The sequence below is a fragment of the Paramormyrops kingsleyae genome, chromosome 23 (genome assembly GCF_048594095.1).
Source record: "Paramormyrops kingsleyae isolate MSU_618 chromosome 23, PKINGS_0.4, whole genome shotgun sequence".
Lineage (NCBI taxonomy): Eukaryota > Metazoa > Chordata > Actinopteri > Osteoglossiformes > Mormyridae > Paramormyrops > Paramormyrops kingsleyae.
The window spans coordinates 10,856,026-10,927,277 of NC_132819.1; the positions used below are offsets into that span (position 1 = coordinate 10,856,026).

The following is a 71,252-nucleotide window of genomic DNA, read 5'->3' on the forward strand; positions in this document are numbered from 1 at the left end:
CTGCTGCTGGCTCTTTACAAGAGGAGGGGAAACCCTCCAGCAGTCTGCTTGAAAATTGGGGGAGTGGGGCCACAGGCAGTAAGCGGAACAGACAATCCTTTGTGTGGGTAGGAGCAAATATCACTCTCAGCAGCGCCTCCTACTGGCAGGGCAGCGCATGTCTGGAATACGTGCCAGGTTAGCAGAATAACAGCCTCAAAGGCTGGTAGCTTGGCAGGCCTGCTGAGGGGGAAAGATCAGGCAGTAGGCAGAATGTTCAGGCAGCAAAGTGCATCTCACCAGTGGATCTGACACAATCCTGAAACCTAAAGCCAGCAGCACTGGGTCTGAAGTCACTGTGATGAGGGGCACCTTGGCTGCCGAGCTTCCGCGGGCAATCAGCTCTGTTTTGAAGTTTCCTACGACCTTTTTGCCGTCGGGGATCAATAAATTACCTGTAACAAATTTAATGTATCCTCTGAGCTGCTGTGTCATCATTATGGATCTCAGTTTGGAAGTTTCTCTGCAGGCACAATACTTGCCTGTGTGAGGGGCCAGAAAAAGCTGATTAAAGTTTATAAACGACATGATGGGGGTGGGTGGGGTTCCTCCTCCACAGGCATCCCGGGATGGGTGGGGTTCCCCCTCCACAGGCATCCCGGGATGGGCGGGGTTCCTCCTCCACAGGCATCCAGGGGTGGGCGGGGTTACCCCTCCACAGGCATCCCAGATGGGAGGGGTACCCCCCTCCACAGATATCCAGGAGTGGGCGGGTTCCCTCTCCGCAGGCATCCCCTTGGAAAATGCTGATACTTGAACACCTCAGGAATTTTACCCAGCAGTTAAATCTATTGATATTTTCCTAGGCAGAACCTTCTCTAGCCTCAGATTCATTAAACATATTTTTTGCTCATAAGTTCAGATCACAGCAGAATTAAAACATTGACAGGGTCTATGGATTAAGAGAATACAAACCAATATTAACACACACTATAATCATAGTTCCTGTTCCTTCTTACTAAGGATACATTTCGCACAGAATTTATTGTGAAGAAGGCCATAGCTTCTATGGAACTGGTTATGCCCTGTGGTTCTGTGCATGCCTGGGGGGTTGGGCCACCCTGTGGTTATGCCTCACGTGAGAGGACACTCAAAGACTGTAATGCTATGCGTGTGGTTCTGGCTTAAGTGAGAGGACACTCAGACAGTAACCTCTTGTGCCGTTTCAGTTATTTGCTTTATTCTGAATCCTTGGCAATACCAAGGCTCTTCTCAGAGGCTCCCCTTTCCTACAGTTAGCACAGTACTTTATTAGGGCTGCTTTTCATTCGAATATTAATTTTATTGTCATTTTGCCAAAGACTGAATATTTATATTTGACTTTTCAGCAGTATGCTGTTGTTGAACAAAAGACACTCAGACTCAAGTTAATCATAGTACTTATTACATGAAGCAACCCTCATATCATCCTAATGCTGGAAAGCAATATTTAAGATGAAACAGCCAAGATGATTTAAGTATATAGTTTGGGATCCTTCTGATAGCTCACTTTCCTGGTGACTGAATGTGCAGGAATATTCTCTGAGAGCCAAGATGCCACTTTACTGCCCTCTATTGGAAGTCAATATTATCACCACACCAGACGCAAACCTTGAGTATTACTTGAATATCACTATTGAACAACAGGAAAGCCAAACAAAATCATAACCTAATGTAGTCCTATTTTTGTCACACTGATATGAAAAGATTGTTTACCAACCGAGTTGGTAAACAATGTGGCACTCAGGTACTCAGCCAGCTGCGTCCCAGGCTTTGCCTTTGATCTGTTTGGCCTAAGAGTGGTTCCCAAAATAGTAGCAGTACTGCAGTTAATGAGTCTGAAAGGTCTGGAACAACAAACAATGTCCACAAATGTCCATCTAGCCTCTCTGTTTCCAGAGGGATATTTTTGCCAATGTGGGCAAAGATGACAACACTGGGAGCTAGATAAGCAAAATAATATCATGTTCATTTGTTTATTTAACATTGGAATTAACGAGCCCTTAGGAAACAAAAAGGAAAAACAACAAGCACTAGCAAGTTTAGTCAATCCTGCTCACCAGTTTTCACAATGGGTTTTAGGAACACTTTTTCCACACATCTGCCAATAAGAACCTCCAATGAGCCGGAAGAGGTGAACCTACAGTCCTGCCTCGCACGCAATAGGTGTGTGTGTGGGGTCACCTCTCCAGCACCGATGTTATGGTACCACGGTCCGTGACATGGATGTAAGGGCTTCTGGGGTGAAGGCGACCAGTGTTACCTGGTTTACATGGTTCTGTGCAAGTTCTGCAGTTGGCAACAAAAAGTAACAGGAACACTCACTGGCAGAGGAAAACTGGTTGTATCAATCATTCATTCACTCACTCAGTTACTCACAAAATCCACATGAGGAACCAAACCTGCCAAACATACAGGGAACCTGTAAAGATCACAATATGACTCTGCACCCACATTATGGCAAGTAGCCTTGTATTAAATATCAAGTATCACAATCCCCGTTTCCAAAAGGCAAACTAGGTCCAGTGAGGGACCCGAATCCCAGAGATAGGTCCAAATGCAAAGCACTGAAGGGTCAAGGGAAGGTAGATGTTGCAAGAGGTCCACCAGAGCAGCCGCAGCCAGGTTAACATCACCATGAGAAAGGCTGGGCTTCCCTTTCACTGCTGTTTTATCACATGAGCGAGTAGGTCAGACAGACACCTGACCTTCCACGGAGGATGTCACATCTTAGCTGGATTTCTAAAAGCTCTACAGCTCAGAACAAATAATCCACTCTTTTGCTGTGCTCTCGCTGATTATGGCCAATAATTTACCACAATCCCTGATGTGGTTGAAGGGGTGTGAACAGATCCTTTGATCAGAATCCTTGTTTCACCTCGATTCACAGACCATTAATGTGGTTCAGATGGTAATCAAGTCTATCCTTTCCGTCCTGGAAGTGACTGTTGAATCATCCAGTCCTGGGAGATCTGGTGAGTTGGTAATTTCCCAAAATAAAGCATTGCAGCTTGCTGAAGAGGGCTCTGATAATTTCCACGTGCTCACTGACTCTGGGTGCTGGTTTGGGCCTGTTTGCTGGGTTATTGCTGGGAGGATGGGGCCCAAAAGCACTTGGAGGTCCAGATCTGAGACTAGCTGTTCTTGTCCGGAGATGAGTCAAAGCTAACGTGACACATCCCTTTAGTAGAACAAGGTCTGAGACACAAAGACGGGGCTTGTTGGGGCCCTCAGTTCAGGTCATGGGCACTGTGAAAATGCCCTTTCTCCCCACTCACACGCTGGTCCTGTTCGGAAACTGTGTAATCTGTATTTTGGCAATATCTGCTGTCCATTATGCAAGTAATCCTGAGCAGATTCCCACACTGGAAAGGAGCACCTTGGGACTCCACCTTGGGCAGAGGGTGCTGGAGGGAGCGGCAGGCAGAGCACGCAGTGCAGAGCACGCAGTGCAGCAAACATGGCTCTTTGCGAAAAGAGGGGAAAAAATGCACATACAGTCATAAATGTTTAATCTGCAGCAACATTTAGCAGGTTCTCAGGGGACATCCAGGGTATGAAGTAACACCCATGATAAACAGAACTTAGGTGCAGTAACTGGCACCAACGGTGCAACTGAGCCACAAGAGGAGCTGGCAGGTCGTCACTGCAAACTGCAGGATGAAGTTCCTGCTCTGTGAAGGTAACCAGGTCACCACTGCCATTCACAGCAGCTGCTGGGGGCAACACTTCTACATCAATTAAACTAGGTTTCTCCCTAAAATATAAAAGCCCTTGTAATTAATAGAAACATTCCCAAAGGAAATTCTGAACAAAACCATACCCCTCCCCCCCCAAAAAAAACTGAATTCAAGAAAAACAGGAAATAAACATTTAATTTTGTGCAAAAACAAACTAAATTTTTGCTCCTTAAACAGGAATATGAACACCCATGTAAAACTGTCAGTGTTTACTTTTAATAGTAAATGCATTGAAACTTGTGAATGCCAAAAAGAAAAGGTGACAGACTCATTAAGGATTTCTAAGCTGCCCATGACCCTGCAGACAAGAACTCAACAGGCGGTTGCAGAATGCCATGTCTCACCATTGCTGATATATTGGCATCTTACATGAAAGCTGGGTTCTCATTTCTCTGTGGTTTATTTTGTTTGAAGGACACCCACATGAAGGTACTCCTAAACGATTTCCATTCGTAAACCATTGCTAGGGTCTGTGGACTGAAATACTTAAAACGGTCTTCATGGCACTTTTCCTCTGCCACCAAAAACCGAGGTGTACCGCAAACGCCCGATCTTCCATAGTAAAGTATTTCAGCCATACCTAAGCCATACCCAACCTGACAAAGCATCGCTTACTAATAGGGCCAAAAGCGTGACCAGGCTAAGCCGTCTGTGTCACCACCACCTGATTGGTCGAAATGCATGGAGATTCTGGTGTTCTGCGAGTGGATAATCTGAAGGAAAAAGTGTATATTCTACACAGTTTTCATTATTAGTAGTATCACATGTTGCGATGTATTAATGCATTACCAATAACTCTGAACTTGCGAATTTCCAGCCTTATACCTAAAAAAGTACCGTAGAACAGCTGAACAGAATGGATTTGTAATGCAAATTTACACACGCTAACTATTCTCACAGATGCGCTGGTGGATAACTGCAGTGGAAAAACTGAAGCAAGCTGGACCCGTGCTGTAACTAGTGTCTCTTCACCGTACGGCTCGGTTCCTGCATGTCAGTGGAAAGGTGCCATTAGTGAGGCCTGCTGAGGCAGCAATGAGTCATACCATGCTGGTTTACTCCAGGTTCCTCAAGGCTCTTACCTGCTGAACTCATCCAGTGCAAGACACAGCAAAATCTTGACAGCTGTCCTCCTGTTGGAGGGTGACAGATTAGGGTCCCTATGGGTGTGTTTTTCCAAAAGAATTTAGACGTAATTCAATATGTGTGCTTTCTAAGGCCTCCAGATCTGAAGTATAGGCAACGAAGATCACACATTTGCATTTGAATTTAATATCAGCAATTTAAAGTCTGACAGAAAACATATAATACTAACGTAACATTCAACATGATCTGATATCAGGCTAATTTCACAGTGAAAGAGCAGAGATGTACTCTACACCTCAAAACATTATGGAGTGAAGACTTGAGAGAAAGAGTGAGTGAGTAAATTAGAGACAGAAGCAGAGGAAGATAGATAGACAGAGAGAGTTACAGAGAGAGGGATACAGAGTGAGAGAAAGATACACACACGGTTATGCAGTTACGTGAAGTAGCAGGCAGACTGAGAAAAGGAGAGAAGATGAGGGACATCCTGAGGAGAAGGAAGGCACATCTTACCATATTGATGTCGGTTTTGGCCCCAAAGCCAAGGAGCTCAATCTCTGGGGGGGCAGGAGCTGCTGCAGGTGAATCCTCTGCAGGCAGTAACCCCCTCCTGTCAATCAAGCTGTGGCAGCCATAAAACACAAGAGCAGGGCAGCTTTAGGGGGAGGGGGCACCACCTCCCCCAGGAGACACCACCTCCCCCCATCTGCTTTGGAGGTCTACATCCAGAGCTGGCACCCATATTAACTGTCCTTCAATTGAGCTGCTGACGTAACCATACAAACTGGATAGGAAGCACATGGCTGAAGGGTGTGCCGCAGCTGGAGAGAGCGGCCATCACCTGGGAGGCAAGGGCCCGCAGAGCACGGCACAGCAGTTGGTAAAGATGCTGTTGTAGCTGTAGGGATTCCCAGCACTCTGCAGTCCACTGTTCCCCGACCAGGATCCTTTTATCTGCATGTGGGGACCAGTCGTGCGCAAACGGAGGAAGGCAGACACACGTAAGTGCCAGGTCTGATGAATCTTATCAGAAGCACCAAATATTACACATCTGGGGATTTCTGGTAATACTCACATCTTCATTGGTGGTGAGATTAGAGGCCACAAGGTAGGTATGGAACCCGGAAAGGCCCAGAATGGACCAGACAGAGAAGAAGCACACAACCAGCTCCAAGGCAGTACAGCAGAAGGCATTAAGGACTGTGGAATGCTCTGGTATCACCATCATCATCAACCACCCCTTAGACCAGTCTTATGTATATATGCATGCAAGCATGTAAGCACGGTGGCTCAGAGGTTAGCACTGTGGCCATCACACCTCCAGGTATGTGTGTATAAAAGTATTACAGTCCTCACGATGTGATTAAAAACCTGGTTATACTGACCTTGTGGGGACATTTTTCCAGAAGGAGAAACCCAATTTAATAAAAATCTATGGCTGCTACTAAAGACACCAAAAGCCTTGAGTTTTGTTTGGTTACTTATGGTTAAGGTTAGGGCTGGGTAGGGGTTAAGACTGTCATAGTTAGGATTAGGATTAATGGACGGTCCTCAAAAAGATTTGACTGTAAAAATGAGTGTATTTGTGTGTCTGTGTCATTTTGACTGCCATCCTGCCTCGGGCCCCAGACAGCAAATGGCACAAACTTTGGGTATGAAGGATATCTGGCTGGGCTCTCCTGGAGGGCAGAGATCACACCTTTTCCACCCTGGGAACCTGAGGCAGGAAGATGCATGTTAGTCACGAAACTCTGAAAGACTGTGGGGCATCATGTGGAGCTGGGAGGCTAATAAATGACCATGCAGCCGGGCTCACATTAGAAGGGGCACTTGGAGTAAGTCAGCACTGTGCAGAAAGCTTGGCCAAAAAGGTCTACTGGTACCCCAGAGAACACCTGCCTCTGAAGGCTACACTCCTTATTGCCTCTGTAATAATTAGATCTTTACTGAAGGCTGAGGGCAGTAATTAAACAGCTTCTTTAGGGAAACCTCCAAGGGCTCCAGTGGGAATCCCAGCAACCACTGGGCCTGGCAGCATCCGCACATCATTCATAATGCAGAGCCGTGAGCCGCCACACAGGGCCACTGGCTGCCAGCAACAGCAGTATCAGTATCAGTGTCACTCCTAAGTGCAGCAGGGAACACAGTGAAAGAGGACGACGCTTCATATAAGCCGAACCAGCAGAGCCGCCGGACCCAGACTGGCGGAACCAGCCCAACACGGCACACAAGACACCCCGAAAGTGGGCTGACAATAGCAAAACAAGGCATGTAAGCAGAGGGCCGAAGAACCAGACAGAGCAGAGTGAAAGCGGATACTCACGCAGGGCCAGGTGCGTGGTCACACAGCCGAGGACGAAGGCCGTCAGGAAGGACAGCGAGACGATGAAGGTGTAGAAGAAGCGGTAGTTCCGCCGGCCGACACAGTTTCCCACCCAGGGACAGTGATGGTCAAACCGCTCTGTGGCGAGAAAAGGTCACAGACAACCAATAATGACTCACATCCCCTAATAATATTAAGCACTTGAATACAAGATACAAAGGGGTAAAAACCAGATTCTTGCGACAGGAAATTATGAGAACGCTGCTTTGTGTATGATTTTGTTTATTATCCTTCAGAGATGACAAAAAAGGACTGTGCTAAAGAAAATTAGATGCTGTCAGAAAGACTACAGTGTATTCCCTGGACAGCCCATCATCACCGCGACACCATCTAATCCAAAAATCCTCCCCCATCCCCCAACCTCTACAAACTCTACCCACCTCTCCAAAAAAATTCTTATTAAAAGTCCAACTTTGAGTGACTTGTTTCAGTGCACTCGGGATTGCCAGATCCGTGTCTGTGGCTGCCCTTTCATGTCCCACCACTAAGAGATAATGCTTCAGTTTTGGTATGATGCGTCTCAAAACAAAAAACATAGATTTTTTTTCCCCATATAATGTTCAATGTCAATTGCCTCATGCAGTCAACCTTCCCTTTACTGCCACTAATCAGCATCGCTTCAGTTTTGTGTCTCAAAATTAAATATGTTCCAGAGCTGCCAAATACATTGAGACAAAACGATCAAGGGTCTGTAGAGGCAGACCAATCTTAAAATTGCCCCTCTGAGGAATATAATAATACAGCTGCCCAACAAAATGTAAGAAAGCAAAATCAGTACAGAGCAAAATATGTGGTGTGGAAACAAATACTGGCAGAGGTTAAGTTAAACTGTCAGGGCTCGAACAGTAAGGGAATTCCCAACCCACCCCCCTCCTCACCCACACAGTTGTCACACAGGCTGCAGTGAGAGGTCCGTGGCGGCCGGAACATCTTGCAGGTGAAGCAGTACTTCAGCTTCACCACCTGCTGGTTGATGAGAACCTCCCGAACTCGAGGTGGTGGACGGTAACTGGAGGAACTGGAACTGTCTATAGACACAATAAAAATAAAAAAAAAAAGAGGAAAGTCAGGTCAAGAAAGGGAGGCAAAAAGGTTCAGAAACTGAACAGCAGAGCTACTCAAATAAACCATATCTGAATCCCTCCCAAGGTAATTCATAACCAATGCAACCGAATGATGCCCAGATTCTGTACTACAGCTGTGTAGACGTGTCCACCTGAGCAGGGAAAGAAAGGCATTCCGATAAGGTGCTCACCTATCTGCTTCTCGATGTCAGCTGCCTCGTCGGGCGTGGCCCTGGGGAGGATGCCTGGGTCACTGAAGCTGGTCTGGAGGAGGGAGATGACCACAAAGGTGAAGAGAACTCCTCCAATCACAGGGATGCAGCTGGTCACGTGCTTCACCAGGAAGGGGCAGCTGGGGGCGGGGCCAAGAGGGAAGACGCTTGATTCGGGAGCCATCTAATGTCGTTCTAAATGAATGAATGCACACTTGCCGGTACAGCTTTGCAGACACTCCTTAACCTGCTTCCGCGTACAAAAGCAGCCATTTCAAAAGCTAATGTGTTCAAAAAGCTTTACAGGTCGAGTCTGGTTTGGTTTTTAAGGGAAACACACTGGGCGCCATAGTTACCGCTAGGTATTAATACAAAATACTTGAGCGTTTAGTTTGAAAGATCAAAACTCAAAACCCCGTAAAACAGGATGAGCACATACTTAGACTGGTATTTTACTTGTCGCCCTCACACTAACAATGTGTATGCAGATACCAGCTGCCGAGGTGAAGCATGTTGCTCCCGTGCCGGCACTGGCCCCAGATTAACGAAGGAATGAAAGCGAGCCGAATGAGCGTGTGGTAATGGCAGCACTTACTCAAAGATGAAGAACAAGCTACTAGTGAATAGGATAAGGAGAAGCGTCAAGGGGAGGACGCCACTCTGCCGGGCGATCATGATACGGCCGTCGCAGAAAAAGCGGTTCTTCCCCGGGAAAACTTCCCATTTCCTGCGGACCTGTTTCGGTGTCTTCTCAGCGCATTGAGTCGGCGGTGGTGTCGGTGTCGACAGGACTTGCGGGTCGATTTGCCGATATTCGCAGTTTTTCATCGTCTGAATATATTTGTTTGCCCCAGTCAGGTGCGCTTAGTCGCTCACATGCGCCGCTGGATGGTGGACGTCCGGAGATCGGCTAAAGCGCAGCACAATGTTCGGAGTTACTCCTTTATTGATCATAAGAAACTATATCTAGTTAGTAGTTCCCAAGCCAGATGGGACTGGTTCTCACTATTAATACTGCTCGTTAAGGTAAACACGGATAATAGCAATGACGTGGACGGCTATTCGTGTCCGAGCGACATGAAGCAACTAACCAGTTTAACTAGCTGCAGAGGCAGCAATAAGCAAATGATTACGGCACACAGTTTCTGAAAACCCATCTGCATTAACAAAGCCTATTTATTTAAAAATCACAAAGTAAGTCGTTACCATGTCTACGTATAAAGTAATTGTGAAGATTGCTATCTCACGCTAACCGGCCCCAGAGCAGCCTCACTCAGCTTTGTTTACTAGCCAGCGGGCTGCCGGTTCCTGGAGGCGCCGGTTGGATTGGTCACCTTACTCCTCATTAGAAGGACACCCACAGCGAGCCGATAACATCTCCCACCTCGAACGGCTGCCTAAGCCCTACCAGAACACATATATCCTGAATAATGTGGTGAATCAGCACAAAAACAAACATATCAAGTACTGCCTACCAAAACGAACAGGTTTGCTGTTATTCGTCTGACTGCAGAAGCAGCTAACATCCAGCTAGTTTCCCACTACAGCATAACCAGCCTGCTAGCTAGTATCGTTCGATGATTCCAGATCATATAGGTAGTAAATGTGCTCCACTGCGATCATTTAGCTTCCCCACTAAGAATTCTCTGCACATACGCAAGCTGTATCTCGCTGGATCGGTTTCTGCCCTGGCTGTATTTATTTAAAAAACAGCAACATACTAGCTAGTTAACTAGCTAGCCTTCAAAATTGTTGGTGGGCTCTTTGTGAAAACCTCCGAGGGACAATGTACTCCTCAACACAACCCGTGGTTCAATGCAGGTTCTATGCCGTCTAGGCTGCTTGGTGATTCGCTGCCGAAATAGGAGCAGTGATTTACGACAGCCACCTCTCGTTTACGGCGCGTAGTGTGCCGTTCTGATTCTGATTGGATCTTCGGGAGATGAGCGTGATGATGACGACGACCATGACGTGTGTGTCTTTGGGGACCAAAGAGGTAGGAGGCAGACTTGTGCCAATGAATGAGCTGTACGATTTATTATTGTACAATCGAACTTTATGGATATATATTAATCTCCCTAAGCCAATAATCAAATTTAAATTTAATTTTTGAAACTGCATGTAGAAACATCCTTACTTTAAAGATAATCATAGGGCGCTTTCCCACTGTACCAAGTACCATACTTTCGGTACTTTCCCTTTTCCATTGACTTTTGGTGGAGTACCAGTACTGAAAGTGCCAAACCAGCTGCGGTACGTCGGTACTTTGGGGTGGGACTTGAAACACTATCTTTAAGTGACCAGTTTTTGCGATATATCATGTTCATGAGACATTGGGGCAGTATTGCATATTTAAAATCCAGGTGTTAGTGATATTTTGTCTAATGCAGACTTGAGGAAATATAAGAACCTTATCGCCAATGCACTACAAAAAGCTTATTCCTAGCCTCTCCAGGTTTTTAGTTCCACATGACTTTATGAATCAGTACCAACAGTTGTCAGTGAGTGGAATCTCCCTCTCAGCCACCTTTGTGTGGGAATAAAGAGATTAACTGGGCATCACCAGATCACACATGGCATCTCATAATGACTAGACAGCGTTCTAGTTGCTCTTTGTTGAACACCCATAAAATAACATCATTCTGAAAAGGGTTTAACAGCCCCAGAATAACTTCAAAAAATGGAACCGTGAGCAGATCAGGTTTCAGAGCCATTAAATAACATATGTCCATCTTCCAAATATGACCACAGGCAATCATTTTAAATGAATTGTCATTGGGTGGCATGGTGGTGCAGTGGTTAGCCCTGTTCTCCTTGTGTCATCGTGGGGTTTGCCCTCCATGCTCCAAAAGCATGCTGAGGCTAATTGGAGTTATCAAATTGCCTGTAGGTGTGCATGCTAGAGGGACTAGTATGTGTGTACCCTGTTATGGGTTGGCACCACATCCTGGGTTGCTCCCTGCCTTGCACCTGTATCTTGCAAGATCGGCTCCAGACCCCTGTAACCCTCAATAGGACAAGTGGTTACAGAAAATGGATGAATTATAATAAATGAATATATGATTAATAATATGTATTTTGTACAGTATGCATTGAAAGTAACATCAACTTGATTTTTATCAGTGCAGTGACACATGGCCCTAATGGGAAGATGTCACTGCTACACAAATTAATACTCACTATGCTGCTGTACATAAAAAAACCACAGCCTCAGAAAACATTCAGAGCACAGCAACAAAGGATTTTCGGTAATGCAATAATTTATGCGATGTATTGACCTTCAAATGCTGTATTTGCAGTATTTAAATCTTCGTTACGACTTGTCCTGCGATTGCATTAACACGTCACACGATGATATATACATTCATTTTCAAAATTACAACTACAGAAATAAGTTTACTAACCACATTTGCCAAATGCTCCCGTTAGCGATTTGCAAAAATGGAACCGTTCATTGCACGGTTGCAGCTTTGCTTCTGGGAACGTGGCCCTGTCTACCCACGGCACGTTACGTAAATATTTGTAGCGACGCACCGCTAGATGTCAGTGTAACGCAAGCTGAAGCTGGGATTATTGTACATCTAAAAGCGTTAATATATATTAATTATTAATAATGAGTCCCCGCCAACCAAGTGCTGGACCCCATATTCACATATCTTTTGACATTATGCTCCAAGTGCTGAGAAATCCATAGGCGACATGTAAATTAAGTTTATATCCCAGATCCACTGGTTCCCACAGAGTTTGCATTTGTGTAATCTAGTAAAGCTAAACCAATTTACAATATCCAAATAAAATATATGGGAAAAAAGTGCTGTGTACTACACGTTTCAGGACAGTTACTAGGCTTCAATAACATGAACCTGTTATTGTTTTGGAGCACGGTAAAATCGCTTTGAATATAACATATATTAAATATAAAGGAAGATACGGCACACCATCTGTGTATGCGGGCGAAAGCAGTTTTCAGGACGCTTACTATAAAAAGGTGAACTGCACGGCTGCTTTCTAACCATGACAGAACGAGGCTGCGTGTGTTTTTGATGATGTCGAAAGGCATTTTAATTTTTGTCCCATACTTTAGTGTGGTTAAGTTATATTATAAATGAAACGCTAACTTAGTAAGGCTTTTTGATTTTAGGTTACGTAGAAAACAATTTGACACACTTCTTCGTTAAACAGGTTTCTTATCTGCATTACAAAAAAATTGGGGCACTTTTCGGGCGAATGTAACTTTCAGTTACTGGATAACCTAACGTGGAGCTCTGGCACATCGAAATGTCGTGTAAATAATATTTTTACAAATTTTGGAGACATCTGAATTTGACTTCTGATATAATTTTCTCTCTACTAATTGAAAAAAAAAAATGTAATCCTACAGAGCTACAGCAGCAAGCACTATGCCCTTCATCAAATCATTTGGTGTAGAAAAGTACCTAAAAGTACCTAAACACCACCTAAAAGTACAATTAGGACCAGAACCGTTTTAACCAATCACCCTTCAATACAGTAAGCCCTAACCATCCAAATGAAGATACAAGTGAGAGCTGCTAACCCGTCAGCGAAAGTTTTTACTGCACATCCTGATATCAAATTAATAAAACATCACAAACGTCTTACGAAGATTTAATGTACATTTATTCTTAACACGTGGAACATATAGTATAAAGATTTCATACTGAATAAATGATATTCATTAAGCCAAAAAGGAAAAAGGAATTTACATCAAGTTTTTAGCTACATCATCTGTAATACAAATATGCAGAATTTATCTCACTGGGTGGGGGGATTGTGTTTCTTAATAATGAGCTGAAACTTTTTCCTTGTGTCTGGAGAGGAACTAAAAGGTGTTGAGCCTCGTCGCCCAGAGGAAGCAGCTGGCTGTGGGACAGCGGTCCACCCGCTGGGCACTGGGGGATGGGCAGGGCCCAAGTTAGCACATGGCAGGGCGTGATGCAAGGCTTTGACTTATGTGCAACCTTTTTTATTCATCAAAAGGAAAAAAGGGGGGAGAAGAGTTTCAGAAAGTGAGAAAAAGCGAGAGTGTAATGTACAACAATGTATATACACTGCAGCCTGGACTGCATCTAAAGTTTGAAAACCAGTCCTAAGAGGTGTTTTTTTTTTAATAAGGGACAGTTCGTACAGTTGAGGGATGAAGAGTAGAGGTCAGGGTGTTGTAGGTTCACAATACTTTGGGGGGAGGAAAGCCTTGTTCTCTCATCAACGTTAACTAAAAACATTTTTTTTAAACTACAGTTCTGTCTTGGAGCCAATGTTTCTCAGTGTTGAACAGTGTTATTACAGTATGCTTACACTTGTGCGGGTGTACAGTACAGAAATGTCTTATAGTCTTCTGTACAGGCCTCCCATTCAACCACATCTGCTCTCAACCCATTACCTGGATTCTGAGGGGCAGAATATAGATCTTACAAGTTTCAGAATTCATACCACAACAAAGTCCAGGAATCAGTTCTGCCTCCATTAATGAACCTTAAATCCCCCCCCCCCCCCATGACCCCTGCAGGAGTGCCTGTAGGAGTTATCCCCCAAATTCACTGTAAACGAGACAGCAACTTTGGTAACAGTTTGGTTTTTGCAGGTTTTATTTATGTATTTTATTAAAAATGTCCTTCCTAATAGGCAGCTCGCTCCCCAAAGCCAACATTACTGGTTCCAAGTCGTTCACTTAAACTATGAGACAGTAATCATCTTTCCTGTTCTAAACATCCAGGTCTGAATCCACAGCTACTTTGTGAAATCCTTCCTTTAGTGAGAAGCGGGGACAGAGAGATCTCAATGGAATTTGAGGTGTTTTGCATAAATAATAATACATGGAAAAAAAATAAAGCCAGTTCTGCTCATAGCCGTCTCCGTTCACACATGACAGTAAAAGTGGGGGGTGGGGGGAATGAGAGGGCTGAAGCCCCAGCTACCCCTTCCACTGGGGTCACGACTGGCCAATCAGAAAGAGCACGTCACAGATGACATGCGACACCAGCGAGTTCATGAGCGGCGATACGGACAAGTCCAGCAGCCGCGACTCGTACAGCGTGAACTCAGAGCGGTTCTCCTCGAGCCGGGCCATGGCGTGCAGGGCTCGTGCCGCCCGCCGCATCATGTCCGCGCTGCTAGGCTCAAAGGGGGCGCCCTGGCTCTGGAGCAGCGCGCCGGGGCTCTGCTGGAACTGCGCCGCTGCCAGGCTGTCCTCCAGGAAGCCCAGCAGGTTTCCCACGCTGCCCTTCTGCATGGCGATGGTGCGCGCCGCCAGGCTGTCACCCTGCGCCAGATTGGCCAGGAGCACAACGGCCATTTCACGGCACACAGGCACCTTGCGCTCACCCACCAGCCGCACCAGCGAGCCGTAGAGTTTCTCCAACCGGCTGAAGGGCGGTGTAGCCAGAATGAGGTCGACGTTGTTGTCCTGGATGCTGAGCTTGCTGAGGGTCTCGAGGACCAGTCTCTGGGGGGAGAGCGAGCCGTTCATGCCCAGAGTGGGGAAGGGGTCCTGGGCCTCGGCCGATGGGCACACGGCCCAGTGGAGCAGGCCATCCAGCAAAGGCAGGCAGATGCTCTCTGGGTAGACTGAGAGGTCCAGCTGGCCAGAGATGTTGGCCAGTGTGACCAGGCAGTTCTCACGCAGCAGCTCTAGGCAGTCCCACCACCACTGGTCCAGCTTGGGGTGGGCGCCGTCCTCCCCATCCTCGTCCTTCTCATAGGTAAGCGGCGCTTGCCTGCGCTCGGGGTGCCGGTGGTGCAGCAGCAGCAGGCGACCCAGCATGAGCAGCAGCCCCGGGTGCCGGGACATCTCCAGGTCGTTGCTGGGCACGAAGGACAGGCTGCGCAGCACATTGGAGACGCAGACACAGCGGCGGGCCAGCGCGTCCTGCCAGTCCGCCAGCGTCACCAGTGGCGCCTCGTCCCGGCTGTGTGGCTCATCCTCCAAGATGGTGATATGACTCTGGTTCTGCTGGGCTGAGCCCGTACTCAGGAGGAACTTATCGTTCTCCTGGTGTCGGTGGGCCTCAGAGCCAGGCCGGGCGGACAGCACGTCGTCCACCGTGGCTGTGGTGCTGGCTCCAGCCCCCATGGGGCTTGGCTTGTTGGATTCTGAGTACGTGGCCTCCTTGGGATCCATTGCGGCTTCTGCCACAGGGGGTTTCTTCTTGGCCACTGTGGGGGTGGGGGGCCGCCTGGAGGAGTGCAGTAGGTCACCACGGCTCTCGAAGTGGGTCTGGATATGCGCTGTGGTGTCGCCACCGCCCGCGCTCCAGTGCAGCAGCCCACTGTTGAACTGCTGGCATCGGCCCAGCTTGCCAGACCGTGCCACCATAAAGGGATTCTTCTTGCGTACCAACTTGATAGGAAACTTGTCAAATTTGCTTGCTTGCTTTGGCTTCTCCTGAGGACTGGAAGGTCCTAAGGAAGACGCCGTTGAACCAGGCTCCTTTGCAGAAGACCCTTCCTCCATGGCCTCCTCACCCTGCAACCTCTCATCTTTCTCCTGCTTGACCTCCCCCGGCTGCTGCCTCCCAGCTTCCTCGTCATCCTTCTCCTCCTCCTCCTCCTCATCTTCTTCACCCTCGTCCTCCAGGTTGCCCAGCTCCAGCTCCTCAGTCACATCCTCCTCGGAGCCCTCGTGGTCCAGGGCATCAGGGTCCAGGAGGGTGCGCTGCCCAGGATCACCCACCTCGTACTCTCTCAGGATGTCAAAAATCTCGATGAGGCAGCGTCGGAAGTACTCCACTACCAGCTCCAGGAAACCGGGGAGCTGGGAGAAGGACAGGATCAGAGGTCAGTCATTCGCTTGACACAGACACACGCACTCGAGAGGCTCCAGAACGCACCTGGCTGAGATTAAAGGTAGCAATGCTGCTGTCATCATACAGGAGGATGTTGATGGTGTCCAAGGCCCAGGTACTCTCAGCTAGCAAGCCAGATTTCAGTGACATCATGATTCTCCATGCCTCTGGGGTCCCTGCACACAACAGTCAACCATCAGAAGCTGGCAGTTTTATCATGACAATCAGCACAACCACCAGTCAGTCGATGATAAACTCGTTTTTTTTCTTCGGAGTATTAGGATAGGGTATTGGGGCTGAGTATGAGGACCAAGTATAGGGACAGTGTATTGGGACGGCGTATCAGAACCGGGTATATGTACGGCATATTGGGACCGAGTATCGGAAGCAAGTATCAAGACCAAGTATCGGAACCGAGTATTAAGATGGCATATCAGAATCAAGTATTGGATGCAAGAATCAAGACAGTATTTGGACCACGTATCATGATGGCGTATCGATATATATATAACTGAAGCTGATGTTTTGCAAAGCCTAGCTAAGCTCAAAATAAATAAATCACAGGGCCCTGATGGCATCTTACCTATAGTGTTAAAAGAGATGAGGGATATTATTTGCCGACCCTTAACATTACTGTTTCAAAAATCCTTATCTGAAGGTGTGGTACCTTCTGATTGGAAGCATGCCAACATAACGCCCATTTTCAAAAAAGGGGATAGAAGTAATTTGTCAAACTATAGGCCAATCAGTCTAACTTGTATAACTGGTAAAGTTATGGAGGCTATAATCAAAGAGAAAATGGTAGATTACCTGGACTCAAATAACATTTTGAGGGATAGCCAGCATGGATTTAGGAGAGGTAGATCCTGTTTAACAAATCTGTTGGAGTTTTTTGAGGAAGCTACTCAGGAAGTTGATGATAAGAAGGCCTATGATGTCATCTATTTAGATTTCCAAAAGGCTTTTGATGTTGTTCCCCACAAGAGGCTCTCACTTAAACTCAAAGCGACAGGTATTTTAGGAACTGTAGCGACTTGGATTGATAACTGGTTAACGGATAGGAAGCAGCGAGTAGTTATAAGAGGCTCGATGTCACAGTGGGCCTGCGTTCATAGTGGGGTACCGCAGGGTTCAATTTTAGGACCACTTTTGTTCCTAATTTACATAAATGATATAGACACCAATATATACAGTAAACTGGTGAAATTTGCAGATGACACCAAGGTGGGTGGTGTAGCAGATACTGAACTAGCGGCTCAGCAGCTACAGCGGGATCTTAATTTAATTAGTGACTGGGCTGACACCTGGCAGATGAAATTTAACATAGACAAATGTAAGGTACTCCATGTAGGGAGCAGAAATATAAAGTACAGGTATTTTATGGGACCTACTGAAATAAAGGTAGCTGATTATGAGAAAGACCTTGGTGTGTATGTTGATGCTTCCATGTCTCATTCTCGCCAGTGTGGGGAAGCAATAAAAAAGGCCAATAGGATGTTGGGGTACATCTCCAGGTGTGTGGAGTTTAAGTCAAGGGAGGTAATGCTAAGATTATACAATTCCTTGGTGAGACCTCACCTAGAATATTGTGTACAGGTTTGGTCACCATATCTTAAAAAGGACATAGCGGCCTTAGAAAAGGTGCAGCGTAGGGCCACAAGAATGATTCCTGGTCTTAGAGGAATGTCATACGAGGAAAGGTTATTTGAGCTAAATCTGTTCAGCCTCAAGCAAAGGAGACTGAGGGGGGACATGATCCAGGTCTATAAGATTCTAACAGGTTTGGATGCTGTTCAACCGAATAGTTACTTCAGCATTAGTTCAAATACAAGAACTCGTGGCCATAGGTGGAAATTAGCGGGAGAACATTTCAAACTGGATTTAAGGAAGCACTTCTTTACACAGCGTGTAGTCAGAGTATGGAATAGTCTTCCTGATAACGTAGTGCAAGCTGAATCCTTGGGTTCCTTTAAATCAGAGCTAGATAAGATTTTAACAACTCTGAGCTATTAGTTAAGTTCTCCCCAAGCGAGCTCGATGGGCCGAATGGCCTCCTCTCGTTTGTATAGTTCTTATGTTCTTATGTTCTTATGTTCTTATCGAAACCAAGTACCGGGAAGGTGTATTGGGACCAAAAATAATGATTATGTATTGGGACTGAATACTGGGACGATGTATCAGAAGGGCACATCGGGACTGAGCATCAGTACAAGTACAAAGACAATGTATTGGGACTGAGCATGGGGACTGCATATCAGAACGGTGCATCAGGATCGAGTATCGGGACGGCGTACCGATGTCCTTCACGGTGAGACGCCGGCGAGGCTTGAGGACAGGCTGAGTGGCCTCCACTGAGCCAGAAGGGAAAGAGACATCACGGCGAATGAGGGGGGGAGGCCCCGCTGCCTGGGAGAGATGTGAGGCTGGGACCGGAGGACCAGCCTTTTGCATCTTAATGCCTGAGTGCATGTAGGGGGACTTGCTCGGGGAGGTCCTGCTCTCCACAGAGCGGGGCATGGGAGTGGGACTGGACACCTGTGGAATGTGGTTCTGCATGGGCTGCGCTGGAGGGTAGCTGGGCTGCATGGGCCGGGTCATGGGGGGGCCATACGGGGCTGGCCGCTGGCCACCATGGCTGGGCCACTGAGCCTCGTGGTTCACCCGCTGATCAGAGGGCATCATCTCCTCGGAGCGGTTCAGGCCATGGTAGCCAGGTCCCGGCCCAGGGACAGTAGGACCTTGGCGGTTGGGGAAGCCGGGGTAGCCCATCTCGCCACGACCCTGCCACATTGCCCCCTGAGGGCCATCTGGGGCAGAGGGCATGGGGCTGCCCATCATCTGCGGTGGCATGGGAGGCTGGGAGTTGGGCCCAGCACTGGGCTGTACCCGGTCCCGGCCAAACGGGAAGGGGAACTGGGCCTGTGGGCCGGAGGGCCGGCGCTCTGAGCCTGGGTACGAGTTATACTGGTTGTACATGTCAGGCTGAGTGGATGGGGCTGGCGCCTGTGGACCCTGCTGCTGACCGCTGAAGGGAGTGCTGTACATGTCGCCGTCGTGCCGCTTGGCTGGCGGGCCATAGCCACCATCCACCGGCCGCTTGTAGCCCTGCACAAATGCACATGCGCAAAGACAGCCAGTTAACATGCGAGCACAGCAAACAGCACTGGAGCTCCAGGCCAGCGGTGGAAGCAGCCTCACTCACCGGCTGCTGCTGCTGTGGATACATTCCCTGCTGCTGGTTGGGGTAAGAGCCACCAGGGGGTGGTCCTTGGCTAGGATACTGATTACCATAGGAATCATGCCTGCAAGGGAAGGCAACAACTTTGCTTAACAAACGTGCCAGACACGGGCATAGTTCACATGAGCCTCCTGACTGTAGAGTGGCAGCCATCACTGACCTCTGCTGCTGCGGGGGGCAGCGGCTTGGGGAGTACATGCCCGCCTCGGCGTTGGAGGGCATCATGTTTGGCTGTGGTGCTCCCGGTCCAATGGGTCCAATGGGGCCATCGGGGCCAATCCCAGGGTCCTGTCTACTTAGGAACCCAGAACAAGGGCATGGTCTCATCAGCATGCCATACCCACGGACGACACCTGCAGCCGCATCTCATACAGACGCACGGGCAGACGCAGACACGCATGCACAAACACAGATGCACGCAGGCATAGACACAAACAGGCACATACACAGTACCCACCTGCGATCGTAGCCGGGACCATAGGGGTACTGTTGTCTCTGGTTCATCGGCATGCCGCCCATGGCCCCCGGAGGCCCCCGGCCATACTGCTCGCCCATGCTGCCGCTGGGGCCCTGCCCAGAGCCCATGAACTGCTCCCCAGCTGTAGGGACACACAGGCACTCGCTCTGTCACTGGCCGCTCTGCCACCCACCCCACACGGTCATCTGAGCGGCCACCACTCTAACACAGGGGCAGCTTTGGTGGTGCAGTTCATTGGACTGGGGGAAATGTCATCCAAAGCACAACAGAAAGCAGCACAGACCTAAAAGCTAGATGCTTTTTCTCTTTTTAAAAATAGCTATTTAGGTGGAGTATTTAAGTACTTAAGTGTAGGGAGGCCCTCACCTTTGCGCATAGCACCAAAGGGGTCCTTGTTGGGCTCGTAGGGGCCCATGCGACCCATCATGTCTGGGGTGCCCATGCCAGGCTGGTAGCCCGAGTTGGGGGTCATGGAGTTCCGTCTTGAAAAAGCAGGGTCTCCGCCATCTGCAAAGGGGTCTTGAAGGTTCACTGGCGTGCTCCTGAGGAGGGCCAGAGAGACAGTCAGCGCTGAACAGCAGGCTGCCAGTAGGGTGCGACTGTGCAGCATAGGGCTCACCTGACTCCAGGCATGGGGGCTATCTGACTGTGTGGGGTGGAGGCGGGAGTGGGGGGTTTGAGGTCTCCCCCTTCGGCCATGGAGCTGCTGGTGGACTGTGGGGTCTGAGGACCCTGCAGTGAACCGGATCCGGCTGCAGAGGGGCAGACATAAAAGCACATATGGGTCAAGCAGCATGCAGGCACTACGCACACCCCCCCCCCACCGGCAGGCACTACGCACACTCCCCCCCCCACCGGCAGCCACTACGCGCACCCCCCCCCACCGGCAGCCACTACGCGCACCCCCCCCCACCGGCAGCCACTACGCGCACCCCCCAGGCAGCCACACTGCTCACATGCTTCTGCTCATTCTGCATATGGCAGGCAGGCAGCTGTATTCACGCCAACACAGACAGCCCCGCCCCCTTCATCGGGGGGCGTGGCTTGGTGATAGGGTTAGTTTACACGCAGTGACTCTGCTTCCATTCATCGTCTGCAGGGTGAAAAACAGCCCAGTCAGCTGTGCAGCCTTGTGTGTTGTGCCCCCAGCTGACCCCCCAGGGGAGTTAAGTATTCAGAATAAACCCACAAGTGCCTGCCAGGGTGCCAGGGGCATGCTGGGAATGTGTGTGTGTGTGTGTGTGTGTGTGTGTGTGTGTGTGTGTGGGGGGGGGGGGGGGGAGGGGGGTCACACTGAGCCTGCAAACTAAGTCGGTCTTGCAAGCTCTGCACGCCCCCTGCTCTGCAAATGGTATTCTCTGGTCACACACGCCCACTGGCAGTCCCCTTTCACACACAGGAAGACCGTGGAGGCAAGCAGTACTTGAATGCACATGCTGTGAGAGGGTGCAAAAGCACTGGGATGGAAGGCAGCCTGGAGGCAGCAGGCCGTGGGACTCTGCTAAAGCATCCCGTAACACCTCAGGGAAATTCCTCTAACAGTGTCAGCAGTGCCACAGCACCACTAATGCCAGAGAAAATAGCCCACAGAAAGTGAGAGAGCATTATGCTACACCATCACTATCGCCGTCGGTAGGAGCTGCCAATTCCTTTACACCATTTTCTCATGGTTTGTCTTAAGGGTTTGCTGTTGACCCTGTGGACAGGGCTATAGCTGGACACTGGGCTTCACACCCACCGGGGGAGGGGGGCTGGATCTTGGCCTGGTTCTTTTTGGCGTCTGTAGTGAAGATGTCTGGCGGCGGGTCCTCGCCACGCTCCACCTTGCACTCGAAGGCGTACAGACACTGGATGTACTGCTTCTTCAGTGAGCTGGCGGCGCTGCTGGACGTGCCCACGTTCAGGTTGGTGGCCAGCTCCCGCCACTTCTTGTTCTTATTGACCTGCAAGAGAGCGTTAATGTCAGCAAGTCAATAAGACCGGGGGACAAAGACACAAGCCACTTGAGCAACTCGATAATCACACAGTCCGGCTGAAGCAGACTCCTGTATAATGCAGGGTGACCGTTTGCGCTGTATGTCAGCCACTGTGAGGCCCCTCCATGGAAACGCATGCACACCCACCTGTGTGAGGCCACCAATCTCCTTGACAGAGATATAGAGGCGGAACAGGTCAAGTGGCTTGCGGCCAACGGCAGGCAGGTTGTTCATGCCCATGGCCTTCTCCTCAGTGAATGCCAAGTACCGATCCACCCACACCTTGCGCTCCGGTTCAGGACCCAGCTCATACAAGCGAGTGATTTTCTCATTGGTGGTCGTGGAAGAGCTCGATTTCTAAGACAAATAGAAAGGGTGTGCATGAAGACAGGCTATGAACTTGGCATGACCTCTGGCGGCACCTAGAAGCCACCTGCTCAGTCCCAGGGGGCTCACCTTCTTCGAGTCACTTTTTGGGGTCCCATCCGCTTTGCTGTTCATCTTCTGAGCTGGGTTCAGTTTGACATCCATCCCAAACTCTGGGCTGGGAGCCATGCCTGAGGGCAAAGACAGGCATGGATTTATGGGTACAGGGAGCAGAGCCGCACAAGGCCTTGGAGCCAGCAGGGGGCAGTACTCACCAGCAGCATTGGCAGCCATGTTGCCGCCCATGGGGTAGGGGCCGCCCTGCGGGTTCATCATGGCTGGCATGCTGTTCATCGCAGGTGCATAAGGGGAACCAGCACTCATCACGCCCTGAGGCATGTTGGGGTAGCCTGGTGGTCTGGGGAGAAGGGCATGCTTTGTCAGCACTCCTGGGACATCACGGCATCTGACAGCTTACACCTCTCATGTTTGAGGTGCTCGCCCATTTATGCAGCTAGACATTATTACTGAGGCAAATCAGGGAGGAACATTGCCTCTTCACAAAAGAGCAGTTCAGCTGATGTAAGTACTACTTGAATTGTTAGCCCCACCCTGCCCTGCTTCACTCACTGTATCTTGCCCTGCCTCGCACTATCCTCCCTTGCCCCCAATTCGCTTCAGCGTGCCCTGCCTCACCTCACTGTACCTTGCCCTGCCTTGCTCTGCCCTATCCTCCCTTGCCCCCAATTCACTTCAGCGTGCCCTGCCTCACCTCACTGTACCTTGCCCTGCCTCGCTGTACCTTGCCCTGCCTCGCTGTACCTTGCCCTGCCTCGCTCTGCCCTATCCTCCCTTGCCCCCAACTCGCTTCAGTGTGCCCTGCCCCACCTCACTCTACGCTGCCTCACCCTGCCTTCACTGCCTACGACTACACTCAAGGGTCCTGCTCCTGCTGAATTACACTGCATCTGTGCCTCACTGCCAGCTGTAGGGTCAGCCTACAATAGAGAAACAACCAATTAGGAGAAGGCTACCTCACAGTCCCCCAAGGGGCCACCTGCCCCCCGCTTAAAGCTCCTTCCCATTGGCACCGGGCTCAGGTGGCCTCCTGACTGGGTGGACGAGCTCACCTGCTGTGTATGGAGTTGGTGTTGGTGTGCTGCATGCCCGCAGCTTCCGGAGGCTTCCTGTTCAGATTGCCGGGGGGAGGACACATCCCTGAGCCCACTTGGGAAGGCATGCTGCCCATGTTGGGGCCCATGCTAGGACCCATGTTGGGACCCATGCTGGGACCCATGCTGGGACCCATGTTGGGGCCATAGGGACGGGCCCCCATCTGTCCCGGAGCCATCCTTCCCGGGGGCATGCCAGCATATGGAGGCCCTCCTCCCGGCCCCGGCATGGGGCTCATGGAGCCAGCCGCCATGCCAGGGCCCTGGTAGTTAGAGTTGGGCATGCCACTATAGCCAGTCTGCCGGTATGCTGCCAGGAGGGGACCCCACAGAAAAGTCAGGTTACACACGGGATACACACAGGATGCACACAGCTCACGCATGTAGACAAAGCAGTGGGGCTGCTCTCATCAGGCCTGCTCTCATCAGGCCTGAGACCATAATACATAGACAAGAAGAGAGGCGATGGAGACCTGAGCAGGCCCAGAGGAGTAAGCAGAGCTCCGTGCTGCCAGGGCTCACCTTGCGGCCCATACTGGGCACCCTGAGGCCCGTAGCTGTTCTGTTGGTAAGGTCCCATCCCAGCATGCATCTGTGCGCCCGAGGACTGACGGGGCGATAAGGCAGAGCCAGGCTGGGGGGAGCCATATGGAGCCATCTGTGGGTTCCTCATGAACACTGGGAAGGAAGGCAGAGATGGATAAGCTTCAAGGTGCCACACCTATCCAGCTGAGCACTAAGTATGTTGTCACTGAGGCACAATCAGGCACAAGGAGCGGCCAAGAGGATAATGAGAATGTATGGAGCAAGAAGTGAAGCTTCATCACCTCTGTCCTGGCCCATGGTCGACTGGTTCATGGAGGGATGCAGGATTCCATCTGACTGAACACTTGGAGGACGTGGGGGCATCTGGTTCCCTGGGCGACAGCAGAGTCAGAATCACTCTCAGGCAGGCAGCCTGTTAAGGGGCTGTGTGTGTGTCTGCGTTATTATAGGGACAGTACCAGCTGAACTGCTGAGGAGCAAGTGTGCAGTCAGGCAGGCAGCCCGTTATGGGGCTGCATGTGTCTGCATCTGCGCAGCTATTAGGGAAGGGAGGGTCTACCTGGCACAGCAGCTGGGGACAGCGGGCCGGACCGGGACGGAGTGGTGCTGGCAGGGGAGCCCACAGGAGATGGCGAGGGCCCCCGGATTCCGGGCAGGTGGGGGGAGGTGTGGGGGGAGAAGGGAGATTGGGCCGGGTTGCTCTGCTCGCCCTGGCTGCTGGACACCCCCGAGGTGCTGACGCCAGGGCTCAGGGCCCCCTCGGCACCCGTGGGTAGGTCGTCAATGGAGCCAGACAGGTCCTGGGGGAGAGGAGAGTACAGGACCGGCGCTCAGTGGGAGCAGGGGAGTGTGGGAGAACCCAGGCAAAGGCTGGAACTTTGCCCGGCAATGCAAGGAGGCGCAAGCTCAGGTCCAGTCTGCACACTGCAGGAGATGCTGCCCTTTGGTGATCAAACAAAAGTGCCACTTCTTTTGAATCCTGATGAAGAAGATTCAAAAGCCTTAGAAAGTCCTCAGTTATACTCCAAGCAGATAAAAAGACAATGAAAGTTCACATGTGGCAGACGTTGCCAGTGCACTCCAGCGTGCAAACAGCCTGAAGGTGTGAACACTTTTCTTACCAATGCTGTGTGTTTGCTCATGTGTACAAGCGTGTGTGTGTGTGTGTGTGTGTGTGTGTGTGTGTGTTTACCAACCCGGCCTCACGTGTTTCCCATGCGATTCTCAGAACAGAAAAGGTTCATCTGACCGTCAGAACGGGAGCTGGAAACGGGGCTGCTGGAAGGAATGCTCTCACAGAGAGGCTCCCGGTTCCACTGCTATTTCTGGGACGTGACCCGAGTGTGGATCCCCAGAGGGAGAGGCACGGGGAGGACACCGAGGAAAGGCCTACTGCGGCTGAGCCAAGCCGCCTGGAGACTGCTACATACAGAGGAGGGCTGTGGCCAGGAACGAGGATAGGGTCAAGATCGAGGCTGTGGCATGACAGCAGGACCCAGGAGCAGAAGACGGGAACACAAAGGATGCACTGGGACGACAGCAGAGGGGAGGAGCCAGTGGAGAAGCAGCTGGCTAGAGGCCGTCATCGAAGCATCGGCCAGCCCCGATCATACCAAGCTAGGAGGTAGATCATGGCCCTCACAAGCGGCACGTGCTGGAAGGGGGAGAGGAAAGAGCAGGAATGTGTGTCACGCTACGTCTTCAGCTTAGCAACACGAGCAAAGATGCATGAGCAGAGAAGGCAGCAGAGGGGTCAGTGCTGTCAGGCTCTAACAGCAAGCCCATCCCTGTTATTCTAGTGTATCCCCATGGCAGAAGTCTGTGACCCAGCTACACTGAAGCTGCATAAGAAGAAAACACGTCCTGGAGCACCGTAGGTTAAAGGCCTGGTCTGAACCTGAGTGAGATTCTGTAGGAAGACTGGGGAACATCAGCAATGCCCAAGCAGCACGACGGGGCATGAGGCAACCTGCCAGGATGGATGGAGATGCCACCCCAAGCAGCACGATGGGGCATGAGCCAAAACTGCCAGCACGGGTGGAGATGCCACCCAAAGCAGCACGATGGGGCATGAGCCAACCTGCCAGGACGGGTGGAGATGCCACCCAAAAGCAGCACGATGGGGCATGAGCCAACCTGCCAGGACGGGTGAAGACGTCGCCCCAAGCAGCCCGACAGGCCGTAAGCCAATCAATTTCCACACTTGCATCACCTCAGACTTTTTTCACCCCCTTCACATGCCCTGCCCCCAATATACAGCACCAACATAATGAAGCAAAAGGCAGCATCCAAGCTTTGCAACCTGGCCCAGTCTACATTCTCCCCCCACAACTCCCCTCACCCGCCTCACATCCACAGGCCCTCTCCTTAGTCATCAACCGGACCATAAGATGGCACTATCGGCCTGCTGAAGGAAAGTCGCACTGAGCATGAGCAATGGGAGAAGCAGCCCCAGCACCTCAGCCCCACGGCCCTCATGCGCCTCGGCCTCCTTACTATCCTACAGCAGCACAGAGCAACACTTCCCTGTTTGTGCCAGGTCCAGCATTCCTCGGTACTAACCTACACTGACTGCTACTGTATCTTTAGTCGGGCATTTTGCAAGAAACAGTCTGAGGCTAAAGAGAAGCAAATCCATAAGCTCTCGGCCTCACAGGCCGTTCGTCAGCAAGAGTCACTGCCCACTTTCCACAGTCACCTCCAGTGATAGCTGGGAACAAACTAGCCAAGACAGGACAGGAGAGAAAGAGAATGATGATGCACAGGCCACTGAATGACAGAGGCAGCTCTCAGTCAGTAAATACCATCCTGTGAAACAAGTCACTTCAAACCAACAACAACCACAAACTCCAGAAACACTGCGCCTCGGTCTGCAGGCCAGGACCTCCACCCATCCAGACACAGGGTGCCTCTCCTCACATCTCCCCTGGGACAAAAGCACCCCCTGCTGGCAGGGGCCTGATTCCTACACAGATTTGCATCCAAATACAAATCTGCCTGGCAGCATGGGAGCTGCATCTGACAGCAAGAAGCCAAAATAGCCCAGGGGCCCCCGCTGACTCCCAGCGCCCACTCCCAGATCTAAGGGCCCCCATGATCCCCAGGGCCAGCTCGCAGCTCCTGGGGCATACACGGACACAGGGACCCCCAGGGGCAGGGGCACACACACCTTCAGAGCTGGTAGTGCCACCTTGCTCGCAGGATGGGCTCTCGATGGGGCCCCATGGCATTGATGGCATGTGAACAGAGTGCTGCGTTACGGCTGTGCTGCGTTACGGCTGTGCTGCGTTACGGCTGTGCTGCGTTACGGCTGTGCTGCGTTACGGCTGTGCTGCGTTACGGCTGTGCTGCTTCACCTCCCCAGAGGCCGCTTGGGTTAGAAGCCGCGTTGCAGTGGGCAGCTCACATGCTTTATAGATCACAGCACATCAGAAGCACCGCAGCCAGATTTCATTTAAACTGTACGGCAATTAACAAACTCGACTTAATGAGCCAAACACAAACTTAAGTGCCACTTGATGAATAATTCAGGCATGAACATTGATTAAAATGATGACACTTAACATCGTACCAGTCTGCGAAGGCAGCTCAAAACAATCAGTTTACTCTGTGATTGTACGAGGAGCCACTTTCAGAGCGTCAGAGCGACAGGCGGAGGGAAGCCAGCACCAGATGGGCACAGGCACCTGGGGGGCGCTGACGGGCACACCGAATACCAGCACACATATGCAAAGGGATACCCCCCCCCAGCTGAACCCACACGCATCCCCGACAGCATGCATGCGCGTCATACATATATTACGTTGCAGGGATCAAATGTCCCCACAATGTGATAAAAACCTGTTCTTTTGACATTGTGGGGACCGCCTTTTTGATCCCTACGTGGGGAAACTGAATTTCAGAAAAATTTGTCACTGCAATTAAAAAACTAAAAACGCTAAGTCTGTTTGGTTAGTTGGATAAAGTTTAACATTGTCACAGCTGCGATTAGAGTTCTTCCATTAGAAATGAAAGGAATGTCCCCACAAAGATATGAATACACGTATGTGTGTGTGTGGGTTTGCATGGATCACATTTGAGGATCAAATTGTCCCCAAAGTGTAGTAAAACCTGAAATTTCCCTACTTTTGGGGACATGTTTTGAGGTCCCCATTTGGATAACCTCAGGTTTTATAAATGTCTGTGAATGCAATCAAAAAAGTAAAAATGCCAAAAGTCTTGTATTTGGGTTGGTTACTTATGGTTAAGGTTAGGGATGGGTAGAGGTTAAGGGTGTCATGATTATGGTTTTCCCTATAGAAATGAATGGACGGTCCCCATTTAGAAAGGAAGACCAACGTGTGTGTGTGCGTGTGTGTGTGTGTGTGTGTGCCCAAGCAACATCCACTAAAGCACGGATATTCAAATCACAGTCCTCAAGGGTCAAGCACTGCTGATTTTCCTTTACCCATGAGCCAGGTGTGAAGCATCTGTGGCCAATTAGCATCAGTAATTATTAAACTAACTACCTGGGAGAACTGAAAACATGGCCTGGATTTGGAATTGAGGGTCAGATTTGAAGTGCCCTGTTCCAAAGCAGCAACCGGGGGAGGGGTGGAGGAGAAGGCGGGGCCAGGAGCAGCTGACCCCTCCCACAGAAAACACACACTCCAATGCAGGAAGCACATGGCCTAGAACAGTGGCCTGTACTACGAAGCGGGGTTACTGGCCTATCGGGGTAACTTGTCGAATTTAAGGTAGTCTGGGCAAAACGTAAGTGAACGAATATGAAGTCCATTTAAACTGTGGTACCTTAAATCCGACAAGTTACCCCGATAAGCCAGTAATCCCGCTTCGTAATACAGGCCACAGCAGCAGCACAGACAGCAAGCACTGCGACCACACAGATGGCTGTGTGACACGCTGACATGTGAGCAGGCCTTGCCCGTCACCAAAAGAGGTGAAACCTCACGTAAAGAGCCACAGTCCCACTGCAGAGCTCAAAAAGCCTCTACCTGCACATGCCAGAAGCAGCCTGAGAAAAATCACTCATGGAAAAATTTGTTCCCCCCATCAAAAAATACTGAAGTTCTGTGAAATATAAGAACAAGATGACAAAAAGTATATTAGATAATCAGTCAATAAATAGTAACAGTGTCTCTGAAGAGCCTTCAGGTTCCACAGCCGGGTATCAAACTTCCAAACCGCAGTGCCACAGCTGTGCTGCACATTCTAATATACAGTGGTACCTTGGAACACAAACTTGATTCATTCCAGAAGGCTGGACGAGTTGCAATTTGGTCAAGTGCCAAGTCAAATTTCCCCAAAATAAATAATGTAAATGAATTTAATCTGTTCCAGACCCCCAAATGATTGCCTATTCAAACTTACCTACCTACCTAACTAATGATAAAAAGCATTAACAATCAATAAGCAGCTAATACACACATAAAAAAGCACACATACAAAAGCGATAAAATAATGACAATCCCGTATCCCAAAGCGAGAGCAGACTCACACATACCACCTTCAAGTCTCGCTACAATTTCCTTTTTAAGTTCTACAGTTACTCTCACTTTCCTCTTTGGTTTGCTGCTAATCAATGCTCACTTTCTTTGGGGCCATGATTACTGTATCACTTAATATGCTGTAGATAAAGCAAAAAAATATATATTCACACCGAACACAGAAACACAGCTCTTGCATGTTGAACTCGGTTAAAGAGGTACCGCGAGACTGAGAACGATTCATATTCCCATCCCATTATAGGACCGTCTGCCTTTGTTTCAGCCCATCAGAGACGAGTCTAGATCTGTTTTAGCAGGTCTGTTTTGTTTCGTCAGGTGGTGAGTTTGCGGTCGAGTTTTGGTTAGATCTTACTAAAGTTCCAAGATAGAGGTCATGACAACAGTGTGAAAGATAGTGAACGGTCAAAAGTGCAGTTTTACTTTATTAAAAACAATTGACACATCAAACCTATTCTTAAAATGACAGGACTGCTGACATTACTTGTCGTAAATCGCTGCTGTTTTGGCCAAAGTCTAGCTATTGCCCCAGGAGTCGGCCACGGCGCCTTAACATAACGTCATTATCTCCATCAGTGCTTGGCGCATGTGCTCAGGAAGTAGATAATCAGACAAAAATGCATTCTCCTCCAAATAATACAATAAATCAGAATTTTCATAAAATACATACAAAATCACAACATGCGTCTATTTTTTTCCTCTCAAAGCAGATTTTCTGAAGTGCATGACAACAACCTAAATAACTCCTCCTTTATGTCAGACGGACTTAATAAAAATACCATCACAAACCTCAATGTGTCCTCTTTCAAGTATCCCCGCTCTCAACAAACACAAGCATCTCTTTTATATGTAATTATTAAAATAATCAACTTACATGTTTCTTCATGGCGTCTTATCTGTGGACACGCCCATGAGTGCAAGCTGCTACTGATATGCCAACGAGTTCATTCAAGGCAGATATAAGCCATATGCAGAAACACCGATCGAGAACAGTAAGCAAAATCAGGCAGTTTTGTATTTGCTATTTTTACAATGGCATGCTTCCTTTTTCCGACCGAAGAAGCTCTGCAACAAGTTCAATCATTTCTCGACAGCAGTGATGAAATTAATTCATCCTCCAATGAAGACTGCGACAGCAATGAGGACTGTTTTAAGAAGACATTATTTTAAATACTGGCACAAAACAAGCTGATTGTTCTTAATCGTGCTAAAATAGTTCTTGATTTCTCCATTCTGCTATACTTACCCTTCCTATTGTTTTCAACACACAGATAAACTACAAATTATACATGTTTTCGTCTTGTTTTACACTGACATTCGGCACTAGTCAGGCCCATTGACAGGCTGATTTGGGTAAGGGGAGTTCCCCAGGTGAATGTCATTCATATTCATGACCACAGCTGTTTGCCCAGGTAGTTCAGTTATAGCTCTCTGTTTATAAAACTAAAAGGAATTTGTGAATGACTTGCAGGCAGGTGCTGTGCACTGAATGCACTTTAGTTAGCATTTTACTCTCATTGCTGCTGGGACATTCTGAATGTTCGGAATAAAGACATTTTTGTTAAACATTTGTCCTTTTTTACCTTTGTGGAACCTAAATGGGGAATCGATAACAACCGGAATCAATAAGCAAAACTGAAAGTGAATCGGCATCAATGACATTCAAACGATACCCGACCCTATTTAAATGCGTTCAAGTTCCAAAGTTCTACTGTATATATTCTTGGATACTACACACAAAATTTACAAATCACACAAGAGAGAAAAGCACTGCAATCAGAACACATCCGATAAAACAAAATAGAAAAAAGAAAGACAGCTTTAATGTCAACAATTGTTCAAAGTTAGAGCCAGAGAACTAGCATCCTGTGTCTTTGGTAAACTTTCAAAATGAAACTAAATTCATTCAGACTGTTTATATCAGCATCTTCCGTCATTTGGTTAAATCTAAACAGCCATACAGTTATGAAGTCTCATCGGTTTCACCAAAAGACGGCAAGAGTGTGAGTGAGCCAACTTCACAACCATGACTGTGAGCTTTCAAGCTGTTACCATCTTGTGTAGATGTAATATATCCCAGACCACTAATTCACCACAGTTTCATTGTCAAATGAACAGCTCCATAAGCCCCTGTGCTGTGATAAAAAAGGATGATTGATCACTTAAATCTCCATGGCACAAGTTTATAGAGCCCTGGGTGCAGGAGATGAGAGTCAGCATCGTATGGCGCTTTTCCACTGGCATACAGGAACCACGCCACACTCGAGCCGTACCGCGAAGAGAGGATGGTTCCAGCTCACATGGTTTTCCTACTGCAGACGGGTCGGCTCAATAAAGGCGTTGCCGAGTTTGGAGACCGACAGTGAGATAAAACCAGAGAGACTCATTGCTGTTCACACTGTCACCATAAAGATTTACTGTGTTAATTTCTGCTAGCAAGTCTGTAAGAATCACCATGTTATGTTAGCATCAAAAATTAGGAGAATTACGATTAACTTGCACAAATTTACATTCGGATTCCATTTGTATTTCACATGTACGGTACTTTTTCAAGTAGGAGGTCGGAAATTTTCAAATTCCAATGTATTGGGAATACATCAATACATCGCAATGTGGAATATTACTAATAATGAATAGTATTTGCCCTTTTTCTTTCAGATAATCTAAGTATACTGCCACAGAACACCAGTATCTCCATGTATTTCAACCAATCAGATGTCGGTGATGCAATCAGCTGGATTTAGTCATGCTTTCGGCTCTGCCAGTAAGCAGGGCCATATCAGCGTGGGTACAGCTCACATACAGCTTGCACAATTTACAATGGAGAACCGTCTCTTAGTGGTACGGCTGGGTTCTTCGTGGTAGTGGAAAAGTGCCATTAGTCAAGGCAGGTAAGTCAATACCTACTGCCTCGCTGGAACCAGGGCAGAGCCCAGAGGTGCACGCACACCTTACAGTGCAGCTTCAGATGGCCAAGGGGCAATAAACAAGATGGGGAGGGGGGGGGGCAATGTAGCCATCGGCGCCGACAGCTTGCTCACTCACAGGTCCACTTTCAGAGAGAAGCGAACACTGGGATGAATTTTAACAGGGAAATTGTATGATGGCGCCATTTAAAGGCAACTCCTCAGTGATGGAGGAAGGCGACATCGGGCTGAAACGTGAGAGGCCAAAGGTCGTTCTGCGCCGACTTGCTTGGTGAGGCTGCATGTGGACACTCACCGGAAGGCTGGAGGGCCGTCCAGGCAGCCCGTCCTCTGGGCCACTCTTGCTCGATGCCATGGCCTGGCTGTTGGTCGGTGTGCTGGACTGTGAAGTGAACGAGTCCTGGGACAGCTCCTTCAGTGGGGGAGGGGGTACATACATCATCATTGGGCACCTCTATGTGTTTCAGTGTTTGTCTGACCATCCACCCCCCATCCAACTCACTCTCCCCTGTCTGCCTGTCTCTCCCCCAGTCTCTCCTGTCTGCCTGTCTCTCCCCCAGTCTCTCCTGTCTGCCTGTCTCTCCCCCAGTCTCTCCTGTCTGCCTGTCTCTCCCCCAGTCTCTCCTGTTTGCCTGTCTCTCCCCCAGTCTCTCCTGTCTGCCTGTCTCTCCCCCAGTCTCTCCTGTCTGCCTGTCTCTCCCCCAGTCTCTCCTGTCTGCCTGTCTCTCCCCCAGTCTCTCCTGTCTGCCTGTCTCTCCCCCAGTCTCTCCTGTCTGCCTGTCTCTCCCCCAGTCTCTCCTGTCTGCCTGTCTCTCCCCCAGTCTCTCTTGTCTGCCTGTCTCTCCCCCAGTCTCTCCACCTGCACTGACTTACAGTTTTATGAAGTGATGGCTTCCAGGGCACTGCACTCCTGTAGGCTGCTATTCCAGCCAGATATATCCTCATTACCATTTAGCAGGCGTTTAACCTGAAGTACCCTCTATAGAACACTATCCCTTACAAGACAACGTGGTTTTACCTGAGGAGGTGGGGGGAAGCGCTGGAACGAAGACTGCTGCTGTTGGAGAGGGGGGGTCTGCGAGTAGGGGGCCGGTTGGCCCTGCGGAGGCTGAGAGTGTCCCGGCGGCTGCTGGGACTGCGGGGGTTGAGCCGCCGCTTGCACCGGGGGCTGCTGAGAAGGTGGCTGCTGCTGCTGCTGCTGCTGCTGTGGATATCCTGCCTGACCCTGGGCGCCCGGAGGAGCCTGGGAACCCGGCTGTGGGGGCGGCTGTCCCGGGGCCACCTGCTGGTGGCCGTAGGGAGGCTGACTCTGGCCGTAGGGTGGCTGGCCCTGAGACTGCGTGTAGGGGGAACCGGGCTGGCTGTGCTGCCCATAGGGCCCCTGCTGCTGGCCCTGCTGGCTGTAGTAGGAGGCAGGGCTCTGCTGCCCGTAGGGACCCATCTGCATGGGGAGAGACGACACAGACTCAGGCCCTGCCCATCGACAGCCCCACCCTCCACACAGAGAGGGTGAGAAATGAGGAGGCACATAAATATTATAAATAAATATAGGGCGCTACCTGCTGGCCGTAAGGCATGCCAGCCATGCCCCCAGGGGTGCGACCCTGCATGCCCATAGGGTATCTCTGAGGGGCAGGCGGGCCGTAGCCTTGGCCGGGGTAAGGCACCCCCTGCTGCTGCCCAGGAGAGGGGCCCTGCTGGGGCTGCTGTGAGTAGGGGTTGGCAGCTCCATAGGGCTGGCCCCGCATCTTCGCCATGGGATCCATGGGGCTGGGGGGCTGTGGGGCAAGAGGAGAGCCGTGGCGTTAGACACGGACAGACAGCGATGGCGGTTGGGTCACCGCCAGTATTCCTGCACTCTGTCACACAGGGGAACTTTTCAAACGACGGGTCTCACTGGGAGGCCTAGTCTGCTGTGACACGGCAGTACCAAGCCCAGCAATGGGCGGCACAGTGACACAGCGAGAGGTGACCGGGCGACATGGTAGCACGCAAACTTGCAGACACCAGGCCTAGGCACTGGCGAGTGGCAGGCAGACATTAGCACAGAAGGACCAATCGGGTTTCCCACAATGCTCAACGGGAGATGCCAGACAGACACCTGGCCACAGTGATGACCTCCGTACACGTGTGCGGCAGCCCCCAACATCTGGATTCCTAAATGAATGAGAATCAAGCAGAGACTCGCCGGATGCAGGCCAGGGACAGCTGTGCCAGCAGCACACGCTTCCAAAAAGACATCCATCCGTGCCCTTTTCTGTATGAGCTATGCATCATATAGGGTCCAGGCCACTTTTTATGGATCATACGCAAGGAACAGAATATCAATACAGCTCCAAAAGAGAGTGGGAACCAGGGAGACCAAAGACAGACTCACTCTTCTTGTACATGTGAGATACAGGCAGGATGGAGGAAGAGGAGACGCGTAGACGCAGGTGAGGAGTGGGGCTGCGTTGGCCGGCAGCAAACCAGCGAGATGCTACTTTGCTTCCCACAGTGACTTTTCTACCTTTTTTTTTTTTTAAACCTCACTTAGGGTTAGTTGATGACTGAGCTATTTATAGCCCATGAAACGGCAGCCAGGCTGATGAATCCTAACACTTCCCAGCTGCACAGCCGCTAGAGGCCGATCCAGACGGTCGCTTGTGTTTCCACACAGACGCCCTGGCACAGGAGGAGGCTTGCAGGCACTGGCAGTGGGGGGAACCTTACTGCTGGGGGAGGAATGCCAAAGGTCTCAGAGGAAAGCCAGTCCATCCCAGGGTTTGGCTTCAGCCAGGCTCTGCTGCTCAGGGCGGATCGACAGCAAGCATGGAACTAAGCCCAGCCCCAGTTCTGCCACAGCCCGCCCCCATCCGGGGCTTTCCAGCTAGTCACGACGCTGTGTGAAGCGTGTCACCGGCAGCTTCTACCTGCAGGCCAACTTCTCGGTGCTCCAGAGCACTTTCTCCAAGAGAACTTGGAGAAATGAAGAGGCTCTGCGGACAGCTGAAGAGGCTCGGCGTGACACAGGAAGCAGGAAGAGCAGCTGCCAGACAGTGAGGCAGCAGAGCTTGCGCTACATTGCCAGTATGCACGTAACACTGAGGCACGGTGAGCAGGCCGAAACCTGCAAGCGAGAGAGCCCCACCCTCCCAAGCAGATCGCATGCACTCAACCCTCAGGAGAGTCACCCCCACACTCATCCCTCTCTCACTCGCTCAGGGATCAGTGGATGGGCAATAGACTCTTCAATGGCCAAATAGCAAACAATTAAAGGTGATTAGCTCATGGCTAATCTGCATATAAAGAAACCATAGCAGCCATTGGTGGGGGGAGGACATCATCTCCCTGTGTCTGGAACAGATCAGAAGCAACCACTGCTAGTATGATCCAGCACATGCCAGCCAATGAGGAGGGGAGACATGGAAGTTTACAGCATAAAATATTTTACGCTTAAACAGCCATCTTTGTGACTAATTTTTCAATGGCCATTTCCAAAATTACTAACACTGCCAGAAAACAAGACCAGGTGATGGACTGCTGCTTAATAAAGTTTCATCTAATCATAAAACAAGGAAAAATGTTTACTTCGAGGCTGTAATACATATAGGTTCAATATTTCGATAAACAAACAACGAACCTTTCAACCTTCTTGACGAACTGACCCAAAAAAATAAGCAAAAAAAAAAAACGTTCATTGATTTGCGGATAAAATACCTGTAGAGACGTAGTAGGATCACAGCACCTAACTGTGCCCTTTCTTGGCTGCACCTTTAGGACAGCCTTGGGGTGCGTGACACCTTAACAGCCTGAACTCCCAGCCCTACAAGCCCTAAATGCCTGTGCATCTCTAGGCGGAGTCGTGGTGCCAAACCTTAACTTAGACACGAGATAAGGACCTAGACTGAAAGCAAATAGGACAGCGCTTATGTGTGACGATGAAAACTGCAGTTCCGATAGTTTACAAAAGCAAAGACCTCAAAAAAGCAAATATTAGGAAGCTTTTTGTTTAAAGAGAATTTATCAGTGTCACTTTTGCAATGGGTTGTACAAATGTTCTCTTTTCATGTTCGAGTTACTTCATTTTAACACTGATCATAGTTCATACAGCCCCTCAACCACCCACGCTGTACTAGCTCACCCATCACAGTAATAGGACTACAAGCCTGAGCACTACTGAATGCTACCAGTTTGCACCTTAATTTCCCCTCAGGGATTAATAAATTTGTGCTGCAAGAACATGCAAAATAATGCGTCGCTTCAGAGAGTGAGGTATTTGACGAACACCATACAAAACACTTAAAAATATCTACAAACATGCACACCATTTAGAGCACATCAGACTAGTGCAGTCTTTGTGCTTAATGTGTGTAATTAGTTCTCAATGACATCTTCTGGCCAAGGCCACACCCATCCGTGTGACAGCCAATTGCAGGCTGCCCCAGAGGAGGCGTGGCATGACTGCATCCTAACGTCGCATTGGCACGTGTTGTTCTGACAGTGTGTGCTCAGAAAGGCAGCAGACAGCTGAGCCAGAGCAGCAAATTACCATGTTAATCCTACTTTCTCTTCAAAACAAAGTTCAATGAAAGGGATTACCATGATTTAGGCTTGGCCTAAATGAAAGACTCACCATGTGAAATTTACACACATGCCAGCGCCACTTTCCATGGGCTCAGGCAGGTCGAACGAATCACCCAGTCACCCTCTCACACACACACACACACACACACACACACACACACACACACACACACACACACACACACACACACACACACACACACACACACACACACACACACACACACACACCTCTGGGCAAAGCTGGCATGGCCACATTATACCATGGTGCTCAGGCAAGTAGCAACAGCAAAGAGGAGAAAGATTATATTCATCTTTAATATTAATAATGAAAGTAATGAAAGAGGGACGCAGCATGTAAGGTTTCCCCATAATCCTTGCCAACAGTAACACAACACTAGAAAATGTGGTGCAACTGACCATGCAAAGTTACATACCTCAGTTAGTGGTGCAAATTTGGACAGATACTGGAAAATCATATTTTAGTCTAATATAGCCAATATTAGAACACTGGAACATAAATTTACAAACAAGAAGAGGCCATTTCGCCCCTCAAGCTGGTCTGGGGAGAACTCAACTAATACCTCAGAGTTGTTACAATCTTATGTAGTTCTGATTTAAAGATACCCAAGGTTTTAGCTTGCACTACACCAACAGGAAGACTATTCCATATTCTAACCACATGCTGTGTAAAGAAGTGTTTTCTCAAATCCAGTTTAAAATGTTCCCCTGCTAATTTCCACCTATGGCCTTGTATTTGAACTAATACTGAAGTAACTATTTGGGTGAACAGCATCCAGACCTGTTAGAATCTTATATACCTGGATCATGTCCCTGCTTAGTCTCTTTTGCTTGAGGCTGAACAGATTCAGCTCAGCTAACCTCTCCTCATAAGACATTCCTCTAAGACCAGGAACCATTCTCGTAGCCCTATGTTGAACCCTTTCTAAGGCAGCAATGTCCTTGTTAAGGTATGGTGACCAAACCTGCACACAATATTCTAGGTGGGGAATTATATAATTGTAGCATCACCTCCCTTGACTTTAACTCCACACATCTAGAGATGTAACCCAACATTCTATTGGCCTTTTTTATTGCTTCCCCACACTGGCAAGAGTGGGACATGGAAACATCAACATACACACCAAGGTCTTTCTCATAATCAGCTACCTTTATTTCAGTGGAACCTATAAAATATCTGTACTTTATGCTTCTGCTCCCTGCATGGATTATATTTGTCTACGTGTGCGTGTGTGTATATATATGCAGTGTTTCCCCTACCTTTATATTAAGGGTGCACCCCCCCCCTTGAAGGTCAAGATAATTTTATTTAATTTTATTGTCTACATAGCACCAGATCACAACAGAAGTCATTTAATGTTACCTTCCCTATAGAACAGGTCAATACATTGTCCTTTTATTAAACAAACCAAACAGCCTTATGTTATTTATCTTATTTACACAACAGCTTGTCATTTTTGCGCATGCCAGAGTTCTGCCCCGATGTGCGCGCACAGACAAGTGAGTGTCCCACCAGCGGACAGAGAGCACGCGTCAGAAAATATGTTGTGTCAACCACCTGAAAGGCAGACAAAAATACGTTTCACAATGGGATTTTTTGCTTTAAACTACTAGTATTTTAAGCTATCAGCTATCACCTTTAAAGTCTAACAGTTAATGTTTTTGCAAGTCAAGACAAACATCCGCAACAGGCTGCAAGGAGACCATCTTGCAGCCTGCATGCAGATCTCAATAAATGGGCCAGACGTTTCTGGCTTCCCATATCAAGAGGCTCTAGAAATGTTCTTCCAGAAGCCCAGAAAGATACACTGCAGTGACAAAAGCTGCACACTTTGTAGATACTTGTTATAAAAAGAAATGTTCTGATGTTTGGTTCAGTTGTCATATTGACTGCTGTCAATAAAAGAAACACATGAACACCATGAATCCTGTCGGTGTCCGTCTGCCCCCCCACTCTGTAAACCTAGGGGAAACACTGATATGTCAATATTGTTTAGGTAAATTAGGAACAATAGTGATCCTAAAATTGAACCCTGTGGTACCCCGCTATGAATGCAGGCTGACTGTGTTCATCAGTTTTCAATCCAAGCTGCTAGAGTTTCTTTGATCTTAAGCAGGAACCGTTTGTGTTAAATAGATCACATCGTAGGCCTTTTTCTGGTCAATTTGTCTTGTAGCTTTCTCAAAGAACTCAATTAGATTAGTTAAACAGGATCTACCTCTCCTAAATCCGTGTTGGCTCTCTCTCAGAATGTTACTTGAATCCAGGTAATCTACCATTTTCACTTGGATTATAGCTGGCATTACTTTCAAACTAATTGGCCTATAGTTTTCTATCCCTTTTTTGAATATGAGCGTTATATTAGCACACTTCCAATCAGAAGGTACCACACCACCAGATAAGGATTTCTGAAATAGTAAAGTTAAAGGTCGGCAAGTAACATCCCTCATCTCAAAAACTATAGGTAAGATGTCATCAGGTCACTGCCATTTATTTATTTTGAGTTTAGCTAGGTTTTGCAGCACATCAGCTTCAGTTATACATATATTAGTCATAGACGATGCTGAATTAGTAATAGGAGTCGGTATGTCACTTGTGTCATTTACAGTGAATACCCATGCAAAACAATTAATAATCTCATTAACTATATGAATTTAATTTTCAATTATAAGACCCTTACTATCCAGCAGATTTATTGATTTCAGCTTTTAGAGCTCTTTCGGTGTTAAAAGTATTGATACTGATAACCAGCTAACCTCTGAGCCACTTGAGGTTCCATAGTTGTTTATTCTGTGGAAAACAAAAGATCAATCTGTGGGCCAGTACTTTGAGACCTCTTATAAGTGTTGTAAGAGCAACAAAAACCTTTGTATTCCACTACGGAAACTGGCCGATCGTGCAGTGCAATCATCTCCATGATTGTAATAGTTATGGTCTTTAGGTCTGGTACTCCCAACTTTGAATACTGATAACATTTATGTATTGGTTGGCAATATCAGCCAACACGGACACATCGAAATTATGTAGATATCTAGATTTGTAATGAATAAAGCCCGGTACCAGTATATTAACTGATATATCATGCATCCTTAACTAGTTAAATTCAACAATTCTCTATGCACTGCCTCCTTGAGATGCTTGGGTGCAAATTTCTGAGTGGGCTTTATGGACTGGTACAGCAAAGGTCACTCAGGGAGGTTGCTGTTAGAGTAAAGTTGAACACTGGAAATCAACATCTTCCGAATTAAACGTTAGGACTGTCACTAACGATTACATCAATAATTGCGCAATCTACTGATTAATCTGCCAATTCAACGAGTAATATATAATATAAAAATACATGGCAACCAGTGCACGGCCGGAACCAGCAAAATATTGCAGAGTACACACTTGGCATCACAAACAGCCAATTTAGGCACTCTAGTTCATTTAAGTTACATGTTTATGGACAGTGGAAGGACACCGGAGAATCCGACAAAAAAAAACCACACACACACAGGGTGAACATGCAAACTTCACACACAAAGTACAACACTGTGCCACTCTCAATACTAGGCTTGCACAAAGTGCAATGTTAATATTGACATAAATGTTAATTAATGAACATACATCTGTCACATCACAAGGACAGTGATAGTCTTCTGGGTTCACTTCAAACCATCAATAAGCATCAAAAACATTTTTTGGTCAGTCATAGGCAACAAAATTAGGAAGGTCTGCAATTTTAATACATAACCATTTAATATTTTTTGGCAGCGTACCATATTATGCAAGACGATGCGGCCAAGTGATGAGGCCATAACCTTTATTTTAGCAGTGAATATTCTGACATAGCTGAAGTAAATTAAGCAAAATGACTGAAGTAAAAGTGATGACAAACACAGGTTAGGCTATTCTGAGGCGCTAAATGGCATATATCTATGGTTAACCTCATATTAATGGGTGAGTCTGTTAAACCCAAATGTCTTCTTTTAAGATGCAGTTGCACTGCAGTTATGCTGTGGTGCTATTTAAGGGAGCTTTCCACCACACCAAGTACCGTAATTTAGGTACTTTCACTTTCCCAGTACCAAAAGTGCCAAACCAGCTGGGGTACTACTTTGGTGCTTTGGGGTGGGAATGCCTCTGAAACACAATACGAATGCCGCCTTGAAAGCAATTGCAAACTCAGAAAAACGATAAAGTAAAAATAAAAATTGGGATCTAGTCCAAAGAACAAAATCAGGATGACATGGCAAGAAACTGAAGAATATTTTGTTTAATATACTAGGAAAGCAGGCATATAGTATGATGTGTGATGTCCTACCAATGTGATTTTGTTGTAATAAATATTTATGAAACAAAAAAAGGAGTTCATAAATTCCTCACAAACCTGTCTTCGAGTGATTTAAACAGCAGGGACGAAAATGATTATGATAGTTTCGGAGAACACATGTGGCGCTCAAGCAAAAGCAGTGGAGGTAAACTTTAAACTGATTTTTAAACATATATTACATAATATATAAAAGGAATAATTCAAATTTCAAAGCCTGCTATTTTTTTTCTTTGACAGAATTAGGGAGTAAAAATAATTTAGGGAACCTTTAACCCCCTGCACTATAATGTCCACACACAGAATTGAAAGTAAGAGAAAGCCTAATCTTAATCTAGCTTACTAGCGATTTAAGAGCTGCATGCGCATAAAATGCGATGTTGGTATTAATATCGGACATTATCCAGACATATCACAGCCATTTTTCAAATTCATTACAAAATGCCCCGCCTCACATTGTGATGTCATTCAGCACCGGTATCAGTTTTTACGGCAGTGGAAAACTAACACCTTGAATCACAAACAGCCTACCATGTACCATACTTTTGGTACTACCACCTTGGCATCACAAACAGCCAATTTAGGCACTCCAGTTCATGGAGTGGCTGTTTGTGATGCCAAGGTGGTAGTACCAAAAGTATGGTACATGGTGCAGTGGAAAAGCACCCAAAGTTCTGCTTTGCAAAACTGTCAGACAACTGCTATTTTCATTCACTTTTAAAAGTAAAGTGCTTCAACACAACTGGGGCTTTCGATCTTTATTTAGACCCTCACCCAATAGGCGCCATATTCTTTATGTCATATTGCCATATAATCGAGAAGGAAATTTTTAAATTGATGTTTTTTAATCAGAGTAATTGTGACAGCTCTATTAAACTTGATTACTTTTCGGCAGCAATTGCACAGGGTACTTCCTACAGTATTATGACAGTAAGTGTGCTGATAAGTGACCAGGTACAACAGAGCCTAGTCATTTGACAGCGCCCCCTACTGCATGTCAAGGCCAAAAAATCCATAACACCATCCATGAACATCAAAGACAAAAGACAAACACACACGGCCAGAAAACACACTCTTCACAGAGTGCAAAAAAATCTCAATTTCCTCCTAATTAAAGTAAAAACAAACACACCCTAACATTCTCTTGCACAGCTTAACAGTGCTTATTTACCATTCTATATTCGCAAACAACCATTTCAATGACACGTATGACAGCTATGGTGCGTTTCGCCATAAATTGCATCACAGGAGTATGGATGACGACAGGAGTCAACCTGACCCCTCAGTCCGAAACAAAATGTATGAAAGGAGCCCTGGAAGGCTGTGGATTCCATCACGGCGAGGTCAGCACACTGAACATCACCCATGATCAGAAAGTATCACAGTGCTGAGGCTGTAAGACGACGAACGCGAATGGCCCTCAAAAGGTCAGGGAGCTTGCCACGTATTACACTTTTACCCCCAAAAGTCTCTGGTCATTAGGGGGCACCAATCGAGCGAGAACAGCAGGCTCCAACAACCCAAGCACCAGCACAGGGAGCTGAGCTCACCTCAAGCACAGCAAGGGCCGACACAGCAACCTCACATCAGGGAGTGTTAGGATCGATTTATGCTTGGCGCTTGCAACTTGTCATGACCACCACATGTCATCTGCGTTGATTCTATGTGTCATCTGTGATCCTATGCAAGGAATTGATGCTACACATACTCGAGATGCAGTACCACAAAAATCTTGGAGACAATTTGGTCACCTTTTGTCACAAGTGTGTGTTTATATGGTACACTTAGTATTAAAGTAGCATACAATTTTTTTTTTAAGAAATGATTGGCTGGCAGATATTCAAAAACATAAAATACTTTGAGACAAGAGGAAAAAAAAAACTTATGGACATTATTGTGTGCCTCTATGTACAATGTTATCAGAATTTGGCAGTTTAAGTTTCTTCTGCTTCTAAGTTCAATCTGAGCTTAAAAAAAAAAAAAAAAAAAAAAAGCAGGGTACCAAGTACAGCGCAGCAAGTACATTTTCTTACTTGCTTATTTTCATAAGTAATTTTTCAATATAGTTCCAGTATTCAGAAATCTTGGTGATTAAATTCGGCAAGAGCGTGGGGGTTTGCATTTTGCTAAAACATTTATATTGTTATAGGAAAGAAAACATAGCAAGCATTGAAATTTTAATAATCGTTCAGTTTCAAGATTAAAATAATGTGAAGCATATAGCAGTGGCAGAGCTCTGCATGTGCTTTCAGAGCCAATCCTCATCAATTTCATCATGGCTCTTTAAATTACTCATAGACATGTTTGTGAGAAATTGATTTAGAACTCATTTTTGCTTTAGAAATATTGCAATATTTATCACAAAAAAATATGTTGTGTTCTCTGATATTCTGCAGCCATAATTCTAAATACAAAATACTAACTACTATAAGATATCTAACAATACATAATGGAACATTGAACCTGAGGTAGTAAAATGATATGTGCCAAAGAGAAATACCAATACAATGTGGAGAGAGGTAGGATATAGAGAATGTTGAAGGCATTACAAAATTAGCAAAGCAGCGTGGAGACAGCGAGTATAAAACATTTCATACTACAACCTCATACAAACAAGTAAGACTGGAAACAAAGTAGCCAACCAAGATGACTTTCTTGCATTGCCCCTGGTGAATACAACTTCTAATCCTTCAGACTAACATAAACTACACTTGCAAGTATGAATAGCAGCATTGCTTGCGTAGTGACAACACGCGTAAACCAGCCGGGAAAACGGACGAGAGAGTGCTGAACTGGAGACGAGTACAACCAAAGTATATGACTCCCAAACGGTTATCAATAATTTTGAACCTGAGGAATACTGTGGTTACGCACTCACAGTAAAATAAACCTCAGCATGTTACCTGCTAAACAAAACTCTGACAGCTGGCTGACACCTTAGTTCCATCTAAATAACGGAGGCATAACAGACTCAAAGAAATAAGCCCTGGACTGAGATCAGGACTAACAGCCTTACAGTCACTCCTGTACCAGGATCACAATTGTTCCAGGATTACATGTTACATGGCATCTGATGGTTCCCACTCAAGTCCTCTTTTGACCATCTTAGAATGAGACAATTGAATTTGCAGGACTGAAATCACATGTGTGTCAGCAAAAACTGCTTGTTTCAATCCCTGCAAAGTAGCAAATACAAATTAAGACAGGACGATAAATGATTAAGCAATTAAAATTCTGCTTTCAATTTTACAAAAGGTCAGATAAAACAACCCTTCTAGCAATACCTCTGTTTCCAAATTTTTTGGCTTTTACATATCCCACATAAAGCATTACGAATTATAATTAACATTCTACTTATTTAAATTACACAAGTCAAACAATTAACAGCAAGCACAACGGGTATTTCACCAGAACCATGCCCAAAAAAACACTACTGTGTTGGGATCCGTGACCTATACCAGCTGGAAAATCAGACGTAACATTTAATGCCTGTATGAAACACGTCCCCATAGTTCACTTGTGATCATTAAAAGCATTAAAGTCTAAACGGCCCAGACAGACACCCATATGCAGATTATACAGCAACACTGCAAAAGCAAATCCTGGTCACAATTTATGTGCAATTCCGTGGGCAGCCAGATTTAACTTAAACAGACAGTGCATTAAGAGGAATTTCAGTACAGTCCTTAACAGAATATGGCACCCTTTATGAGAAAGTCTTAACAGTAAGAGGACAGCATTAAGAACTGAGTACTGCAGAGCGCCGCCTTGTCCCAGCCAAGATCTTTGCTCCATCGATGGCTTGGCTTCTGCAGTGTGACTGAGCAGACACACAATTCAAGACAAAACTGACCAGGATTATTTGCAGTAATGAAGTTTATACAGAACAAATCAACATGCTGAGTAACACAACCTATTTTTCAAAAAACAAATAAGACTGAATAGGTTTTACAGATTAAGCACATTACCAGAAGTCCCAAATGAACATGGTAACAAGCCTGGTAACAAGTTTATCCTGTTCAGGGCACAACCCACAAACGCAGGACAGACTTAGAGCTCAGCCTACAATCCATGTCTCATCTATGCCACCCAGAGGCTGTGATGAGGGCCTCGGCCTGGGGAGCAACAGCGTATAACGTTAGGGCAGAGCATTAGTGCCTCCTACAGAGCTGACAAGCACCTGCAAGTGGAGAGAGCAGCACGTGAAGGGTGCCAGACTCCACAGCAATACAGGATCTGTGCCCTGCAGCAATCGGCTGTAGGAGCATGAGGGACCACATCCAGATGGGAAAAGCAGGCACCTGACCTTGTCTACATCTGCATACAGATGCAGTTTCACAGAAATACAGTTATGAAATTTGGATGGCAGAGGGATTAAACTACACTTAAAATAAAAAACACATATACAACCAACAGCACAGTCCAGACATTATACGGTTCTCACACTTCAAGAGTTACAACATGGAGCCCTTCAAAAACGATTTCTATCGCCATCATATTGGTGGCCTACTACTAATCATAATATAATTACACATAACCACACAATAATTTTTTTTTTTTTTATTTCTTTTTTTGGGACAATGCACATTAATGAACAAACACTACAATGACATAATCAAGCAATGCTTGTAAATGAGCCAGATTGTAGCACAATCGCTAATTTACATCTGTAGTCCCTACATAAGAAAACATGACATACAAAGACGACATGAATTCAAACAAGTCCGAAGTGGAAGCCAGTTTTCAATCCAGAAAAAACAACCAATATCCAAGAAAACATTCAATGAAGTCTCGAGTTAAATATGTCATCCAAATTAAAGTAACAGCTATGCAACATACTGAAAAACTTGAGATTTTCCAAAGAGGTTTTCAATTAATCAGATTTAAGACTGTCTTTTAGCATGTTAAGAGGTAAAAAGAGAAATAAAAAAAGAAAATGCTGTGAAAATGCTTAATTGGGGATGCTCAGCGCGCATTTCTGAAACGGAGCCGGCGACAGGAGCTAGAGACTCGGCTCGCCCGAGAGCCCGGAGCTCAAGACCGGCGGCGACGCGCCTCTTACGCGCGCCGTTCAAGTATAAGAGCTAATCAGGGATTGTTGCGGCATTACATCAGATGCAATTATAAATGGCCAAGAGCGCAGGGTGGGGAGCCAATCAGATCTCAGCTCGCGTGTCAACCTAAGACCAACTGTCTCCTGCCTTTGACAGAAGGATTTTACCTCCATAATTCAAATCCCAAAGCAAAGCGATCTGCACTCGCTGTAATGGCCGGCAATGTTTACCGGCCGCCCGAGCACACAACGCTAGAAGCTAAATAAACGTGCCGGCTCGTCGGAAAGAGGCCGTCTAATAAGAATAAGCAGTGGACGGCGTATATCTGCAGCTTCTCACAAAATAACACTTTTTTGGTACTTTTTTACTGCAGACAGACACCCTTCACACACAGATCGCAAACGGCTCTCGCATTCGTACAGGACCCGCAATGACTGCAATTTTTCCAGAGCTGGAGAAGGCAGACACGCCGATATCAAACATACTGTCAGAAATTATCAGATCGATGCGTGCAGCTAATCTACCAACAAATCTTACTCAGTTCACGGAATAAACACAAACGATAACGTATTAGAACAGTAAAACAGCCATAATGACAGCAGTCGAATGACGTTTGGAGCGCCTTTCGCTGCAGATAAACACGTTCGGCAAAATCAGCCCTTCTCACCCGTTTACCCCAGTAAAAGTACACTGCCCCACGCCCCACGACTACCCAACTTACGATATGCACCTCGGGAAATCAAACGGGTGACTTTTCGTGCAATATCAGGCCACGCTTACAAGACATAAGTACAGTAAACCGAGGTGCTGTTAGGAAAAGGCAAGAGGCAGCCATTTTAGAGAGGCTGTGTAGACAATGGCAGGTCCATAGCAATGTGTTGCACTCTACACCATTTACACCGAGCCTCCAGAGCTGCGCGGCACGGGCTACGGGTGCCCAGGGCTCAACCGGGACCTACCTGATTTCGGGTCAGAGGCTGTCCGGAGTTTCCCGGGCTAATAGGCGGTGGGTGATGGCTCCTTTGTTGCCAAGCCTGGTGGCCCCCACCACCATACTGACTGCTGCTTCCCATGTCTGGTGGTCCCTTGTTAGCCCCTTCCTGGTTGTTGTAGTCGCTCGGTAGGTAGCTCTGGTAGCCCCGCGAAGAGCTGGGCGAGGTCAGGAGCTGATTTAGGGTCGGGGTAGGAGTGGAGTTAGGCGGCTGGCTTCCCGAGTTATACCTCTGAGCGTTGTAGGAGGCAGCCATAGCAGTGGTTCCTCCCGCTGGCTGCTGCTGCTTGCCTGGCTGCCCCCCAGCCGCCGGGGGCTGGTTGCTTCTCGGGGAATTCATGGCGTAGCCGGGGCCTGGGTAGGGCGTCCGGTTCGGGAACTGGCTGTAGCTATTAAACTGGTGGTTAGGGAAGCCGTGCTCATGAGAACTGGGCTGATATGAGTCCATCATATTGCCTGGCTGCACAGCCGGCCCCGCTGCCGCTGCCATGCCAGGGCTTTGTTGTCCGCCATGTTGATGAAAAGGGGGCCGGCTGTAGTGCTGGCTGTAACCGTAGGGAGATGGAGGAAAACCGCCCGGGTGATGGTGTCCCATCCCGGGATGGCTATTCCCGTCAGGTCCCACTGAATCATTCTGGTTATTATTATTGTTCAACCTGGACGGATTCCCGTTGCCGTTCTTCATCTCAGGATCCCCTCCTCCCCCCGCATTTCCAGCATCGGCCCCGTCCTGCAGATCCTTCTGACCCGGAGATCCGCTCTCTGATCCCGGTTCCTTATTTTCCTGCTGCTTTTCCCCCGGTACCGATTCCTCGAGCGGGTCCCGATCAGCCTTTTTTAGTTCGGAAGGCGGACTGCTGTTGAGAGTGGCGGCGCTAGCGACCTGAGCGGCCATGATATCCCTCTCTCTCCCTCTCTTTCACAGCGAGTTAGTCACAATCAGCCTCTCAGTAGCATTGAATACAAATACAATTATTTATACCAATGTTCCCGTGTCCCGGTTCATCCCCCCCCAACACCAGACAGAATCCGGGTTGGCCTACCGGTTCCGAGTCGAATAAAAAGTTAATGGAAGAATATAAATAAAGATCCCGGGAAATAATTTAAGCGACACTGAATGTGGGGGGGCTTCTGTTACAGAGCGAGACTGAGGGCGAGAAACTGATCAAACCAGCACGAGGCTTCGCGAGACACAGCCATTTTACTGAGGCACGCGGAAAGACGCAAAACGCGGAGCGGAGTGGGTCCCACAGTCCCGCTGGAATGGGACGGGCTAGGCCTATTCTATATGTTTTTTAAAATTACATTAGACCACGATAGTTTTATTTATTACATATAGCCAAATGTCGTCGTTTTTAAACACCTATAACAGAATAATCTTCATACTGAAACCATGTAGTAACTCCTCGTACTAGTAATATAGAAATAAAATACATTATACAATTATATATTTTATTTTTCATGGATTATATGTTCTATACATTCCACATTTAAAATGTTATCGTGTGCCGTGCGTTATAAGTCTTAATTTGTTATATGCACAGTATGGCAGAGAATACACGCTAAATAAATATCGCAATAATATAAAAAAAGATAATGTAGAACAATATATCATGTGCTTGGTATAACGACATTCATCTTTTGGACTCTCAATTCAAATGTGTGAAGACTGACTCGGGACTACAGCGTCCCATCGCATGTATTGCGCGCAAATGAGAAGAATGTTATCAGCGAAGATGTGGAGCCAGGCAGGCATGGAATTACAGCCGGGGAGCGAGCGAGTGAGCGATGGTGAGAGAGAGAAAGACGGAGGATGGGGGATGGACTGAACCAGTCAGAGAGCAGGAAGTGAGCACGAAAAAAATAAAAGGCGAAGGAAAAAGCAGAATAAGTCACAGGGGCCGATTGAATCAAAATACTACTTCTAAGGAAAAACTATCCCCAGTCTTCGACGTATTGATTATTGCTCCTTGGAAAGACCAATAGCTGTGCAGACGATGTAAAAAGCCAGTATACAATAATCTAATGGGACTAAAATGCGCTCCATTCTTTCCCCTTCTCTCTGTGCGTCTCTCCCCACCCCCTCTCCCCATTTTCTCTGCCTGCCTCTCTCCAGCAGCAGCTACACCGGTTGCAATAGCAGCACAGCTCCGCTCTCAGCGCATGGGGGATGGGCCGCACGGCCCAGCACAGCTGCCTTTTTTCCGCCTTTTTTTACGATGCTGAGCTGCTGGTGCTCACCACACCTCACCTTGCCCAAAAAACCAGAGAAGCCTCGCTAGTTCTCGACGTGATATGAACTTGGCGAAAGATGGTTTTGTGAATATTTAAAAGCAGCTGACAGTATGTGTTTGGCTAGGGGGGAGGGAGGAGCTGGTTTCCTCTAAATGTGCAGTGCAGGATGAAGGCGTATGAAAGAGGGGGTTGGGCTTCTCATCTGAGGAACGATAATTTTATGATCAGAGCTCCTTTTCTAGTTTCATTCTATAACCCTCTCTTCCCAGCCCACTTCAATATTAAGGCGCTACGTTTTTTTCCCATCCGGCAAGTTCGGTTTAAAGCCCCCTGATTAGAGAGCTTTGTACAATTACATTTGCAAATGCATGCCGGCTTTCTGCTAGAGCAAAAGCAAAAAGGAAGAATAGTCACATGGACCTAAATACACTTTCCCCCAAGGGATTGAAACATAGAGATATAAACATTTTCTCATTTTATGAGGAGAAAAACACTGTCACAAGGAAATCAAAGTTAAAATAAAAGGGTTGAAGTAAAAACAGAAATGTGGCAGTGCAGTACAGAAATAAACTGATTTTTTTCGGTTCAATTATATTTGAACATTTTTAACCAGTTTTAATTTGGGCTATTTGAGAAGCCTGTGTGATGGGAGATTCATTCACACGCTTTGTAATTCTGCGCTTTTATACATCTAGATATTTTACTGAAGTATTTTAGGTTAGACAAATGATCCAGAATCCAAAATGCCTGTGTATGCAAGTGAGTATTTGTATGTGCCCTGTGATTGGCTAGAACCCGTTCCCTCAGCATGGTGCTCACAGTCCTGTCAGGTCTGCAGGAAGAGAGATTATTATTATTATTATTATTATTATTATTAGTCTCTGTCTTAAACAGAAAACCTCAGATGTCAGTAAGGGAATGAAAGAATAAGAGGAAAGAGGACACAGGTGAGATAACAGACAATCCACAATGGGGTTTACCAGAGCACACAAAAACACTCACACACACACCATATACACATGATGCATAGTGCCCTGCAGTCCAGCTCCATGCTGGGTGTACAGTGACACCTGAGGAAAAGATTCTGTTGCATACAAAGAACCACCTTTTTGTTTTAGCCCATTAAACAGAACTTGGTTTTCAAGTCATTGTTGGCTTTATGTCACTCTAGAAGTGAAGCCAAGAAAAGAAGACACACATAAATGGTAATAAGAAAACTAACAAAACAGATGTAGTGTTCCACAGTAGTCTAGTTGACATTTAGCCTGCTGAACTCCAATGAGCAGAGATCTGAGGGAGGTCCCAGGTGCTGTGATGTCAGGATGCCCACCTCCTCATGCAGAAAGGCATAGAGAGTGGGCCAGGAATTCACTGTGAGCATCAGGAAGCACAGTGATAGCACATTCATACACATGGCACTGGTACCTCCACACAAGCAGCCACCAGCTCCAGCGAGGGTAAGAGTTTAGTACAGGCTCCCATCTGACTTCCTCCTGGAGGGCTGTGTGATCCAGAAATCCCTCAGGGAGATACTATGGCAGCGTTAATATGAGACATAGGTGAGACGCTTCCTCATCATAACAGTCAGAACTGGCAGATCCAGAGAACACACTTAACAGGCCACTCTTCGGTAGTGAGTCTACCTGTACGTGTCACTTCAGTATTATGGCTTTTCCCCATATTCTACTCTATGAATTAACGGTCTCACTCTGTAAGAGACGGTACTTAATGCTCTTTTTGGTAGACACCTTATTGGATAATGTAAGGAGATCGATGGACTGACTGCTGAAAAATCATCACAGCAGCACTCTCAAAAAATTCTGTATTAGCATGTTTGCCCTTATTTAGCCAATATTTTGATTTTACACTCACAGAGATAAACGTTTGGGGTCATGTCTGTTTTTTTTTGGAAAAGCCCACAAAAGCATTTTTAGGAACACTGTAAGAGCATGTGGAAGCATTTCAGCATGTTTGGGAGTACTGAAATGACCGTGAAAGCATGTAAGAGCCCACAAGAGAACGTGGGCAAGTCTGGAAGCACTGAGATGATCGTGAAAGCATGTTAGAACTCATGAGAGCACATAACAAAGATTGAGAACATTGAAATGAGCGTGAAAGAGTGTAATAGCCCAAGAGAGCATGTAAGCATGTTTGGGAGGACTGAGATGAGTGTGAAAGTGTGTAAGAGCCCATGAGATCATGTAAGCAAGTTTGAGAGCACCGAGATGAATGTGAAAGTATGTACGAGCCCAAGAGAGCATGTAAACATGTTTGGGAGGACTGATATGAGTGTCAAAGTGTGTAAGAGCCCGCAAGAGCAGGTAAGCATGTTTGACAGCACTAAAATGAGTGTGAAAGAGTGTAAGAGCCCAAGGGAGCATGTAAGCATGTTTGGGAGCACTGAGATGATTGTGAAAGTGTGTAAGAGCCTGTGAGATCATGTAAGCAAGTTTGGGAGGACTGAGATGAGCGTGAAAGCGTGTAAAAGCCCAAGACAGCATGCAAGCATGTTCGGGAGCACTGAGATGATCGTGAAAGCGTGTAAGAGCCCAAGAGAGCATGTAAGCATGTTCGGGAGCACTGAGATGATCGTGAAAGCGTGTAAGAGCCCAAGAGAGCATGTAAGCATGTTCGGGAGCACTGAGATGATCGTGAAAGCGTGTAAGAGCCCAAGAGAGCATGTAAGCATGTTCGGGAGGACTGAGATGAGTGTGAAAGCGTGTAAGAGCCCAAGAGAGCATGGAAGCATGTTTGGGAGGACTGAGATGAGCGTGAAAGCGTGTAAGAGCCCAAGAGAGCGTGTAAGCATGTTTGGGAGGACACAACCTGAGATGAAGAGATAGGAAACATGGAATAAGGCAATAGAGTTATACAGAGTGGAACAAGGAATGATAAAGTGGTACAGAGGAGTAGAGACAAACAAGGGAATACACACAGTGACTGTGGAAGGGAGAGAAAGGGGCGAAAACAGGTGTGGCAGCTTGACAAGACCTCTGTGCGGAAGCCCACAGGCTATGGGAAGAGCATGTTTCCATTGGTCAGCCCCCCCATGCAGGGCAGCCAGCAGCTGGTCTACACCCCCCCCCCCCCCCCGGCTCACAGTGGCACACTTCACGATGAGCCCCCTGCCCCCCTGCATGGTGTCGACACACCCCCCACGAGCCAGGCCTGAAAGCACAGCCTGAACCTGCTTTTGTCAGGTCCCTGTGGGGGGGCCTGGCCCACGGTTGGGGGTTTCAGAGGGCTTTTGTCCATGGTGGATTACAGGTCTAGGGCTCCAAAAGGTGGTGGGGGGATGCATTGACATGTTGATGAAGGAGACTGTGGGCTGCGGCTGCCCCGTGGCACAATGTAAACACAGAAATCACAGCCGCACACCCTGCAGCTCCACTAGTCTGCAGCAGGTGGTGTAGTAGTGAAAGGGCTGGACGTGTGAAAAAAACCTCATTGGACTCTAGGAGCCCAAACAATGTTCTCTGGGGCCACAGTTTAATTTCTCCTCACTATATTTTCAGCCATTTAAAGCAGGCAAAACATTAGCTTTGTATGAAGTAATTTAACATAAATGGAGCTGGAAACAGCCTATCACATGCCCGCTGGGAAAGTCCTTTTAGTGATTAGATATAGGAAGCCACACACACACATTCATTACAGACGTGGCTTTGGCCTTGAGCCAAAGCCTCAGAATTAGGATAACATTTCCCATTGGAATTGAACATTTAGACCAGAAGGCCAGACTGTTGTGGAGGGTCACAACCCAGCCTTTGGCACCCGACACACACTGCGATCATTCTGGCAGCGGGCAGAGGACCCATGTGGAGTCTGGAGCAGGACACTTCCTCTCTCTGGGTGGCATGACAGGACTACAGAGCACAACACAGATTAGCACATGTGGCATTTTCAAAACACCAGTGGCACATGCAGTAAGCACCATGGAATGTAATCCCTTGCATGAAAAGACTGTTTACATTGTAGCTATTTTCCAGTCTTGTGCTTTACAGCTATGAATTGAGTGGGTGAAAAAGGTCATATCAGGAGGAAAAAATACTGATACTGTTATACTGTTATAAATGGCCAAAAATTCAGCTGATCGCCCAGAAACATAAAGTAAATAGATATACATATGGAGTGGGTTGCATAAACAGCTTTTGCCTTATTTGTGTAAAAAAGAAGCTGACAGTTGACGCTGTCTTGCCATTCTGCAATTACAGCTGACGATCACTTCTGTCCTGTAGTACTGTAACAACTGAGCAGAGATGCCTTTGTCATGTAAGTATTTAAAGACAGGTAAAAATCACCTTTATTCTATTGACTTTAAGAAAAGGTGACTGTCACCTCTGTCTTTTAAGCTTATAAGAACATGTGACAATGATATCTACCCCATAGCTCTTTAAGATTGGGTGACAGGCAGTTATGCCATGTGATGTTTGATGAGAATCAGTACTGATGGAGCATCCCTCCTGCGTGCAAACTGCAGAAGAAAAGAGAGAGCAATCAGGAGCCCTGGCATGGACTAAGAGTGCATGCAGCTCAGGACTAACAGCGAGCTAATCGTAGAGGAGCACAGACTCCAGGCACGGTTGGCCTCCCTCTCGCTGCCTCCCCCTTTTCCCCAGGAGCGACCAGGAAAAGATGGCCTGGATCTTGATGAGCTGGGAGGGGCATGTGCGCAGCTGCTCCCACCACCCTGAATTTGCCAGGACATCTTCCATCGGGAATCTTTCAAACTAGGAAATGCCGCTTATTTCAAGGCTTGGAAATTGTAACAAAATCCCTGACCGACGTAAGATGCCAACAACAGGCCCTGTCCTGCAAGTGGGTCAGCAGGAACATGAAGCTGCAGTGAATTTACTACCAACACTACAGACCTTGGGGAAATCAGGCAAGCCTTCTATAAACTGGCAACCCACTGCTATGACATTTCTCTCTACTCAATAACCTGCCTGTTAAAAAACATTCATCATGTACATGTTGTGAATATTGAAACGAAAGAGGAACAATTATGTAAACTAGCGAATGTTGGCCAGTGTGTGCTCAGAGCCAGTGAATGCTGAGATGTGTGAACTGTGGGGGCTGAAACTGCTAGAGCACACAAGCGCAGCCGTGTCTTACACAGGACACAACAAAATACACAGCCCACTCACTAACCAGCCTCTCCGAAAATATATTAACAATACCGCACTGACACACACACACACGCCACAAACAGCACTATGGGAAGCTGCTCACTGGAAACAGAAGATTTCGTCTGGCTGGAGAGTGCTACAGTGACCATAAATTTCCCGTTTCCCGTTACATGATATCAGATGGGTAACAAACTCAGACACATCTGTAAGCAAGCATCTTTGTTAGTGTAAATGTTGCAGCATAAAAACAATATTTCTGAAAGCTTGGTTCGAGCTTTCAGGTAAAATTTAGGATTTAATTAATCTCAATAATTGGCTATGCTCATAATATGAATAACATGGTGTGCATGTGACCTGCAGTGAAAACCCATCCATGGAGTATCCCTGCCTGTACCCTGCCCCTGTGCAGCTGCCATCAGTACCCATCCATGGAGTATCCCTGCCTGTACCCTGCCCCTGTGCAGCTGCCATCAGTACCCATCCATGGAGTATCCCTGCCTGTACCCTGCCCTGTGCAGCTGCCATCAGTACTCATCCATGGAGTATCCCTGCCTGTACCCTGCCCCTGTGCAGCTGCCATCAGTACCCATCCATGGAGTATCCCTGCCTGTACCCTGCCCTGTGCAGCTGCCATCAGTACCCATCCATGGAGTATCCCTGCCTGTACCCTGCCCCTGTGCAGCTGCCATCAGTACCCATCCATGGAGTATCCCTGCCTGTACCCTGCCCTGTGCAGCTGCCATCAGTACCCATCCATGGAGTATCCCTGCCTGTACCCTGCCCTGTGCAGCTGCCATCAGTACCCATCCATGGAGTATCCCTGCCTGTACCCTGCCCTGTGCAGCTGCCATCAGTACCCATCCATGGAGTATCCCTGCCTGTACCCTGCCCTGTGCTGTCTGCCAACGGCTCTAGCTCCATTCTGCGGGGTGCAAAGTTAAACATAGCTAGCCCATTGAGTAGAATTACCTTGACCAAAAAGACACTTCTTAGTTAGAAATTGTATATATAAATGTAGTAGACTGCAAATAAAAAATACATTTCAGACTGTACTGACCTAGCTCAAATATATTTAGAAGGTCAGAAATAAATTATTGGGCTAATATTTCACTTTCAAAATATTAACTGAATACCACTGCTTCATTTAGTGAAATATATATATATATATATATATATATATATATATATATAAAAAAAAAACTATAAAAACATTCTTCTGCACCACCTGATGAGTACCTGGTGACACAAACAATAGCATGTGATATCATCATGACACAGCTCAAAGTGATTTCACGGTTCATTCTGGTTAAAGAACACCAACAACTCACTTCTGCCACCACATATAAGTGCAAAATAGATATTTGGTTGTTTATTGGGAGCTCCTGAAGATTTACTGCAAGTTCGACATGACTATATAAAGAGAAAACCCAGACAGGAGAACCAGTGCAGCCCCGAAGAGTGACAAATGGGACTTTTGACTCCTTGATTTTGTGGTTCTTGTGAAATGAGTAATTCTGGTGAATGACTGTACTAGGCCCAATAGTTATGGGTCCCTGTAAAATAATCTAATTCATTTTTGGTAAAATGGTTTCTTCCTCTCTTTAGATTAGATATCACTTCCCTTAAAACAGCTGAACTCTACAAACTGTCCTTCGGTAAAATTTTCTACAAAATCCCACCTACCTACAAGCCTAACCATAAAGCACGGTATGCAGATTAATACTTGTTTCTGTCTGAAAGGGGTAACGGGTAAATGTTCCACATCCTCTTTTCAATGATCTCAGCTGAATTTTATTTACTTTTCGGCATGGGTCAGTTTGCTGCATCAGGACCAGCACTGTCCGAACTCCAAAGGTCCCTGCATCCACTTCACACACTCCCAACTCTCGCCTTGTGAGTGGCAGCAAAAGAAACCAGCAAGATGAACCCCAACACATCAAAACTACGGACCGATAACAGAACCGAAGCCTGGAAATGGTGATGACCATACATTTAAAAATAAAAAGACTATTTATATTTAATACTGAGAACAAGGACAAGTAATGTTTTGGTCTGAAAAGGCAGGCATCGATGCCATCAGTAAACCCACCGGATTTACTACACCATTAAATACAATGTCTGCTAATAGGAGGACAAGAGAACCCTCACTCAAGGTAAAAACACGAGGAGCACTGAAACACGCCCACATATGGCGAGCACTATATAACACAGCCCGTGTAACAGCAGTAAGCGGCAGGCGTTCACTGCGCCTCCGCTCCGCCAGTAGTAAAGGGGTCTGTCTCGCGGGTAGGCTACGCGAGCTCCTCCTCCCTGGGGATAGTGGCCCATATCTGGATTCACTGCTCTAAAAACTGTGAAAATACCCCGTATAAGCAAGCAGTAAGCGCACTAAATAAATACGGTATTCAGCTTTAAATTAACTTCAAGTGTCAATGACATAAAATGCGACAAATCCCCTCTTCCTTGGCTTTTAAAGAGTTTTCATGTTGGCTGAAATGGAAATCCAGTCCATGTTTTCCTTGTGCCTTTCGCTCCAATTTACTGTGTGTATGCTTTCAGAGACGCACCACACAGCGGCAACCTTACGAATCCTTCCACTGTTCACTTGTGTGTGTATGTGATTATGCTTTTTTAACAAGAAAACCACACAGTTTTTCAAGCTGCAGACGATGCACTCAACTTTATTAAAATATTTTTTGATTCGCACTTTACCGTATACGTGTGCAGAAACGGAATATTCGTCAAAAGAGCTGTTTTAAATAACTTGCGCACTATTTTGCATGGCTGTCCTGTCTTTTTCTCTCACACATACAATGCATTCCTGTGTCGCTCCGCGTGTGATAGGGCGGCCTGCCCGCTGTTCTTGTAAACTCCCGCCTTTAGCGATGGAGGGTGAGGGGAGGTTTAAAAAGAAAGGAAAGCCCTCAAAACTGTTTTTCAGTGGGATTTTTAAAAGACAAATTCACATAACTGCAATTTTAAGATATAAAATAAATATTTTGCATTTTGAAATTTAATCATAAATGAATACCATCTAGAAATATATATATATATTGTGGCGATAAAAATATGACTGCCTATATAGATTGGTGTGACTTTGGTGTCCTTTATTGCAGCATCAAATTTAAAATAAATTAAAATACTACCTTTAGGGAGTATATCAGAATATGAACATAAAACTAATATTTACATTGTGGAATCAATTCACTAACACCTGTGTCTTTACTGTGGTATTTTGGTACAACTATGTATGAACTGACGCATTGATATTTATGCACAAGCCATCTTCCTCCATACACCTTCAACAGACAGGAAATGTGTTTTTATTATTATTCACTGATTCACTGTGGTTTTCCATTTGTCATGGTGAAATAGTTCACTGGACAGAACAAGGACATCTGCACATGTACATCAACAGCAGCATATCTCATCAAACACTTAAAAATGAATCTGTTCTTTCGTCTCTGATGATTCATGCCTCATTGAGTGTCTTTAAAGTGCTTGGCTCTTGAACCTAAAACTCATGGAACAGCTCATTAGCTGTGATTGTATGGGAATATTTTGTCAAATTTGTTTTGATTTTGCCTTTCATTGCCCTGGATTTTTACTCTGTAGTCATATGCATAAACAAGTAAGATGTCAGTTAATTGGAACTGAAGGTTGGTTGTAAGTTGATGGTTATCTTAATTGCCAATGTTTTTTTTTTTTTCAATGAACCACTCTTTCTGGATTTCTCCACAGGGCCTGTTCATTGAGAAAAACCTAGTTACTGTGGTTAGTGGGCTCTATTTGTTAATTTACCACACAAAACATTCTTGAGTAGAATGAAGAATGCCTCAAATGCTATTAGACTTATTGTCCTATACTCAAATACAGTGGAAGGAAATCCTAGACTGCAGAAGTAGTCATTCAATAATGTGTTTTAAATATAAAAAGAGAAAATGGACTGAACACCTCACCCAGCCCCAAAGATTCTCACTGATGATTTCCTATCCAACCAGAGCCCATATCTTAAAGGGGTTTCCTGAACATAATAACATAAGCTGTCAATTAATTTTGAGGCCACTGCTGTTGAGCATTAGGGGTCGGAGCCACAAACCCTTTATTCATGGGGGATGACTGACACTACCACAGCTGGAGTTCCATGAAAAACGAGATTCCACCATCCTTAAGTGACAGTTTATGCTCTCTGATTTGGTTTGGGGTGCAATTGCCAGGCAACAAAACTGCTCTAAGCCTGAATAAAACAGCCATCTGTTTCAAGCTTGGCGAAACTACATTAATTTCACATCATTCTGAAATTCACAAACTGGGTGAAAATGTTATGGTTCTTGACAACTGGATCCAGTTTATTTAATATCATACTTATTTCATCCTTTTTAATTGCAGGCGCAACACGGAAAGCCATTTAATGCTACCAGAATGTGTGTACAGCTGTGCAACTAAATCTGAGCTCAAGCCAGGCTTCCAGTCACTCTTTAGAGAGACATTATACATGCAAATATTATTATTTACATGAAACAAACAAACACACAGGAAAAAATAACTGTATCTGCCATATTATAGTCAGTAATCCAAATATAACACTGCTAATGAAGTTTAAAAAAACAGTTAAAACTCTTATGAAGTTTTTAAACTCTGAAATGAATGGACCTGTGATTAGACTCAAGAAACAGATATAGAATGATAAATCCAGGTAAGATCGAGGATAAATGTAAGGCTTAATGAGAAGTTAGGGGGTGGCATGGTGCCCCAGCAATTAGCCTCACCCCTCTGGGACCAGGGTTCGAGTCTCTGCCATGGCTCTAAGTGTGGAGTTTGCATGTTCTCTCCGTGTCATCGTGGAGTCTCCTTTGGGTACTCTGGCTTCCCCCCGCAGTCCATAAACAAGCTGAGGTCAACTGGAGTTACCAGATCGTCCATAGCTATGCCTGTGACTGTGCCCTGTGATGGGTTGGTGCCCCATCCTGGCTTGTTCCCTGCCTTGTGTCCATAGGCTTGAATTCCCCCATGACCCTGAAAAGGACAGGTGGTTACAGAAAATGGATGGATGGATGAAAAGTCATTTTATTGTCATCCTTTCACCAATCAACAGCAAAGACTTTCTCCTATGTTTGTACTGAATGAAGCAATTACTCAATGCCTGCTTGCAGCGATGTAGGAGGGGCATGGATACCCTGGCATATACAGGAGGCTTAGCACCTTACAGGGGCCCTTAAGTACATAAAATTATATGTAAAATGCAGCACTAGGGGGTGGGGGCAGGGGGGTGAGCAAGCTGATATTTTGTATGGGGGGGGGGGGGGTGGCAGATTTTCTATGTATATTCTTGCCTGCATGTTAATGTTGGTCTTGGTGTGTCAGCCGTCAATGGGATAGGTGTTCAACACAGCATTCACAAACAAGTAAATCTAATTACTGTTAGTTAAATGATCTGGCCATAAGATAAGATTGATCTGCTGGAATGTATCACAAAACCACAAAACTTATTTGATGTTTGTTCTGTAATGCCTCTGCTTGCTTGGTGGGAAGGCTCCAAGACCTACTATCTGCCTTGAGTTATAGGTTGAAGACATTTCCCACAAATACCTTCTGTATGAAATCCATTGCAGCTCCTCCTTTTGAACCTAACAAAAACACCTTCTATACATATTCCTCTCTAAAACTCCACCTACATAAACACCATCCATATAGGCTCATTGCATAATACACTTTCACACAAACCACTCCCATATAGACTCATGACACATTGACTCATTGCAGTTCAAGCTCTTCCAACACTGATACCTTCCATTCAAACCCCATTCTAGATCCAGGCAATATGCTGCTCTTTCCTTTCCAACAAGGGGAGTTGGTTAGTCATAGAAACACACTCTATGCCGGCACTTGTGGGCTGAATGCATACTAAATCTCGGAGCTCTCCATGTAGTACCTAAGGAGTTGCAAAGCGAGAACAGTTTTTAATGGACTCAACCATTTGCTTGTGTTTATGAGGATGCAGAGCCTAAGGTTGTAGCTAAACATAATAATTATTGAAATGCATTGCTACAAGCGTATATGGTAATAGAGATTTCTCACATAACAAACAGAAAATGCCATTAAAATTTGAAATTTTTCGTGATAGCTACCAGTGCATCTTATCTCTTAGCAAATAAACTCAGCATTAAGGAGTTAAAGTGCTGAATCATTTTAAGACATATTCAACATCTATATATATTCAATATCAACATCTTTCTGTCTTTTACAAAACACAGTATTCCTGGCTTACACACAAGGCAGAGGCTACTGCTCTGTTTTCTTTGGACATTAAAGCATGTTATCCTGCCTCGTTATCCTAATCATACGTGTAACAGCATCATATGTGTGACAGAAAGAGGATTGTGGCTATATTGGGTTTTGGTGTCTGTCATGATTCTTTCATGTTATTAACGAAACTATTTCTGTTATAAATTGCTTTGCATGCAAAATTGCATGCTCCCATTTCCATCCATCAGCAATCACGTGTCATGAAAAGACCTCTTGTATAACAGCAATTAAAGGATATGAAGATGGAACTACTGTAGCAGTTGAGTCCTGGGCACCACAAAGGCCTCTCAGTGCTTCCACCTAGTGACCATAGAATGAAGCGCACACAGTTAGGTATAAGCAGGCCTACTGCATACTCGGTTAAAGTGGGCCGGAACGATCCAGAACTGTGTTCCAGCAACTTTCCAAAATAAAGAAAGAAATAAATTAGATTGGCAGTTTTATACATAATAACGTCAAGCGAGTTTGTTTCACTTGTGCTGCAACCTGCCATTCCTTCCAGCTCATGCAATTAAGATACTCAACAAATGAGAATGTAGTGTCCCCCCCACAGCCCCACCCCCACACCCAACACGCGCTCTTTTTCTGTTCCCATCCCTTCCCTTCAGTGGGCTCATGCATGCAGATCAACTTGTAATCGCGGTACTATCTAACTACAGAGGCGGAGTGAACGTAAAATTAGTTGATTTTTTTTCTGAAGTGGTAGGTAAATTCAAAATTTCAACAGAGCTGAACACATATCAAACACACAAGCTGTTTTATGTGGAACTTCGATGTCTATCTTGCCAGCTAGCAGTACGGTAGCTGACACTTGAGGTAGCTTAGCTAGAGTGACATTAGGTTCCGCTTAGAGGTAAAGCTAGCACAGAGAGAGGAGTGCGACTGCTAGCAATGACTGTCAGGAGTCCCCTACAAGGGCCCTCCTGTCCTGGTCTGTCTACACTCCCCCTCAGAGCCAACAGAGGGTGATTTTAGCTCTACCACTGATCCTGCTGCTAGTATGATGCTGCGTCCACACTGTTACGTTTTCCTTTTAAAACGCGTATAGGGCTATGTCCGAATTCAGGGGCTGCATCCTTCTAAGGCTGCATTCAATGGCTGAATGTGTCACAGCGGTGAAACAAGGCTGTCCCATTTCACGGGCTCATTCAAATGCAATCCTCCGCAGCCCACCAGCAAACTCCGTTTTTAATTGAAAATGTGGCATTGTGGATGTAGCCTGAGTCATTCTGGGAGTTATTTTAAGGTGAGTTTTTCCCTGCTGCATCACAGCACCAGATCTTAGGGTTTTCTCATCTGCTAAATCCCACTCTAACTCCTGCTCATATGTATGTCATGGGTTGAGAAAGAACATCAGGGGAACACAACAGAAAGATATTTAGTCTGTACCAAAAAAATGTGACACTTGTTATATATATGTTTATAATGTGCTTTAGATATATGTCTGTTTGTGGTGATTGTGTACCTGCCAGGTTTTCTGTGCATGTGTCTGTGTGTGTATGTGTGTGTGTGTGAGAGGGACAGTAAGTGTGCTTATCTGATACAACTGCTAGTCAACAACCAGTAGCTGTCCTCCTATCTGCCTCTACTAAGTCTACCTGACCCAAATGCAAAGTCAGAATGGATTGCAGGCCACCAACGTGATACATGCACACACCCACGTGTAGTATTGTGTATAACAGTAATAACAATAATACCATCTTCTGCCATTATCAGGACATTTTCTCACCTTAATTAAAACAATGGTGAGAGGCACTAAGAAAACGTGGCAAGCAGGAAACAACCCTGAAAGTATGAATTTCAGCATCAGGCTGCTGCAGAAGCCGTTCTCTATTTACATATTTGTTCCTGAACAGGACTGGATCAAGAATAATGCAACACAGCTCCTCCTGGGATTTGAATCTGCACCCTTCAGGTTAGACAAGCCATATGCTTACTGCTGCTTCAAGATTTCCCGAGCGTTGTGGAAGTTCAGGCCGCTGAGTTCAGCTGGAATCGCTAGAGAGGAAGAAGAGTATGTGATTTTTGGTAATAAACTCTTTTCCAGTTTGGGAAAGGTCACCCAAGAAGCTAATATCACCATGTAATTGTTTGATGTGTATATGATATTGCTGGCATCCTGATCCTTCTGTATCGATAGGAAATGTTTTCTTTGCTGGTAGTGGCTAAAGAAGCCCTTTCTTTGCCAAGGGAAGTACTGAAACACATAAAGAACAGATGTGTGTAATTTATGAGCTGACTTATATCTTCCAGTAACAGGCCCCTGGACAAACGAGCTGTCCATGTCTGTGATTTGATTGATTTATCAGCTACATTACAATACAGTAAACCTGTGAAGTTGGTCACATGCATGTGGGTGTGCAAGGGGGGGCGACCGTATCCCCAAAGGTCTATGCACACAGTTCTTACTTTATTATTATTAAATATTGCCTTAAAATTGCAGCATAAAAAGGCATCGCTGTACATGTATGTCTGCATACATATATGAGTAAATCCATTCATTTTCTAAACATTTTTCAGGGTCATGGTTATAGAGTAAATTTACGTTTAATAAATACAACACATCCAGGGTGGTTCAGTGAAAATGCACAGTCATCTCACAGCTCCAAGGATGGGGATGAGAATCCTGCCTCCTGTATGTGCAGAGTTTCACCATCCTCACCACATTGCACCACTTCCTCTCACGGTCCAAACACATGCAATTAGATTAACTGCTGTCTCTAAGTTGCCAGGTTCTGCTATAGAAATAGATCATAGTCTTTTCAGAAGTTTTACTGATGAACTTCATCAGTATGTTTTTGCTGCTAGCAGGAATGCAGCTGGTGTTTCTGCCACTGGGAATCTTATGTCTTCTGTTTTGCTTTTTTTTTGTTGCAACAGCGTGTAATCAATCCATCTGTGGTTTTGACACCTGGTACAGGAATATACTTCATATGCACCCTGTTCAATGAATGGGTAGAAATGTTTCATGTTATTCCATTGCCACACAGTGTCTTCACGAGGAAGTACACATAAAATAAATAAGGCTAGTCGACGTTAATACATTCACTTCCAATTCCAAGCTCTGTACAAAGAGCCGCAAAAATGATAACATAAGAATGATACAAAAACTTAAATTTAAGAAGCAGATGGTGCTGTATGCATATCAGTGCTGCCGTATCAGTGTGCGAGCTGTACTATCAGTGCTGCCGTATCACTGTACGAGCTGCCCTATCAGTGTGCGAGCTGCCGTATCAGTGCTGCCGTATCAGTGTACGAGCTGCCCTATCAGTGTGCGAGCTGCCGTATCAGCGTACGAGCTGCCGTATCAGTGAGCGAGCTGCCGTATCAGTGTGCGAGCTGCCCTATCAGCGTACGAGCTGCCGTATCAGTGAGCGAGCTGCCGTATCAGCGTACGAGCTGCCGTATCAGTGTGCGAGCTGCCCTATCAGCGTACGAGCTGCCGTATCAGCGTACGAGCTGCCCTATCAGCGTGCGAGCTGCCATATCAGTGAGCGAGCTGCCCTATCAGTGTGCGAGCTGCCCTATCAGTGTGCGAGCTGCCCTATCAGCGTACGAGCTGCCGTATCAGTGAGCGAGCTGCCGTATCAGCGTACGAGCTGCCGTATCAGTGTGCGAGCTGCCCTATCAGTGTGCGAGCTGCCATATCAGTGAGCGAGCTGCCGTATCAGCGTACGAGCTGCCGTATCAGTGTGCGAGCTGCCCTATCAGTGTGCGAGCTGCCATATCAGTGAGCGAGCTGCCCTATTAGTGTGTGAGCTGCCCTATCAGTGTGCCAGCTGCCCTATCAGTGCTGCCATATCAGTGTACGAGCTGCCCTATCAGTGTGCGAGCTGCCGTATCAGTGTACGGGCTGCTGTATAGGTGTTCCTGGCTTTGCTCATGCTGATGTCTGACTGTCTGTCCATTCCCTCCATACTCCCTCTCTCTCTCCCTTCCTCACCCTGAATTAAGTGAATGGACTCATCCTTCATCACGTTGTTCTGTCTCCAGGGCTGCAAGGAACACATCAGGATTTATTTGCTCTGACAATGAGCTACTCAGACTAATTTACAATTAATATGATTGACATTTTCATTTTGTCACACTCTGGGGTGCCCCAGCCCATGCTGCCGCCTGCGTGTTATTGGTGGAACTTGGCTGTAATCACTGACAGGCCCATTAAAAATGACGGCATACAATTATCACGCTAATTCAGGGGGCTCTTTTTAATTTCGCAGCATAAAATTGGCAATCTTCCAAGTGTGATCAGCTGCAGCTTCGCTCCAGAACCAAAGTGAAATCAGTTAATAAGGAGGCATGTTTGATGACCTTCTAAAGGTTCAGCCCCAAGCCCCAACACACGGTGCAGCCAAAGGGCTGAGTGTATCCCCAGCTGGCGAAGCCGTTCGGGCTTAAAGACTGCCACGTCTGCCATCCCCTCTCACTTCTCCTGGGTGAGCTCAGAAAGAGACCTACTTTTTCCCCATATCCTATCTGAAATTAAATTTTGCCCAAATGTGGTGATCCAGGTCTGGGCTTCTGCCAAAGTGACTGGGACAGGTGGAGGACAAATTATTACTTCTTACCCCGGAATCAGAATTGCTAGAACTGATCAATCCACTCTCTCTGCTAACATCCTGAAACCCTGTTATACGCATGTGAAATACATGCCGATCCTCCATCACCTTGGGTTTTAACGACAGCCAGGTCTCAGTCCTGTCACGCACAGTGAGCCAGACCTCACGCTGGGCTGCTTTATGGCTGAGAGGCAGTACATGTCTGTAATGGCCACAGGCAACAATATAGGAATGAATTCTTGAATCTTACCGTCCATGTATTCCACCACCACAGCCTGCACTCTGCCCCAGCACACAATTACCCAACATGCAAATTGCCTGTGCTGCTTTCATTGGGAGACACAGGCCTGAAAAACTCGCATAGTCGTCAATATGCAATCTTACCAATTAGGCAGCTAATGCACTAACTCGCAATAGTTTAAAGAGAGAGAGAAAAAAATTAAGGGGAAAATGATATATAATTGTTACATATAATATATAATATTTATATTACATATAAATAATCTATGTATATGTATTTATAAAGTTTAAGAGATACAGAACATTGTGTTCCTATTTTCCCATTTAACAAGACACAAATTCCAGATTTCCCAGGTTTAATGATCAGCCTTATTTCTCATGAATTATAGCATTAATTCAGAGAAATTGTTTTTTTTAAAGTAATGTATATGCACACTTATGCACAGATCATTAATATCATAAACCTAAATTAACCCATGAAGAGAATTGACAGACTTCCCCTAGATACCATTAAAAAGAATCACCTGGATTATTATTATTATGCTGTTCAAGCTGGCTACTTTGCTAGAGCACTTCAGGACAGGTACCCCTCAGGGGTCAACGGGCAGTGCCTTTTTAGGAATTTGAACCCTAACAACCTTAACCTTACACACCTTGAAATTTGCGTCCCTGTGTGCTAAAATTTTTGTGTGCTAAAAGTAGGATAAACAAAATAATTTCAGTATTCATAATCAAACTGGATTCTGCAGGAATAGCTACAGTAATTGGCTGTTGTTGGTTCGCACACTTTCTTTTTTTGTTTACCAAATGGACCCACATGCTGGCAGACTGGCCTGATACTTATAACACAAAATCTGGGGGGTGCAACTCAAACCAAAAACCAAGTCATAAGTCTGCTCGGTCACACATATGATTTTTTGGGAAGCTGTTTCATACAGACACCAGATTATATAAAACTTATATTCAAAGAATTTGATCTGAGAACTGGAACGCTAAAAACCAGGCCTGCCATAGTGTGACAGTGCACAGCGTAGAGGTGCTTAAGCGTCAGTTTGATCTGTTTTTTTTTTGTTTTTTTTTAAACTTTGTGATTAATTAGACCTATTGGAAGCCTCTATCAGCCACTAGAGGGAGGCATTACATCTATTGCGGCAAAATTTGCAAACCAACAGTATGATACGTAATGATTCTGCTGACTTGAGCAACAAGTACAGGCCTAAATATGGAAATACTTTGGGATTCATAGTTCATATTTGTAAAGTATGGCTGATCATTACCCATCACCTATTAGCATACACACTCAGTGTTCATATATCTTAATGTACAAGCAACACCAAAACAAGATCTTCTGGTTGTTTTACTGCCTGAGTTTTTGTACTTTTAACGCACTATTTCTTGTGCTTTTGGCTTCATAAACACAACTCAGGCAATCATGCTATATTACATTACTCAAACACAAGCAGACATATCCTTACTAGCTAGCTGTCAGAAGCACTACTTATTTTCTGCAAAACAATTGCAAATATCCCACCATATGAATCTTTTCCTTGGAAGCTCATAATCCAAAAGGTCAGCCTTTAGGAATCCTGCTCCCTAGGACTCAATGATTGGATCATTTTATTTTTGGATTATGTTTGACCCACAAAGCACAGTATTAATGTGGTCACTGGACTAAGCTTTCCAACATTACGATGGTATGAAGTTTGAATTTATTTATGTATTTAATATAAAAAAAAAAGCTACCAACCACAGCACACTGATAGATTCATCAGCCAACCAGGAAGGTCAGCCTACAGAAACAAGACAAACGTGAATCTGCCCTCCATGCCTCATGACAGTGTAAGGAAAAAGGGCTAGAAAGCTGCAAACTGGGCTTCTGCTCTACATAGGAGGCTCTGTACAAGGCTGAGCTCTCAGCTGAACTTGGCCTTGGAGAAGTCCATCTCTGGGTGCTGCGCCATGAACCTGCGGACACAGGAGGACGGCGACGTGAGCAAATGGGCTTTATCAGCGCAAAGCAGGTCAGCCAATGAAACATGAAAATGGCCGAGTGAAGGCCGGGATGCCACCTTCACTAACATCACAACAAGGCAGGTCATGGAGAAACAAACCTTCATGGTATATACATCACATTAACAAAAACGACAACTTTTGAACAAGTCATACACACGCACACAAACAAGCTCTTAACCCTGACAGAGAAACATACTTTTTGAGGATATCTTGCTTCTTCTGCTCCTCTGAGGTGGGTAGGCCCATGGACTTCTGGCGCTGATCATACATCATCTTCTCCACCATGCTACGGGTTTCGCCATCCAGGTCCGATAGCTGCCCACAAGGTGACAGTATTAAACTTAAACAAGGAAGGCTATACTTGCACACTTATTCAGTCAGCGCTACAGCCACTAGCGTGGTTGCTGCAGCTCAGCCTTCACTGCCTGTCTGCTGATCACCTTGGAGTTCTCTGGGCATATCTTCTTTGTATTGAGCTCAGGGTCTGTAGTCACGAGCTTGCCCCACCATTCCATTTTGTTGATCTAAAATCGAAAGAAGGGGCCGGATAATAGGAACTTGTTAAACATACTTCATGACTGAATGTTGAACGAGTTAGCAGCCAGCTGAAAAGATACTAAATAATTAACTGAATGTTTGTGTCACATACAAGTTTGGCCTGCGCGTCCACATGTCGCCACAAAACGGATGAGCGTTTAGCCAAGCTGCATGCCACAGACATCTCCTCTCCCCCTCCTCACCTTCTCCAAATGGATGGTGACCACCTTGTTATCCTCGATGAGCCAGGAGCTCTCTTCTACCTTGATTTCATTGAAGAGCAGCCCATCGATGATGAGCTCCCGCCCCCTCAAGCCCACCCGGAGGCTCTTCCGCTGCACATCCACCACCAAATCCTTTCCCTTCAGCCGGAACGGCACATCAAAGGGCACCAGCACCTACGGGAACCAGGTTTTTGGTGCCATGGCAATTGTGTACAGTCACAAGCTACGTTACGCTGTCCTTGTTATTGGCTTTAGACAAGTTCAACTGTAAGGTTCAACATTACACATCACTGCCAATGAGAGCTCCTTGGCTTTTCAAAATCCCATTAAAGTGATGAAAATAAATCGTTCCACTCTGTACCCCAAGACCAAAAAGCATGGATCAGGACAGCCGTGTGCTATGCTAGTGTGCTCTGCAGGAGAAGGGCTCGACACCTTCCCAGCAGCAAATGCAGGCCAGTGAAATTCAGAGGGTGAAGCAGCCATGTCCCTCGTACAAAGAGCAGAGTAACAGAGGAGCATACTCACATCCACCTCAGACAGGGTCTGTGTCCACCTGTAGCTGGGCAAATCTGCTCCATTGCCTGCGTTGGGCTTCAGCTTCCCTTTATCTTTCTCATCCTCCTCACCCTCAGAATCTGACTGGAAGTGCAGGAGACAAGTTTTACGGTTAGAGGTAGTGAACAGAGCAACCTGCTATCATGGGTGTTAATCAAAATGCCAGAGATCTTACAAAAACTAAAAGAAATGTCCATATTAGCCATGTTCTATGCTCCCTTCATTGGCTTCCAGTTAAGTCTCGGATCAATTACTGCTATTAACTTACATACACTGAATGGCCTTCCACCAGAATACCTTAGAGATCTACATGGTCTCTAACAACCCTCCTTGCTTGCTTCGATCTCAGTGAGCAGGATGTCTATTAGTACCTAGGGTAGAAAGAGTTACGGCAGGCTGCAGAGCTTTCTCCTATAGAGCTCCTCAGCTATGGAATAGTCTTCCAGTGGATGTGCGAGATTCAGGCTCACTGTCAATATTCAAGTTTAGATTAAAACACACCTGTTTAGTTTAGCTCATAGGGACTCTAGTTCTAGCTCTAGCTAACTGCTCACTCCCAGTTAGACCTATAGTGTGAGGTATAGAGCTGGGTGGGGATCGGTGCCATTGGCTTTGGATGAACTGTTTTGGATGTCAGTGCTGTCACTCTAGCTTCACACCCCCTTGTGGGATTGGAGTGCTGTCATTTCAGGGACTCCCCATGCCTGCGATCCCACCTGCCTCTCCCTCCTACTTATGCTGCCATAGCCATATCTGCCAGAGCTTAAATACTGCACTCACCTGTTTACACTGCCTCTAGTCTCCGCTATTTTAGTTAATGCCATCCTGGGCTGTGTTGCCTGGAGAACAAAAAAAGCAAGATACTCTGCCTTCCCTGCCTGTGACACCCCTACTGCCTGTGATGTCCTGCTTGCTCTGATGCCAGTGAACAAAACTGGAGCGTGAAAATCAAGACTTTGCTAATTTGACTTCCTCTGCTGGCCCCTGGAGGATGGACTCCCCCTTTGAGTCTGATTACTCCCAAGGTTTCTTCCTACTAGGGAGTTTTTCCTTGTCAATATCACTTCTGGCTTGCTCTCTGGGGGCTTTGGGCAGGGATAATGTAAAGAGCTTTGAGACAATGTAATGCTGTGAAGATGCGCTACACAAATAAAATTGAAATGGGAAAAAATTCCTGTGACCACGTTCAACCTAAAAATTATACATATAAGTTTTTAGTTAAAATCTTAATTATACTGCTGCCCAAGCAGCCAGTAAAAGCCGTCACTCAGCTGAAAGTGTGTTTGCTTCCCGTGCATCAGGGCACTTGCTACCTGAGTGAGAGGCCAGAGACTGTGGGTCACTAACAGCTGTATGTAACAAGGCCGCTTACCCCTTTGTTTTCCTCCTCCACTGGACTCTCAGTTTGGTTCTTGGGTGTTTTTACCTCCTTTTCTTCCTCTTTTTTCTTCTGTTAAACCAAGAAACTGAATCAATCTTTCCTTATCCAGACCCACACAGCAAATTGTCCGAGGATAAGTCACAACGCACATTCAACGAGTTACAGGATCAACAAAGGAGGGGCCTGCGTTTCACTTCTTTGACCAATCACAGTCTTCATCATATGACATCACCACATTAAGTAAAACCAGTGTTTTCTGTTAAGCAGGACCTTAAGGACCTTGAGCAAGGGCCCAAGGACATGTGCTTATTCTCCCAAGACCAGGCTCAAACCGGCAACCTTCCCATTGCTGGCACCGAGGCTTAGCCCACACGGCCCCTGGGTCAACGGGTGGAAGCCTTGAGTTTGAAAATAAGAAAAAAAAATGGTCCAATGCAGTGATGCTATGCGGTGAAGACAGATTGATTAAAGAAGTAAAACATAAGCCCCTCCCTTGTTGACCTGGGGATGTGTTGAACGATAAAATCAGGGCATTCAAATCACAAAGCCGACCTGGTCAATCTCCAACTGAAGCCTCTCTGCTTCCTCCTCTGTCAACTCCATGATCTTGGGCTCC

General features: G+C 46.5%; 3 protein-coding genes across 5 annotated transcripts in view; all 3 read right to left on the bottom strand.

The window, feature by feature from the left end:
- Nucleotides 1-1,966: 1,966 nt before the first annotated feature.
- LOC111839730 (palmitoyltransferase ZDHHC18-B-like) lies at nucleotides 1,967-10,383 on the bottom strand. 2 transcript variants are annotated; one of them, XM_023803948.2, is made up of 10 exons: nucleotides 9,099-10,383; nucleotides 8,483-8,643; nucleotides 8,106-8,255; nucleotides 7,168-7,305; nucleotides 6,510-6,561; nucleotides 5,920-6,022; nucleotides 5,686-5,798; nucleotides 5,358-5,466; nucleotides 4,841-4,891; nucleotides 1,967-3,484 (listed from the first exon to the last, which is right to left on the bottom strand). In XM_023803948.2, the coding sequence occupies exons 1-9, from the start codon at nucleotides 9,329-9,331 to the stop codon at nucleotides 4,850-4,852; spliced, it is 1,101 nt and encodes a 366-aa protein (XP_023659716.1). In that variant the 5' UTR covers nucleotides 9,332-10,383; the 3' UTR covers nucleotides 1,967-3,484; nucleotides 4,841-4,849. The 2 variants fall into 2 exon arrangements, with proteins under 2 accessions (XP_023659716.1, XP_023659717.1); XM_023803949.2 differs by having other exon boundaries at nucleotides 1,967-4,745.
- Nucleotides 10,384-13,124: 2,741 nt separating this feature from the next.
- Nucleotides 13,125-48,697, bottom strand: LOC111839703 (AT-rich interactive domain-containing protein 1A-like). Of its 2 annotated transcripts, none has more exons than XM_072705375.1 (20): nucleotides 47,426-48,697; nucleotides 34,072-34,290; nucleotides 33,531-33,953; nucleotides 32,808-32,924; nucleotides 24,641-24,881; nucleotides 24,363-24,452; nucleotides 24,058-24,213; nucleotides 23,494-23,845; nucleotides 22,639-22,781; nucleotides 22,454-22,554; nucleotides 22,145-22,354; nucleotides 21,760-21,964; nucleotides 20,641-20,773; nucleotides 20,388-20,563; nucleotides 20,001-20,142; nucleotides 19,704-19,838; nucleotides 19,508-19,607; nucleotides 18,600-19,410; nucleotides 16,351-16,481; nucleotides 13,125-16,274 (listed from the first exon to the last, which is right to left on the bottom strand). In XM_072705375.1, the coding sequence occupies exons 1-20, from the start codon at nucleotides 48,350-48,352 to the stop codon at nucleotides 14,454-14,456; spliced, it is 6,633 nt and encodes a 2,210-aa protein (XP_072561476.1). In that variant the 5' UTR covers nucleotides 48,353-48,697; the 3' UTR covers nucleotides 13,125-14,453. The 2 variants fall into 2 exon arrangements, with proteins under 2 accessions (XP_072561476.1, XP_072561477.1); XM_072705376.1 differs by having other exon boundaries at nucleotides 19,704-19,835; nucleotides 47,426-48,696.
- Nucleotides 48,698-67,615: 18,918 nt separating this feature from the next.
- nudc (nudC nuclear distribution protein) overlaps nucleotides 67,616-71,252 on the bottom strand; it is a 4,749-nt gene continuing 1,112 nt past the window's right edge. The window contains exons 3-9 of the mRNA XM_023803739.2: nucleotides 71,189-71,252; nucleotides 70,628-70,705; nucleotides 69,226-69,339; nucleotides 68,677-68,871; nucleotides 68,377-68,460; nucleotides 68,133-68,251; nucleotides 67,616-67,888 (exon numbers count right to left, since the gene is read on the bottom strand). The exon at nucleotides 71,189-71,252 is cut by the window's right edge and continues 158 nt beyond it. Coding sequence (XP_023659507.1) covers nucleotides 67,837-67,888; nucleotides 68,133-68,251; nucleotides 68,377-68,460; nucleotides 68,677-68,871; nucleotides 69,226-69,339; nucleotides 70,628-70,705; nucleotides 71,189-71,252 — 706 coding nt within the window. The 3' untranslated portion in view covers nucleotides 67,616-67,836. The remainder of the gene's footprint in view (nucleotides 67,889-68,132; nucleotides 68,252-68,376; nucleotides 68,461-68,676; nucleotides 68,872-69,225; nucleotides 69,340-70,627; nucleotides 70,706-71,188) is intronic.

Excerpts from the sequence above, each read along its gene's own strand:
- LOC111839730 (XM_023803948.2), bottom strand. The coding sequence starts at position 9,331 with ATGAAAAACTGCGAATATCGGCAAATCGACCCGCAAGTCCTGTCGACA. Across the intron at positions 5,799-5,919 it reads ATCTCACCACCAATGAAGAT|ATAAAAGGATCCTGGTCGGG; the intron begins GTGAGTATTACC and ends CCCCACATGCAG. Across the intron at positions 4,892-5,357 it reads CCAAAACCGACATCAATATG|GAGGACAGCTGTCAAGATTT; the intron begins GTAAGATGTGCC and ends ACCCTCCAACAG.
- LOC111839703 (XM_072705375.1), bottom strand. The coding sequence starts at position 48,352 with ATGGCCGCTCAGGTCGCTAGCGCCGCCACTCTCAACAGCAGTCCGCCT. Across the intron at positions 22,555-22,638 it reads CATGGCTGCCAATGCTGCTG|GCATGGCTCCCAGCCCAGAG; the intron begins GTGAGTACTGCC and ends CTTTGCCCTCAG. Across the intron at positions 16,275-16,350 it reads CTACCTTTAATCTCAGCCAG|CTCCCCGGTTTCCTGGAGCT; the intron begins GTGCGTTCTGGA and ends TCCTTCTCCCAG.